Here is a 66,252-nt window from a genome sequence, read left to right on the forward strand (position 1 = left end):
GGGACCTGTAACAGTAAGCTGTGAATGGTCCCCACATTGTAGGTATCCGTGCAGCAGAAGCGCGATCCACCAGTTTATCCCTTTTTCTTCTATATCTGTCATAATGAGAAGTGTTATAATCGCTTGATATATATAAACAATCAACAAGTTACCAAAGAAGGAAAAACCATGAGAAAGAAAATAATGCACAGTATTTGAGAGAGTATCCTCAAAAGACAAGGAGTTCCACAGAATCAAAGCAGTTCAAATTGTATTCAGGATTCATACTTAGAAGTTATTACGTCAGACTCATTTGATTGATTAAAGACAACCTAACAGATATAAATGATAGTATCTGCTGCAGAAAGCAGGGTCTAAACAAAAAGATAACATAAATATGCTAACAATGAATTATATTACATAATCCACGAATTGTCACTAAATACCTTATTAAGTCAGCAATAGATACAACTTTCAAATTTTCACGCTCTGCGAACTGGCGAAGTTTTGGCAGTCTAGCCATGGACCCATCGTCATCTACAATCTCACACAGAACTGCCACTGGATCCATGCCAGCAAGTACAGTAAGATCAACTGAAGCTTCTGTATGTCCAGCTCTCTTCAAGACACCACCTTCCCTGTATTTTAGTGGGAAAATATGGCCTGGGCGGTTGAAATCACCTGGGGTAGAATCTCTGGATGCAAGGGCTAAGACTGTTGTTGCCCTATCTTGAGCAGACACACCGGTGGTGGTACCATGTTTAGCATCCTACACATGAACATTAAATTATTGAAATGTATCAAATGTTTGGGAAACACAGGTCTATCTGAGTATATCAGATGATTCAAGATGGAAAACAATAAATAGAAGACACAAAACAGTTGAATTTCAGGATGGAAAACCCTTAATGTGAGAAGGAAAAATCACAGCACTTGGTTCAAAAGAGAAATATCTCCACCATATATAGTTGGATAACAATACAAAGTTGTCATTCAAAGGTTTATCATTTGAGGTACTTCATTTTCTACTTTCCACCATATACATTTCCCCTTTTTTCTTTGAGACTTGTCTGGTACTCTCTCAAACTATCGATTCTTCTATATAGAAGGTAATGTGTGGTATGCAGATATCAAGACAAATGTTTGATTTGATCTATAAACTCTGGGTTTCACCTGTCAAGGGACTACAAGTCACCTTTGATTGTAGCAAAAGCTGGTCTAGACCTAGATAATCACAACTATATAACAATGAAGACTTTCAAACTCCACATGTAAGATGCATGGAAGAAAAGTACTACATACCACTGTCACAGTGAATGCCGTACGAAGCTTCTCATCGTTATCCTTACTGTTTACCATCAAAGGAAGTTCCAATCTATCCAAATCTTCCTCCTTCATGCTTACACAAACTATGCCAGTTCCATGCTTTACAATAAAGGCCATTGCCTCGGGTGTTGCCAACTGTGCTGCCATTATCAAGTCTCCTTCATTTTCTCGATCTTCGTCGTCCACGACCACTACCATCTGCATCATGAACAAATATATCTGTTAATAACAGTAATCTATCATGATACTGGAACAGAAGAACTCCATCACTGCACACCTCTTATAATGATAACTAAAAAACAGGGAAGCAAACAATTTTATCGAGAGAGAGGGGCAACCTTTCCCTGGCGAATGTCTTCAATGGCCTCAGGGATGGAAGCAAATCCTGCTGTTGGGCTGTCTAGATCGAATTCATCACCATCAACAGAGAAAACATTGCTTGTTATCCCCGTGTCTACAGCTGGTGTTCCATTATATTGTACACCAATTCGAACAGATTCATCTCCAACCAGATTTTTGCCTATCGCAATGTCATTGCTCTTTGGATAGGAAAGTAGGTCTCCTCCTCCAGAGATCAACGTAGCTTTAATTCTACTAACAGCATAATCGCTTGAGGGAAATTTAGAACTCATTCGGACAAAAGGCACATCATTGAGCAATTTGAAGTGTTTGCTTGCCCTGCATTGAATACAAAAACAGATCAAATTTAACTTAACCATGATGACATCCAAAGATAAAAACAAAAGAGGGCGAATACTGAATTCCAAAGTTTAACACCGGGACAGGATGAGCAGATTTATGATCTTTGCAGGTAAAATGCTTCAGCATAAAGCTTAGAATGACATGAAAGGCAAACACTTTCGATCCAATGAGGCAGGACAAATGCACAAACAAAGTGGTCATACATAATTTGACCGAGATTCAATTAGAACCAAAAAAACAGAGCTCAGAAGCGATCCATAGCGCATTTTAAACTCCAAATTCAAAACTGTCTCACACAAGAAGAAAGAAAATTCCATCAATTTTTCCACTTAGCATAATAGAACTATTCAGAGTCATCCCATGGTTTTATAAAGAGACAAACTCACGTGTCCCATAAAAAAATCGAAGCAAAAAGAGGGATCTTGAATCGAATTGTGGATCAAGAAACATCGTATATGCAAAAAGGTTTCTGGGGATGGATCAAGAAATGAAGAAGCAGCACGGTACCCCACAGACTAAAATAATAGACTTCAAAAGAAAAATCAAGATTGGGTTTAGAATATAGAATGCAAGAGTTCATCGAAAATAAATAGACACATAAAACATTAGGAATGCAGAAAGAATGAATGAGATACAGAGCATGAAGTATTTGAAGAAAGAAAACTCACCGGGGACATGAGAGAGCTGGTGAGGAAGAATAAGAGAGATTGAAAGAAGCCATTGTTTGTTTGAAGCGGAATGAAGGATTTTGAATTGAACTAATAATAAGACGGTGTCTGGAATTGAATTTATATATTGCGTATAAGAAAAGACGAGAAGAGAAAAAAATGCAGCGTGGACTTGGAGTTGGAACTGCACCAGCGAACCAACCTCGAAGCTCTCTCAGAAAAACCCCTTCACCACCTTTCTCCTATTTAATAATCACATACATCTATATATTTATTTGCCCATGCTCTCATCTTTCATAACACAACAGCAACAACAACCATAATAATATTAATAATTATTTGCAATTGTCCTTATTCCCTAATTAACATTAAATTTTAGTATTCATGTCTTTTCGTGCAAAAAAAAAAAAAAACATTGCTTCTGCATAGAAAAAAAAAAGTTAGTGTATTTAATGGTGCGTTGGAAGTAAGCGATTACGTTTGAAAATGAAATTGATTGGGTTGGTCTTTTATCCATTGAATGTAGAGAACATTTTAGGATTGTATTGTGTGGTATCAGTTTGACCCTTGACTATTCTTCTGTTCAACTACTTCAAATAGTTGAGCCACCATTGCACGTAAACCAACTTGTTCAAATCCAAATCAAAACAACAATTTATGTATTTTATACTTTATTGAATTGCCTTTTACTACAAAATATTGATTCCATTTAGTTTCAGGTTAGTTCAAAGCATTCCTTAACATTATATTTTTATTCAGAGAATAGTACTCTATTGGTCATATTTCTGCACTTATAAACATATTATAATTTGCATAAAAAGGATTCTAATATCCCAAATAGTACAATTACACAACAAAACAACAATTGACTCACAATTATCGAAAGCATCATAAACTCAAATTATATACAAAAAAAAAACAGATTATACTTTATTTTACAACATAATTCTTATAAACATAGTATATAACATTTGTCACGTCTCTTCTTATTTTAAAAATAATGTGTCATACTTCAAGTTCAATATGCAAAATTATTTATTCAATAATATTTTTTTTTTCAATTTTTTAACTGCTATCTCTCTTAAACATAAATATAATGAAAGTTAAATATATCTACAATTTTTAAACTATAACATGAACTTAGATTTTGTTTTTGTTTATACTTTGATAATGTTTGAAATACATTTTAAAAATAATATATATATGTTTTGTCATTAAACAATGTTAAGAATTTGTTAACATAGCTAACCATGTTGTCATGTATTTGTCTATATTATCACATTAACAAACATGTGACATCAGCGTTTGTTGTCATATTAACACATATTTATATAGTTTGGTAACCAGGAATACATTTATGGATAAAATTTGGGTTAAAAATATTCAAAATTTAATATAAGGATCACAATCTAATATAAAAGTTAATTGATTGAAAACAAATTTAAAATACCGAAATTTTATATTTTGTACGGTTGATAAATATTTTAAAATAAACAAAAAGTTAATTTAAGGAAAAACTAAAATAAAAAAAATTAAAGATATACATCAATTAAGACATAAATTAAAAGTGTATTTATTCTTCTTAACGTGTTTTGTATTAGTTATTTTTATACGAATATTTTTAATTGAAAAAAAAATATAATGGCTAATCATTATTGAAAGAGAACGAGTATCAGTGATAACACAGTTTTAAAGTGCGTCTTCCATTCCACTTTTTGAAGACTGTAAATGGATTGTGTTACTTTTCATTATTTTTTTCTCATATTGGGCTTAAATTAATTATTTTTAAAAAACAATAATATAAAAGGTACAATATAATATCTTATAAAAATGTTATTAAAATGAAGAAAATTTACATTTATTGATTTATGTAAAAAAAACGGCAAATGATACTTAAAAAAGGAATAAGTATCTTTTATCACACATTATTATTTTTTCTTCATTTATTTCTATCAAATAATATGAGTATGTTACATTTTCAGTCATCTTTATAAAAAGAGTTAAATAAAATAATATAATTAATGTTTTAAAAATATGAAATGTATTTCATATTTTTCTTTAGATATGTTAAAGTGGGCCAACCCGGCTCACACGGGTTGGCTCACCACGAGCCGGGTTGAAAATGAGTGAACCCAACCCGGCTCACTTTCTGGTGAGCCAGAAATTCTGTAACCCGGATCAACCCACCACGGGTTGGTGGGTTAAGTGGGTTGGCTCACCAACCCACCTAAAAAAATTATTTATTTATTTTTTTAGTATTCAAAAATTTTTAAGTAACCCATGAGATGACAATCATAGTAAAATCAAGAACCAATGTTTTGATCATGCTCACCACTAATATATGAAGAATTATTTCCAAGAAAGTATCAATTAGTCTAAGAAAGCATAGCTAATATTACAAATTTTCTGTCATGTTATTCAACAAAATATAAATAAAAAAACTATACATTTTCTTAATGCTAATTTAGAAAAAAATGTTTATAAGATGTTTACTTGAGTAATTTACTATAAAGATTATAGTTAAAAATTAAAGTATCAACATATATATAACTTACAATCAAATTAATTAAACATTCAAACTATTCAAATATAATTAAGTAACATTCTAGCATTTAAAAATACGAAATTGTGAACAAATATAATAGGAGTAGTAAATAATTATTAAAAAAAATAAAAAAAATTAAAAAAAAAAATTAAAAAAATTAAAAAAAAATTGTAAAAAAATGTTGGTGGGTTAAGTGGGCCAACCCACCTTCAACCCGGCTCAAACCCGTTTAACCCGTGGGTTAAGTGAGCCGGGTTGAATTCAACCCACTTTTAAAAAAGTTGAATTTTTCTCAACCCAACCCGGCTCGAACCCGTGGTGAGCCGGGTTGGCTCACGGGTTAAAACTCATTTTGACATCTCTAGAAATAATATGAGTATGTTACATTTTCAGTCATCTTTATAAAAAGAGTTAAATAAAATAATATAATTAATGTTTTAAAAATATGAAATGTATTTCATATTTTTCTTGTAAGAAGGTAAGAGAAATATAAAAAATGATTAGAGAATTCAGAATAGGATGTAAACGGATCTAGTTGGATACAAATAGTATATACTCGTAATTCGATCCACACAAAAAAATTATCTATTATTTGTCTATTTATTTATTAGATACTCATTTAAAAAATATTATTTTTAAAACCTGCAGGTACTCGTACATAACCGAATAACTATGAATATTAAAAAAATATATATTTTATAAACTTTCTAAATAAAATTATAAATAATAATAATACAAATTAAATTAAATATAAATAGAATTTTAATTTAATTAACTTAATTTAATAAAATATAAATATAATTTTAATTAAATTAAATTTAATAAAATATAAATTAAAGTTTAATTTTAATTTTTTGAAAGTAATAAATATACGTGGGTATGAATAGTATGATACCCGCACCCAACTTATTTATAAACAGATATTAAAATATTCGTTATCCGCAGATAATAAATATCTGTTAATACTAACTATCAGCCATAAATTTTATCTGCAAATACCCGGAAACACAAATATTTGTAAGATTCGTAATTCATAAGCAACACAACTCCACCTAAAGTGTATAATGATGTTAATCTTTATGAGCATTTATAATACCTTTTTTAAGTCCTTTACTAAAAATAATATATCATGGTTGTTGTGTGGAAATTAAAACAAAAATAAAATTACTTCATATACGTAAAACATTAAACTCATTTTTATTATATTAACAGTCACGTTTACTTAGTTAATTAATATAAAATTAATTAATATATTTTAGTGTGAGATTAAGTGTGCGTAAAAGTATATATTTTTCACAAGTTATGTTTTAATTAATTAGATTAAACATTTTTTAGTATTTAAGAGATTGTGCAAAATTGAATTTTGTCATTAAAAAGATTTTAAATTTTAAAAATGAATAATGTGAAATAAAAGTAAGAAATTACTTACATAAAAAATGATGTTGTTACTTTTGTCATGTATTTAGGTGAACACACATGTTAAAATGTAACAACTTTGTTAGTTAAGTAAACAAATATTTAATATTATTTAATGATAAATTATATAAAGTTTGTTTTTAAATTTAAAAATCAAATATTATTTAAAAGATCGAAATCTAAATTTACATTATAATTTTTGAATTAATATTATATATATTTTTTATGTATTCATATTTTTTAATTTTTAAGAAATTTAAGATCAATAATAAATATATATTTTTTAAAATAGTTGTTAAATATAAAATTAAAAAAAATAAGATATGTAAAAAGAAAATTTAAATAATAATTTAAGACAGAAATTTATAAAAAAATAATTAAAAATAAATTATTTATAAAATAATTAATATTTAAAATAATTAAGGGTAAAATGATATTACGAAATATGAAAAAAAAAGTTATATATATATATATATATATATATATATATATATATATATGCACTTAAATTAAGTGTTTTGGAGTTGCGAACTTATCTTTCGGAGTGGAGATAAAGTCATACTGATAGCCTTGACAAACAACAAAATGCTACGTGTCATGTTGTGATGATTTAAAACATTGATTCTATGATTTTTTACACCCACTTTACATTATTTATTCTATCCTTTATGTCTTTTTCCTTACTAATCATACTAAACTTTATTTTTCTAAATGGTTATATTATCTTTAAAAATTAGTATCAAGTGGTTGTAATGGCCGTTAAAAAAACATTTCTCTAAGCATTTTATAATTCTGAAGTTTTATTTTAATATATGATTGTATATATGATCAGAATCTGTGACTTTCACATGTATATAAGAATACATATATTTTTTGACTTTCTAATGGTTAAAAATGTATTCTTCTTTTTGTCGCTTTAATTCTATGAAGCACATAATTTGTCCAAAAGTGTTAGATCATTGGTACAGAGTGTTTTTAAAACATATAAAAACTAAATGTGATGTATTTCAATATTTAAATGATAAAATAAACCTCTTTTTAGAGAGATTAAAACTCAAGTTTGAAAATATTAGAGAAACAAAACCTTATACTATTCAAATGTTAGGGTTTTGTTTATAAACAGGCATTATTGAACAACAAGATATCAAAAAACAAGAAAAAAGTTCGGGCTTTTCATGTGGCTGTATTTGTTTTTTCATATGTAATTAAAAAAACGTCCCAAAGTTTTTCTTCTTCTCAATTTTAAAACTTTTATATGTTTTTAAAAAATAAAAAAGAAAATTACATACTTGTTTATAGTTTTAAAAATGTTTTTATTACATTTAGTACTATTGTTTTTAAGATTAAATATAATATATTATAGTCTTGTATATAATATTTTTAAGAGTTAAATATGCTTTTAGTTATTCAATTTTAGTGAAATTTGGAATTAATCCCTCTTAAAAATCTTGAACACATCTAGTCCTTTATTTTTAAAAATGCATGGATTAAGTCCTTTAAACAAAAACTTTTTAAATTTATTTGATGTTTCAAACGCGTTTCTCAGCTAACATTGAAGCGAACATGTGTCAAACAGATAAACAAATTAAAATACTATAATAAAATGTGTCTGAAACATTAAATAAACTTAAAAATTTATTGTTTAAAGAACTAAATTAACGCATTTACAAAGTTGAAAAACTAAATTAGTTCAAAGTTTTCAAGAGGGATTAATTCTAATTTTCACTACAAGTTGAACAACCAAAAACATATTTAATCATATTTTTAATCTAATACTAATTTTTGGGCTTGTTAATATATCAGTGTGAAACACACTTTAATAAAAATAATCGTGTGTCACAATTTAAAATAAATATGAATTTTAATTTCTCAGAACTAGGTGTTATTGTTCTCACCTAGGGATCTGATCCATTTTGGTCTGTCCCATTTTTGGTCCACCCAAAACAAGTTGGGTCGAATTGGCCCGCTACTAAAAAATGGGTTGGACAATTCAACCCGTCCCGCCTTAGGACAGGTAGGTCGATCACTTTTTTTTAATTTTTTCTTTTTACTTTTTAAAAATTTTTCCTTCTAAATATATATATAAATTTGTTTATATAATGTAAAAAAATTATTTATTTTTAATTATTTTAAATTTGTAAATATTAAATTTTTTTAAAAAGATGGGTTAACATATCAGAACGGACTGTCCCGCCTTTGATCCACCGATTAAACTAGTTAAGTGGGTTGAAAATTTCAATCTAACTGGTGGACTGAGGGATCAGACCTACGGCAAATCTGATACGCTATGATATCCCTATTCTCTTCTTTAACTACTATGATGAATAGTATTGTTGTCACAAACACCTTACAATCAATGTCTCGTAGTTTCAGTATCATATAACCATACATTTAAAATAGTTTAAGGACATTAGAACCTAATCTCGTAGAAACTTTAAACTGATTATAAATTTAAAATTCTTTTGAAGTTAATTTGAAGGATATAGGATTCCCAAATCTCATGAAATTGATAGTTTGCCATTTTTCAGGTTGATAAAATGAGAGGGGGAAAAGAATGAGAAAGTGATTCCAGTGGTTTGTCTGAAGTAAAATAGCAGAAAGCGATAGGCTAAGGAGAAGAGAAGAAAGTGGAGAAAATACAAGTGGGATAGAAAAAAGATAATAGAAAGTGAAGAGAAAACAGAGCATCTTGGGAAAAGAGGTTAGCAAGTGTCCTACGATTTCCCACCTCACATAGAACATTGGTTCCTCCCTCACACATCATTGTAAATACCGAACTAAATCTCTTTACGCCGAACCACAAACAAAAGTTCAGAACCAAACCAAGAATCAGCAGCATCACTCACTCGTCCATTCCAATGGAGAGCTTTGCACTCCATTCTCTCTCACCATCAACCTCAACCTCCTTCTCTCGCTTCTCCCAACTCCATCATCGTCCTCGCGCCGTCATCTCCAGATCCCAATTCTCTCGCGCCACCCCTTCAGCTCTCCGATCACCCATCGTCATTTCTCAACCCTTTTCCTTCCCTTCCAAACCCAAAACCTTTAAATTCAACCCCTTTTCGAAACCCCATTACCCAATTCAGGCTTCAAAGTCCTCACCACCAACACCAACACCTCTCCAGGGTGCAAAGCCCCTGCCTTTTGTGATCTCCATAGGCATAGGCCTCATTGTTCGCTTCTTCGTCCCCAAACCGGTGGAAGTCACCCCCGAGGCCTGGCAGCTCCTCTCCATTTTCCTCTCCACCATCGCGGGCCTCGTTCTCAGCCCGCTCCCCGTCGGTGCATGGGCCTTTCTGGGCCTCACCGCAACCGTCGTCACCAAGACTCTCACTTTCTCAGCAGCCTTCAGCGCCTTCACCAATGAGGTGATCTGGCTCATCGTCATTTCCTTCTTCTTTGCTCGTGGATTCGTGAAGACTGGACTCGGGGATAGGATTGCCACCTACTTCGTGAAGTGGATGGGAAAGAGCACTCTGGGCCTCTCTTATGGGCTCACTTTCAGTGAGGTTCTGATTGCTCCTGCAATGCCTAGCACCACCGCCAGGGCCGGTGGGGTTTTCTTGCCCATTATCAAGTCACTCTCACTCTCTGCTGGCAGTGAACCCGCCACTCCCTCGGCTAAGAAACTCGGGGCTTACCTCGTTCAGAACCAATTCCAGGTTTTCTTTTTCTCTTCTGCATGTTCGATCTTATAAATAATTTATTATTACGAGTTCAAATCTGAACTTCTGGGCTCAAATAAAAAAATGCATGGAAGAGTGTGAAATGTTTTTACACAGTCGTTCATTTAAAAAATATCGTGAATGATAAGTCAATTTACTTTGATAATGACTATTTCAAAAGTTACAGCAAACATGATTTCTAATTGATTGGTAGTGTTAATTTTTTACAAGAATAGTGTATACTTATTAAAATATTATAAAACATCGGAAGAAAAAGACATGCAAGGAGATGTAGGAGGATTTGTTTTCATCTAATGCCTGATTGATTTTGCTAGATTGGTATACTAGTGTGACAGAAAAATTTGGATATTTGATTGCTTTTGGTCTGCAGAATATCTGGAGATTTATGCGATAAAAATCATTAGACACAGGTTTTATAAGATTTACAGGGTGTTGTTTTCTAATTGTGAAGCAACTTGTGTGCGTTTATTCTGATGTTGCTGAATTTTCTTTATGTGTCCTGTCTCTTCTTACAAACTGTTATCATTTCATAATAAAGTGACTTGTGCATTACCTTTTTGATCTATGACAGTCTGCTGGTAACTCTAGTGCTCTTTTCCTAACTGCTGCAGCTCAAAATCTGCTGTGTATCAAATTAGCAGAGGAGCTTGGGGTGATAGTTTCAAACCCTTGGGTCACTTGGTTTAAGGCAGCTAGTTTACCCGCACTTGTTTGTCTTCTTCTCACACCATTGATTTTGTACAAGCTCTATCCCCCCGAAATCAAGGACACTCCAGAGGCTCCTGCCCTGGCTGCCAAGAAACTCGAAAGTATGGGTCCTGTCACAAGAAATGAATGGATTATGGTTTTCACAATGCTTCTTGCAGTGTCTTTGTGGATCTTTGGGTATGTCACCTGCCTACTATTATTTCTACACATCTATGTGTATGCATGCATCTTTTTTAACTGATTTCTAAGTTTGTTGACCTCTCGGGTGGAGAACCTGGTCCATGTTTTCTAATTAGTACTTTCTAATTTTCGTCATTGTTCTGGTCACCAAGTTTATACTCTCTGGCTTATTATGGAAGCACTCTTAGGAATTCTTTTGTATGCATAACAGAAGAACTTATGGTAATAATGTGAAGTCATTAGTAATTAGTAATAAGTAGTACATTTGGTGTCTTCTCAGAAACTCAACTATGCTTACGAGTATTACACCTTCTGTTGATGACTATCCAAGAGTCCACTAGTTATACCTGTCTGTGTAGCAATGCAAACTGTTGTTTTTCTTACAATTTCTCATCGTTGAATTGTGTACCAACAATGTTTTTATGTTCCTGCAGAGACACTATTGGCATAGCAAGTACTGTAGCTGCAATGATCGGTTTATCAATACTTCTCCTATCAGGAGTTCTTGACTGGAATGACTGCTTGGAGGAGAAATCGGCATGGGATACCTTAGCTTGGTTTGCCATTTTGGTAGGTATGGCAAGCCAGTTGACAAACCTTGGTATTGTGAACTGGATGTCTGACTGTGTGGCCAATAGCCTTCGGTCGTTCTCTTTGAGCTGGCCAGCCGCCTTAGCTGTTCTTCAGATAGCTTATTTCTTCATCCACTACCTTTTCGCTAGTCAGACTGGACATGTGGGGGCTTTATACTCTGCTTTTCTTGCCATGCATAGGGCAGCCGGTGTTCCTGGTGTTCTGGCAGCACTTGCTTTAGGTTACAATACAAATCTTTTTGGTGCAATAACACACTATAGTAGTGGCCAGGCTGCTGTATACTATGGAGGTTAGTCTCTCTCTGTAATGTCATCTAATATCATTATTTTGCATGTGTTTATTCAGTACCCTTCTCTCAGAATATGTACAAGTCAATTGAGTCTGGTTGTTCCAACACTTTTCTTTCTATGTTCTCAATCTTGAGACTGCTGTTTGTTCAATGGTGTATTGGTTGAAAAGAAAAATGACTGAAATTTTTGAAAACCTTCTAAAGGAAACATTATAGGTGAATGCTTTTATTCTTGTTCTGCTGATTCTAGTTGCAATTGGTGACCAAAAGGCTTATTTGTTAAGGAAAACCTTATCTTTATCCTTTCTCCCCTTTTTTTATGAACGTAAGTCATGTTGAAGCTTAGCATGGTGGCTGATATGACTGATTTGAATTGTTTTTGTTTCAACAGCTGGTTACGTAGACCTTCCAGATATCTTCAAAATGGGGTTCATCATGGCTGTAATTAATGGTATCATCTGGGGAGGTGTTGGCTCTTTGTGGTGGAAATTTTTGGGCTTGTACTGATTTTTCATTTCCATGTAAGTAAATAGCACATTTCCCGGTTTCAGTTGGCCTTTCTTTTTCCCGGCCGAAAGAAAAGGTCCTTCCATTGAGGACAGACGAGCTGAGTCATACATGAAAATTTTCTTTCTGCTTTTTGCGTTGTTAGTTTCAATATTATCGTTACCCTTTCTTTCTTTAGTTTATATACACTCATTAGTAACATAAATACTTATAAAGGTTTTTCAAGGAATCAAAAAGATTTGACATTGCATGATCTTCTTCTGTGGATTGATTTGAGTAGGAGTTGAAATAGACGCCTTCCACATGCCACAGCTGTGTGGTTTGTTTTTAGCAGCTACACCAACGAACATAGTTCGGTGCTTGTCCTTGCTCCGGATCAACTCACAAATCACTACTTTTGAAATAATTAGAGACAAGAAACAGCTCTAAATTTTTTTCTTTATTATAACAATAATCACAAAGGAATTCGGTTCTCTCTAGTATGTCCCACTTCAATTCGGTAGGATGAGATGGTAATTTTAGTAAGTTCCTTTTGTCTGGACAAGTTTGTTTTAAGACAATGATATATGAACTCATCCTTCTCGATCTATTTTTAATTTATCATTATAATCATTTTTAGATCATTACATCACATCACTACAAAAAATAAAAATAGATAATCATTACAAAAAATAAAAATAGATAATTGAAAAATGTTTGAAGTGGTGGATTAAAAATAAATAAAAAATGTGGATCAAAATATCATTATCATATACTGTATACTTTATACTAATAAATAAATGAAAGTAGATATATAATAATATTGTAATTTAAATAATTAAAATTTATATACCTAATTTCTAAATAATTGAATAATGTAATACGTGAAGGTAATATTATTTAGTCAAAAATATTAATTAATTAATTAGAGAAGGGCACAATATATAGAACATCGTGACCTGTTTTTTGTTCTCAAAATTGTTTATTCTGCAACAGTCTTCAATCACAGCACGTACCATAGCGTTGGCTCCTTGATTTTCAAGCCAATGGCATGTGAATAAAGCACGACGGATATAGGACTTGTTAAAATATGTAACAAGTTCCAAAGAAATCTGAACAGCAGAAACCATAATCTGAGTGTTACATATTTTACTGTTCTTATTCTTAAACTATTGTCTCTTATTCTATAATAGATTTAGAGAGTAAGCAATGTACATTATTACATGAGTAGGGGAAAGAGTAACACGAAGCTTTCTGCAACATGTATACATTTTACTTTATTTGAGCAAAAAACTATCAACATTTGTCTTTGTCCCACACCTTTAAGAGCTGGATTTGGCTCGCTTCACTGGAGCTTGAAGGGACTTCAGATAAAAATCATCCCTTTTCTCAATTCCATCAAACAGATAGCTAAAGGGTGACATTTTTATATATCTCCCAGTTCCAGGAGCAACCTTCAGTTCATTATTTTCCCAGACAACTCTTCCTCCTGCAATAGTCACTTCAATTTTCCCCTGAAAAAATAAAAAGGAACTTTTTAATATTGATATTACATAATCAGGCTTCAATCACTGCACTAAATACATGTTGAATGGAGCAGTATTAAACCAAAAGAAGGAGATTTAAGTAGTTAATATTAATAAATTTCAATCCTTTGATGGATGATAATATAGTTAAAGCAGTACCTTTCCTCTCCTTCCCTCATAGACATTTGTGTCCAATCTGGAATGGTGGGACTTGGCAGTTATCTCAAAGCTTGAATTTGGATTGAGGATGATAATATCTGCATCGGATCCTGGAATAATAGCTCCTTTCCTTGGATATATATTGAAGATTCTAGCACTAAAATGATTGTAGAAAAAAAAAAGGTAAGACTTTTGGCATCTTTATTGAATATCATATACCATTCATCAAAATAACTAAATACTCTGAATTCTCCTTGTTGTATAAGAACGGGAGCAAATTTTTACTTTGATTAACAGAAAATATACCATTCAGTGCTAGTCAACCGGACATAGTCCTTAACAGATATTTGGCCAGATTCCTGTGATATATTTAACAATACATTCTAGTTAGAATGTTAACCTCTCCTCCATTTCATCCTAATCTAAAAAGAAATGGAAGGCTACGCTGATCATTTATTATCTTACCACCATGGTATCCCATACCACATGCATCCTTTCTTCAATACCTACAAATATCAATTTGCAAAGCACACCAGTAAGGAAATATTTCAAAATCAACTAGGATGTTTTAGGCTAGAAAAAATCTAGGGTCATCCATCGTTTGATTACCATTAACACCATTAGGAATTTTCCTGAAGTCATCAATTCCAAGAGCTTTCTGGGTGGAATTAAAGGCACAATGATCAGTTCCTACCAGCTGCAAAGTTGTAAAAGGTACCCTTGGTTAAATAATCAGTCTAGGAAAAAGAGTTAACCGACCTCAAGGTATTAGATAATACATGGTTGACAATATCCTAATTACTTCCTCAAACTCAAACTTTTACTGATTATTGAACCTTAGGCTAAATCATAATGTGAAACCTGCAGAATTCCTGTTGAAAGGGCAGCTTGAAGGGCCTTATCATGTCCTCGCTTCCTAATAGGGGGACTCATCACATACCTGAACACACAAGAATGAGTACAGCTTATGTTCTTAAAACTGAAGACAACCAAAGAATGCAACAAAAAACGAATGAACAAGTACAGTTACTTACTTTGCAGCAGTCTCAAAGTCAGGATGCCAAAGCCAAGATTCATCAAGGACTAACCCAGAGGCAACAGGCTCTCCAATTACTCTTTGTCCTGCAGCATGAAAGCAGTTAGTGGAACAAAAATATCATGGTGGAAAAAAAGATAAATTACCAAACAAGTAAGGTAAATCACTGAAATCAGTCATCAATAAAATTGAAAAGTCACTGCTACGAATCCCACACTAAGAATAGAAAACTCTGTATGATAAAATTGGGCTTGCACTGAGAGTTGGTCGATGAGAAGGACTTCAATAGGCTGGAAGATAAGTAAACACTAAATAAATGTGAAGAAGTTCATATAAACTTGAAACTGAGGATAAAACATGATGTATGTATATATCTGATCAATCTTCATGGCCACAAAAAAATAGTTTTGGCCAAAAAAGATGCTTTAGTTCATCGTGAAGAGATGGAAAAAGAAAAACACAAGGGGGCATGAAAAGAGAACAAGTCCACATGATACAATTTTAAAAAGAACACGAAGAGTGATAGTGTGCCACTTATATTAGTCATCTGGTTGCTGGAGGCAACTTCTTTCTAGCATGGCCTAACAGTTTCAAGTTTTAAATCTCATCTCACATGACAATTGTGTCTGTATAATTTCCGGTTGTTCATCATTTATAAGTGTATACTTTTATTTGGTTATCACCTACCCACGTTAATTGAGGAGAACAAAAAATGTCAGTATTTTGCCTTAAATCTTATATCCTTTCAATCACATAACCAAGATTCTTATCATTTATCAGTAGGAGATTAGGCTTGGGAAACTCTTTTCCTCCTTTTTCAGTATAGAATGATATGAGGAAAAGGATAAGATAAACAACCCTTTCTTGGAAAGAGGATAAGTAATCCTCTAAATCAGAAAAATGAAAAACAAGGAAACAACAAAAGAAATAAAAAAATCAGCAAGCCAATCTTCCTACAAATCAGAAATGGACTCTTCCTTGGGAAGTTCATCTCTTGAATACAAAACACACAAAAGGAGTACATAAGCAATCCAAAGCCTAAACAGTATCCCTCTAAGAAGGTAATATCAGAGACAGATATCCGAATCAAGTTTCAAACTTCCAAACTCTCAATTAATTTTAAGCAATTTTAGTCCCCTTAGTTTCTACTTTCACAACAAAGCTAGTACAACATTACAGTGTAGGACGAAAGTGGAATTATAAACTGTCCTCAGGTAACCTATTTACGGCTGCCGTAAATCCAAGTACAATTCTGTTTTTTGAATTATTTTTAAATATAATAGAATATTGTTGCTCAAAAAGTCATGGTTTTTCCGCAAAAGGATTTTTTTGTTTGTGTGTTGTTAATTGTCCACTTTCTCTTGGATGAACCATGCACTGTGACAGGAACAGATTAATGGAAATTATGCATAACTTTACTCGGATTAAAATTAAGAACCTGATTTACGGGCCCGTGCAATTTCTTCCATTGCATCGATGCTCATTACATGAACCACATATAAAGGAGTGTTCACAAAATCAGCTAAGCGAATAGCTCGAGCAGTTGCCTCTGCTTCCAACTACATAGGTACATCAAAGTCAAATAGGAAAGGATATCGGAGACATATATTTAGACATTACCAGAATCACACTATACATGGAAACATATCAGTATTCAATCTGATAACTTATCTACTGGGTATGGTTAACAAAAATAGATGAAACTGAATAAAATAAATGCCGAACTAGAATGTTAAGCAAGCAAACTTTTGATAACCGAAGCTAAAAACAGTCAATATTGCCCATGTACATGTGCTACGCAGGAAGCATACTAAGATGAAAAAGGAAATTTTAGATACGAAGAGTGAAAATCATGTTAACATAGGCAATAGGTTGGTAAAATGACCAGGAAGATGAAAAAAAACCAGAGCTGGCCAATATTTTCATTCCACTATGCTGTTATAAAAGAACAAATATGAGGATTTACCACTGCAGGCCTTGAAAGAGCATGCCCCTCAGGACCATTTATTCCAAGTTCTATCATTTTTTTCTGCCCTTCGTCCACAGCATCTCCATTTTCTGCATGGACCATAGCTAAGGCTCCAAGAGACTTGCACTTTTTAAATCCCTCCAGAAGAAGCTCATCATTGATCATAAGAGCTCCTTTATACGCCATGAAAAACTTAAAAGAGTTGATACCTACAATTACAAACCATAGATGCACTACTTGATATAAATTCTTCAACACTTAACCAAAGGGTTTTTGCCACCACATAATCAGTCAAATTATCAAAATGCAACGAGGAAATGAACTGTGACCTTTCTCCTTGACCAGGATTTCCATTTCCCTTGACACAGTTTCATCCCATTTGGTAACAGCCATATGGAAACCATAATCCATGCAAGATTTCTTCGCCTTCTTCTCATAGGCTTCAAAACCAGCTGTTAAACTTCCTTTATGTGGTATAACAAAGTCAATGTGCATTGTTGTTCCACCAGCTAATGCTGCAGCCTGACCACTGAAGAAGTCATCAACAGTTACCGTATCCATAAACTCAAACTCTAGGTGGGTGTGAGGGTCAATTCCCCCTGCCAGTTAACAAAAAGATACATACCTGGAATCTCAGGTAAGATAACAACAACAACAATAATAGTAATAATAGTAACAGTGAAGAAGGGCATGAGTAGGAATTCCACCAATTGGAAAGAGGGGAGGGAGTTTCTAATTTAATAGAGCTAACTACCATCAATTGAATTCCAACTTCCTAGGGTATCAGCACCATCCAATACTGCATACTCAAGACCAAAATATTGTTTTATACAACACTTTGAAGTAGATGCAAGAAGACTAGCTAGACATATTGTACCATCCCCAGATCTTATGTCTACAGACCATATCTATCATATTCATTCTAGCAGGACCTGAGTTCTTTACCTAAGTGTAGACACTAACTAGGGGATAATTATAATGTACGTTTTAGATCGAAAATTTAAGGACTAACCGGGCATGACAAACTTGCCAGTGGCATCTATCACAGTCACCTCATCTCCAACCTGCCAGTGGAATCAATCACACATTGGAAAACAGAAAATAACATAAACACAAGGTGCTAGTAGAGGCTTAAACACATGACAAAAAAAGCAGAAACGTTTAGTAGACTGAGAAAATATACCGCAATAGTGGGTTTGATGGCAACGATGATGCCATCTTCGATGTAAACATCGGCAACCTGCTGGTGGTGAGCATTGACAACGGTACCTCCCTTGATCAAGAGCTTCGATGACGGAGCTCCAGCTCCAGCTTCAGCATCACAAAACTGAATCAACGAATCATTAGAAAACGAAAACGAAAATCTCGATCCGTTCAGTGCTATAGTAATAATGACACCCGAGTAGTGATCACGCAAATAATTGAGTTTGTAAACGTTGAAAAATGTAGAACGAAAAGAGTGAATGAGTAGAGTGAAAGTCAACAGAGAAGAGAGACCTGGTTAGATTGTGAAATCGAAGAAGAAAGGGCGATGAAGAAAGTCAGAGTAAGAGAGAGGAGACGAAGGAGTTGAGACGTGAATCCCATGGCTACGCTATGCTATGGTGATTACTCTGTTGGGTGTTTCATTCAGCACTCAAATCAAATTCTTCTTCGTTCATTCCTTCGACCTCATCTTCATTTGTATTTCAGAAGACGGTTGCGTCGCTGTCTCGGCCAACACCAAGTGGGGCACTCCTTAGTTGCCACGTCGACAAAAATCTTACTTTGTACTTAAGAGCCACTTTGTGAGGATTTTTTTTGAGAGATGATAAAAATGAGTTGCAATCCGTGAGTCAATCTGATTCATTATGGGTTTGGATTGCGTTGGGTTAAAATGTTTTTATAAATTTTAATACGGTTTGATTTTAAGTTGTACTTTACATTTGGGTCATGGTAGGTTGTTTTTTATCTTATACAAATAGATTATATTTTTTTTATTTTGGTTTGTATTTGGATTGTATTAAAATTTATTTAGATTTTAATTAGAATTACAATTTAGTTTTGACTGAAAAAAAAATAAAAAATTGTATTTTTTTTTAATTGAGTGAACCCGTGAGCCAACCCGTGGTGAGCCAGATGGGGTTCGAATTTTTTTTATTCGCTAAAAAGTAAGTCGGGTTGAGTTGGTTCACTAAATCATTGACCTGTGGTGGGTCGAGTCAGATCGGGTCGGGTTATCCGTTTTGAAAACTCTAGAATTTTCACATAGGTTCTATTAAAAAAAAAAAACTTTTTACACCGTTTTATTATTATTTTACAATTTTTACAAGAGTAAAATGATATTAGCAGCATTTTAAAAAGACTAAAAGTAACGAGAAATAATGTCAAATGTAAAAAGGGTAAAGCAAATAACAATGTTGTAAATAGTGGATGGAGAAGCATATTTATTTGTCCTACTTTTACTCCAATCACAAATTTTTTGAAGGTTGATAATTTTAGCATAAGAAAATGTGTACTTTTACCCTAGTTTGTGATACATGAGTAGAACATCTCCAAACCCTGTTCTTCTATTCTGAAAAGGCGTTTAGAAGTCTTAGCTCACTTTTCCAGGTCCCTCCCTCGCTCGCCATGGAACATAAGGTAGAGAGCTTTTTCTTCGAAACATTTGTTTTGTTTCTGCATTTTGCATGCAAAAGAAATTAAAGAATAAGAAAGAGATTGTTATGTTATGCAGAATTCACCTCCGATGTCCGTGCCTCAATTTGGAGGGTGGGACCAAAATGAAGCAGGAGCTTATGACTATTCAGTGGTGTTCACCCAAGCTCGAGCAACCAAAAAACATCAAAAGACCAATATAACTGAGATTAAATCTATAAATCTTGGGAGTGAGGGAGGCTTTTCCAATTCCAATGATGCTAGACATCATCATCACCATCATCATTTTCATCATTTTCGCAGCCATTTTCAGAGTCATGGTCATGGGCATGAGGATTCTTCAGTCATGGTGAAACTATTTTGTTTCTTAAATTTGAATTTTGAAATGCCACACTCATTTTGGTGTTTATGTAATAACAGAAGAACATTGACATGAGATTGTTGATTTTTGTGATGCAGGGGAAGAGGAATATGCTATCCTGCATAAATCGTTGCATTAAGCCATGATGTGCGCTAAGAAGCATAACGGGCTCTTAAAGCAGATGAAGTTTATGAGTAGTAAAGTATGTATGTAGATGGGATGAGTTCATATATAGTAACACATGGTCAACGATCTAAGTGTACTATATATTGTACAGTATCTTATTAAAGCAAAAGATAATATAATGTTTTGCTATATGTACCTGTTTTACCATATAAACCTTAAAGTAATAATTTATGGTCTGTTTTATTTTGTATACATAAAAGAAGAGAAAAATTAAAAATTCAAGACAAATAATTATTAAAAAAAAATACAAGTGTTGAGAATTTGGATTTTGTTTACATAAGAGTACAAATTTACAAAAGAAATAAGATATGATCGATTATGAAAATATATAATCTATTATTTTATGATATAATCAATTATATCATGATATCATTCTAAACTCTAGATAAAAAAAAAAACAAGACATTACATGCTTTTTATTATTTTTTTATTACAATAAAATAAATAATTAATATAATATTACTAAAAATAAGTTATAATAAAAATAAAAGAAATATATTTTTATCAATCTTTTTATATATATTCTTGGTTAATGATTAAATAGTTAAGTAATAATATGATAAATATGGTAAAAGATTAATAACAAATTTATATCAATCTTTTTATCAATCCCTAATTAACTCTGAATTTCACTGTAAAGGATCAACTCAACATTAAAATACTTCAAATTTTGGTCTAAAGTGTACTTCATTTTGTGTGTATCATGCAAATTGCTACTTAACCTTGAATTAAGCTGTGTAAAAGAACTCATCACTTCCAAAAAATAAAGATGCGTAGATAAGATTTGTGTAAAGGAAAATGGGAATGGAGTTTAAGATGATAGTTTGTTGTTGCTTGAGAGTTCAGGGTTTCTTGAATCTGTTTTGTTAGAACATACTTATTCATTAGCTGGTGCATATTTCTTAATCATTAATTAAGAAAGAAGTATGTGTAGGAAATATGAGAATCATTGTGAGTGAATCAACAATGTCTAAAACATATAGGAAATATGAGAATGATTTGTGATACCTTGCAATAACTTGAGAAAGTTGAAGCATGGTAGAGAAAAGTTCAGCAGGGGCGACCTGAGAACACATGAAGTGAAACCAGAACATGGTTATATTTCGAATCTGGTTCATGTGGTCTCAGGAGGATCCTGAAGAGCCACTCTACCCCACATGTTTTGGAAATGGAAGATAGATGTTTGAATTATGTTTTTATGTATTGAATGGGATATACATATATAGAGATTTAGAAGACGTACTACACTGCAGTTGCAGTACTGGTCTGAAGAATGAAAGGTACAACTTTGTACTACTCATTGCAACACAAATCAACAAGCCCAGATATATACTACTACTACAAAAACTCTTTGCCAACACCTCAATGCAATGCAAAATACAAATATCTTTGGACTTCGTCAAATTAAAAGAGGAAAGTGTTTCTTGCCACTCATCAGAGAAACAAATGTTTCTTACCGAGGTTGGTTTGTAACAAAAATATATTAAACAAAAAAACATGCCTCAAATATTATCAACTAAGTGATTTTTTTTTTTTTACCAAATAGTATCATGTAACTTTTATTTACACAAATAATACATGTTTTTCTTAAAAAAAAAAACATGTTAAGGCAAAATTATGTTTAAAATTTCGGTTTTTAAAAAACCGGAACCAGCGTGATTGTATTAAAGATAACTTTTGTAAAGAATCAAATTATTGAAATAGTTTTGTAAATATATTGAAAAAAAAAATTAAGTATAAATGATATATAAAAATAACTCAGATAGAATTTAAGCCATATATATAAAAAGAAAAATGTTAAACTTACAAACATACATAATTAATTTGCGAGAATAGATTAGTGTTTAAGTAAAAAATCCAGTTACTCATCATTGATATTTAATATAAAAAAAACATGAAGTACTCCGTTAATCGTTAATTAACGTTTGTGCTGTAGTGATGTGTTTTCATGAAGGAAATGAAAACAAAAAAGATTGAATGCAAAAGGACCTACACATTCATTATGGATCATAAAAGAAGACATCACTGATATAAGTATCTATGATAAGAAACAGCAAAATGAAAGATGAACACACTAGTGTTAATGCTGAAGAAGATTTGGAACTGGAACAAGACTCTGGGAATAGGTGAAGGGAACATAAAAAAACTCATCTCTATGAGCTGGCAGATTCTTGAGTTCTTTAGTGAGAGGATTGAAGAGAGCCAGAAGAGTTTCCACTCCTCTGAAATCATTCTCCTGTCCAGACAACTCTTCCCGGCACACAATCTCATCACCCCAAAGGCTTAAAGGATAAACAATCCTCGAAAATGGCCCCACACTGTACATCTTCACCCAACTCCCACCAACGCCATCGCATGTATTATTATTATAATCACCATGTAAATCTTCTAACACCCACAAATCAAACCAACAAGACTCAAAGGCCCCAACAATGTAGTGTCGAAACATCGCAAGTTTATCGTTGTGAACCGCAAGAACGTTGTTGCTGTAGGGATGAGAGGATGAATGTTGAAACGGAGGGCCGTTCACCAAAGTAAACAAATCCCTTCCAATGTCGAATGAAACCACAAATTCAGAATCAGTGTCAGAATCAGAAGTCTTGGTGGCAAGCCAAAATATACTACCAGTGATGGCCACGGAACTAGAGACAATACACAGGGGTTGCAACTTGGCGGCGTCGATTTCCTTCCAGAAGCCTGAAGCTAAAGAATAGACCTCCACCCGTTCAACCCTAACGTTGTCGAGAACGACAACCTGGTTATCCGGGGCAAAGATGCACATGGAGATTCGGACGATTTTGTAATCGTCGGCGAGGGGGCTGAACCCAAATCCGACGTAGTTGAAGGCTGAAAGGTTTTCGATGGGAACCTGTCTGATTTGACGGGTGGCCGGATTGAGGATGGAGAGGGCGGTGGTGTGGCGGAGGCATAGGAGGCCGTTGCAGGAGGCGAGGATCTTAGCGGCAGGGGAAACAATGTCGGAGAGATGGGATTCATCGATGAGGTGGTGGTGGTGGGGTCCGATGAGACAGGTGGAGAAGGGGTCGGGTTGCGGTTGTCGGTGGACGCGTTGGAGGAGGAGAAGGGCGTTGTTGCCGGTGGAGTACTCCAGCTGCTGTTTGGTGAAGAAAGGGCTTCTTTCTAAGAGCTTTAACCACTCTTTTGAGACGCATTTGAAGCGCATTAGGGATTTCACCGGAACCCTCTTCAGAATGTTTATTACAACATCCAATGGCAGAACCTCCTTCTCTCTCTTTCCCTCAACCATTTCCGATCTCTGCATTCTTCTCCTTCTCCAATTCAAAACAATTCTCTGAATTCTCTCGCCATTTCCATGCTTTCGATTCTCTCTCGTTTCCTGCACTTTCTGCACCCTCTAACTTCACACCCCATTATATATACACCTAAACCTAATAGAAAAATTTATCCATTCCCTTCTACCAAATAAAAAGCACACCCACATATTACGTATTTAATTATGAATTCATATTTAAGATATGTTTATTATTTTTTATAATAATTATTCTTTAGTTTGTGTTTGTTTGTTTTTTTATTTTGAAGAATGGATTTGAATGAGTTTGATGAAAAAAAAAATAGTGAAAATGAAAATGTTTGGATTATGGTGAGAAGGGATATAAGATGAAACCTAAAAATTAATGAATAATGTGATAGATTAAAAAAAATTAAGTGATAAAATGAAAGATTATTTTTATATCATAAGATAATTTAAAATAAAATGTAATTAATTGTAAATTATAGGCATGCATTTAATATAGTTTACAACATTCAAAATTTAGACTATTATCTATCACCTTTGATCCATTCATGAAACAAAATATCTCCGGTGTACAGTATGTCTTCAACAATCTGGTCAGGCATATCTGCATGGTGCATGGATCAATGCATGGAAGAAGGAATCTCCAGTGTACAATGTGTTTTCAGGAATCTGGTCAGCCATATCTTCATGGTGCATCTGCATGTCATGCCAAGTAGAAAAGCAATAAAACCACATGTTATGCATAGTAAACAAGTGAAAAATCATTGAGGTTAAAAAAGTAATTTCATAATGAGTGAGCTGTCTTCCCTTACTAAGCTCCTCATTTTCACTTTCTCACAAATTCATCTTCTCATCTCGCAAATCATTTGAGTGCATGCTTGCTTTTATACCGGAGACATCTAAAATTAATTCAAGATGGTAAATTCACAACCAAGCAAAAATAACTCTTTCTAGCATCTACATATCCAAACACACCCTGATGTTAAGGAAGGACTCACCTAAGACTTAACCCAACACCTTACCACATGAGCTGACGACAGTCATGTACCACGTGTATTCATGTTTTCGAAAATATCTCTTTTTTTCAAGAGGATTTGCAGCATATCAAACCTAAGTAAGATTCTTTACTTTGCATCAAATTAAACCTCATGTTCTACCGCCCCCCTTCATATCTTATGAGTTTCATTCTTGAGAACATACTCCCCAAACAGATACTTAACATGGTACTTAACGCAGTACTTACAACATTACGTTTTTCAATCTCTCACTATTAGTGCTAATTCAGCAAAGTACTTTCACCGTTGGTGTTCTTTTCGATCTCTACGCATTTCATCACTCCACATTAAATTCCTTATGTCCCTCTTTTCCAATAAACAAAGAAAAACAAATATAAGCTAAAAGTAATATTAGAAAATGTACTTCCAGTTAATTAAGTAAAAAAAAAAGTTAAAAGTTGTGAAATTTGTTTATTTGTTTACTACTTTTATTTGTAATGATTATTACATTCTTTCTATTGAATATCAAAATAAGATAATGTTTTTCTATAAAACTATTGAATATTGAAGATTTTGAAAAAATTAAATTAAAATGACATCGAGTATGGGATCTTGAAGAATTAGGATTAGGGTGACAGAAATATATTGGTTAAAACTATCGTCAATATAAATTTATAATCATTCACTTAAACTTACACTCTACACATACTACGTTTCCTATCAATGAGTTGAAATTTATAATCATTCACTTAAAACATATTTAATAAAATTTGTTCATGAATAAAAATATTATATTAATGGGTACGCTTAAGTTATTTGAAATTGAAGAAAAATTACTTCTAAGTTTCCTTTTAATGATATTCTTTTTTTCCCTAAAACTCTCCACTCTTCTTTTATTTGTATTTTATACTAAATTGTTCAATTATCCTCCTTTGTCTTTCAGAGTCGATATATAGATCCATCTTGAATTTCAGTTATCCCCAATATCTCCATGCGAAGCAATCTTGCAGGTCTTACAATGGCTCTGAAATTGAATACTGAATGCATGAAAGAACAAAGGTGAGTGGGATCGAAGGAAGATTGATACTGTCATTCATGAATGGGATTTTTTTCTAAAATCAATCCAAACCCTTGTTTTTCTAAACAAAAAGGGTTCAAAATTATAGCCTTTAATCTTCTTACACCAAGATGTAACTTTCTAAAATGTTATTTTACAACGAGGTGAATATACATGAACCCCCTTTAATTTATTTTTTATTTAATGTATCTATAAATTCTGTAAATGCAGTTGAGCAGCGCTTTGATATATGATACTGTACGGGCTATATTTGCTAAATTATAAAAAAACAAATTTTGAATAACCAATTGCATAACAATTGTTATCTTGATAGTGTTTGTGGGTGGTAGACAATGGTTTGCCCATTTGGTACAAAAGTGAAATAATTCAGAACACACCGGGATATGAGCATACATCAATGTTATTCATAGGCAATACACAAAATCACAGCATTGGAATCATTCATACAGTTTGTACAATACATAACTTCGTCATTCTAATTTTAATTTTCCCATACAAGTGCATCCAAACAAAGATAACAACTAACCCCACATAGATATCACTAGTGATGGAAGCGAGTTCTGTTCATCATCGTGATGAATTCCTCTGGACTAACCTCTCGATCCTCTGCACATTTTGAGGGGAAAAAAATACATCTCAAAATCATGAGAAGCAGTTACAGAGACAAATGGTAAAGCAAGAGAAAATTATGTCAAGTGACAAATTACGAGTAATTTTTCTCAGTAAATCTTGCATACAAGTTAAAGACCTCTCATCATAATTAATTCCATTATAATCTTTTTTGCAACAGTATTTTCTGTTTAATGTCTTGAGCGCAGACAGTGTCAATTAGAAAATCAAAGTAATGATAATAATATTCCATATGCACAGCATTATGTTAGCATAATCTAAAGCTCATGAATCCACACCCAATTAACCACGGAATACAAATCCACAATGTGACAAGTTTTCTTGTAAAGTTAGAAAGTTGACCATGATATGATGGTATAACTTACTATCTTGGTCTGCTTCATCAACCATCTCCTGAATCTCTCTGTCAGTGAAATTTTGACCCAGCTCTTTTGCAATGCGCTTGATGTCTGATGCAGATATCTTTCCCTGAATAGACCACGATTAATTATAATCAAGATGTAAAAATTATGTATAATACAGCAGTGCAGAAATTTACATTTTGATCATGATCAATAATATGGAAAGCTTTCATGAGCTCCTCCTTAGTGTCCCTTTCTCCTATTTTGGCAGTCATCATGTACTCAAATTCATCATAATCAATCGCTCCACTTCCATCCTTATCTACATCTGCTATCATTTGATTAATTTGCTGAAATGACACGGCAGGTTATCTATCAGAAATGCAAACAGAACTCTAACAAACAGCATATCATCTGGAAATACCACTGCAACGCTAACTTCTGGATTTCATTACAACAGATTGATTCCCTAATACTGAACAAGAGGAAAACAGATGGTTCCCTTCCTCATGACAATGGGGTATTCTCAAAGGAAATAAAGCAAAACATGCAAAATTCAATTCAATCAGAAGAAAATCAAATGGTTACTGTATAATACCTCCTCGGTCATCTCAAATCCAAGAGCCCTGCCAAGATAATATGTCATTCGCAACAACGCAGCCAAATAATAGGACAATAATTTTAAGACTATGAACAACAACAGTACCTCATGGCAACATTCAGCTCCTTGGCATCAATAGTACCTAAAAATCATCAAAGTAATAGCCTTAATAAAGAAAGAAAGAAAAATTACTGAGCCATAGTGTTATTTTGATGCCAAGCTAAAGCGTAGATACAAAACCTGAGCCATCAGTATCAAATAACTCAAAGGCTTCCCTAATTTCTTGCTTCTTCTGCGTTGTCAAATTATGACGTCCTCTTTGTTTAGTGTTGTACCTCCTAGATTCCCCTCTGTATAAAGAAGACTGATACGGGAATTGCACAGGTTAATGGTTCATTCATCATAATTTTTTTTTAAATTATTTTTTGCTCTGAACCCTAGATTTGATACAAGAAACAAAAAAAGAAGCTACAGACTTATGCGTATTATATATCTGAAAAGAAGAGAAAGAAATTGTAAAAGAATAGTAGGAGAACTGATGATGAATGATCTACTGTATCGGTTTCAGTGAGTAAAGATGAGAGATCGTACCATGGTTGTCTGAGACAGGGCACCGAAACGACCAAAATTGAAACACCGTCGTAGAATCTCCCTTCCCCGCTTTTTGATAATTCAACAACGTTTCCTCTGAAATTTAATAAGCACACGGTTAGAAACACTGCACCCTGAAATTTCTTTTGGATCTTCCTTCTTTTTTGTTTTTTTCCTCGATAAAATTAAATTAGATTGGGTTTTTGGTGTTCCTTACTTATTTTTAGAAATTACTTTATGCACTCCTATATTTTGTCCATACACCACTCTATTACAATATAACAATAGAAATAATTTTTTTAAATCTTTACATTTTTAAGAATATAATAAAATATATATTAAAAAATTGATCACACATTTTAGAAGTATTTTAAAAAAAATATTTCAAATTTTTTAACTATTCTACATTTATAATTTACTACATGTGTTTATTTAATTAATAAACAGTGTTGTGTCTGCTTAAAAGATTTGTTCATAGCCGAAGCAATTTATTCTGAAAGTTAATGACCCACACATTATGTAATTTGTATCTAGATGTATTTATTATTAAAAAAAGTTAATAATACAATTTAGTATAACTTTTAATCTAACACAGAAATGTTCTTATGGTGTTTCAACTTAATCAGTTATGAAATTATAAATATTATCTCAATTTAGAATCAAACATGTTATACATTTTTACTTCAGACAGTGTTAAATAATTAATATTTCGACGTGATCTTGTATTCCAGCATGAATTCAACCACATGCAATTGCATTATTAATTTTTAAGGGCGATAAAAATTATATGATTGAAAGGAAAAACAATTTACTTTGTCACAAGTTGATACTTGATAGTCTTATTAAATTCCAAGTGAAACTTCTGGAATCTTTCCTTAGATTAAGTTGTGATTCGTATAGCTTGTAACACTGTTAACATATTCATAATGATATACATCAGGAAGGAAAGAAGATAATTCTATAGCTTGTGTAAACCTAGACTTTGTCGTTAAAATCCAGTGTCAAGTATACATCTCAGAAGAGTTCAACCAAAGGCTAAAGTAAACAATTCCACTGTAACAAAAATAGCAGAGCCCACCATAAGGAACCACTTATACTACACGACGCTTCCATTTCTTTTTCCTTTCTTAGTCTTCACTCTCCACACTATTCAATTTTTGTCGGATCAATATTTCTTGCTTCGCATCTGTTTTACCGGTAGTAAGGATCTCGTTGAAACAATATTATCATGTAAAAAGTTCCAAGAAAATTTCAGTGTAAACTAAAGAACATTACTTATCACATGTGGCTTTAATGTAATTTTGGTTTTTTTGCAGCTGAACCCACTCACCCAATGACATCAATTGATCCACGTACTAACCCCATTTTGTAGGAGCAGGTTTGGTTGTCATAGTGACATTAAATGCATGTAAGGCTAATTTATGCAAAGAATGACGGCAAGGATACATTCCTGATCAGGGTTGTCAGCAAAATTGGAATGCAGAGCATTCCCAATGCAATCTACGATAGCTGAGGTAGTCATGGATGATTCTATGCATAAAATAGCTGTTATGGCATCTAGTCTTGTCACCTCATTTCTGAACATCAATCTTGCATGGGCTGTGACATTTAAAGAGTCAAAGCACATAATAAGAGGAATACGTTCAATTGACAAGGTTCATCCAGAACTACTTATACATACCTTGTGCTAGGCGTATCAAACTTTCCAACATGCGGACAGTTGTTCTAGCTACATTGCAAATTTGTAATCAAGGATGACATAAATCTTTCAATTATTATACTCACTTTATGTAACAATCGGTTTCTAGGTCAAACCTGCATTATCAGTTGCAGATTTCCTTTGAAGTTGATAATAGCTGGATATAATTATTTCAGCCTCTCTTGTTAGGACTGGTCTGAAATGTTCTTTCACATAGTGTATGTACCTGCAATGTTCTTTTCACTATTGTAAGTAACTAAGAGTTCCTTACAAAGGCATCAATATTAAATTTTACGAAATTTGCAAATAAACAAGATCTATCCCATTTTAAAGCATATTCCGACAGGACAAAAGGAACCTGAATGTAGATTAAATTTTACACAGAACTAGTATCACTGCATTCCATTATAGACCAAGGCCACTCCAATACTCTATTACAGCGTGCAATTGGCTAATATGCCTAACACAATGAGCAATTTCAAAATGACAACATAATTAAATCATGGGCAATGGGTCCCAATATCAAGTTACAAGCAGATAAATTAAACTTAAATTCCAGATTCCTAATTTGCTGACAGCTTAAATGTAATCAAGAGATGAGAGTATAACACTGAAACAAGACAATGTTATTCGTGGCCATTAGCCTCATACCTTACCTCTTGAGTGTAGCAAGTGGCCAGCTATTTACCAGATCTTCGTCATTAGTGGTGCTACCCGATTCTGCCTGGATATAGTTTTCATACAAGTATTATACTCTTACACATGGTGACCTCTATGCATTGTACAGGGACAGATATTACCTCAGAAAGAATATGAGATGAAACCACTGCATCCCAATCAGGATTTTTTGTATCCAATAGAACAAGGACAATATCGAACCTGCTTAATAAAGGACCAGAGAGTGTTGTATTGACAGACAGAGCTACCTTGTGTTAAGTCAGACAAATATTGAAACTGAAGCAATAGCAAACATCTCTAGACATAAGCTAGAAGCAAGAGGAAAGAAAACAATGCCCTTGATTGCACATCAAGAGTAATAAGGACTGTAGTTTAACATCAATCTCAAATAGTATTAAACCAATATATGTTGACTTAAGTGATACGTTGATCAGGATCATACTGTCCCTTGGGATTTGTAGCACCAAATACAGTTGTTCTAGTGCTGAGTGTTGTTACAAGACCAGCCTGAATAAAGCAAGACAGAAAATCAGTAGCCACATTTTTTTACCATAGATCTGCTAGTAGCCAGTTTACTTGTGTTGTAGAGAAAGCTGAATTTCATTCAAATTTTGCATAATGTACTCAAACATTCTACCTTGGCAACACTTATTGTCTGCTGCTCCATGGCTTCATGTATTGTTGCTCTATCATGCTCCCTCATACTGCCAAAATATTATTTAGTTACATATCCAATGCAAGGGTGCAAAATGAAAATACACACTCTGCCAGAATTCCCATTAAATTAGAACTTTAAGATTTCATGAAAGCATCTAGTGAACCTTCCCCACCCAGCTTAAGGGTCTCAAAGCTTTCAGGTATTGGAAAAATATAATCAATTAAACGTAGATCTAGTCCAGATCTTCCAAGTTTCAAATAGAAGAAATTTAGTACCTTAGTGCAGTTAAAAGTCAAAGTTAGTCCCCATCAAAACAAGGTATGATATCTTATTAGAGACTACAAGTTGTGTTGCGTCAATGAAAAAATGAGAAAGAAAACTTCGTTAAGCAAAGGAATTTCAGAAATGAAGGCATGTAGCAATAGACACAAACATCAAATTTTAAATATAGCATTGAAAAACCAAAGAAAATGTTTTATAATTCTTACCAACACAAGTTGCCTGATTAAATATCCGATTTAAACCTCCAAATATGAATATCCAGCTCTTTACTTCAGTTTTCGGCTCCAAAATTGAGATAATAATACCATATACAACATTTGGTAAAGGACTAAATCTCCAGAAGAAATTTCAAAACCAAAGCAATTACACAAGAGCTTACCTATCAAATTCATCTATGCAACACAATCCTCCATCTGCCAAAACAAGAGCTCCAGCTTCCAACATCCATTCCCCTAAGGATTCCACAATGCAGCCTTGCTATTAGTATAACCATCTACAAGTTGTGCAGATCCATCCATGCCCGTTGTTTATTCAATTAAACGATTGTGTATAATTGAATTAAAGTACCCTTGAAATGCTAGATTGAGACTATAACAATCATCACCATTATTGTTGAATACAATACACAATGAGAAGAAAGTTATAAAATTGAATAAAAAGACATTTGCATAAACAAAAAGTCCTTTATTGACATGTATCAACGCCAAAAATAAATTATTAGAAAACCAAGACAACCTAACAATTCTTTCATGTTAAAGTTCAACAACAATGATCAACAGAATCTAGGACTTCAAGGGTAACTGGAACATAGTTTTAAAATAGTTTTAACAAATTCAAAAGTAGAAACAAATAGGTACAACGAAGTATGAACAAGACTAAAAGAATTTGTTGCTGTTAAAATTTCAGCTTGAAAAACATACCTCCATCCTTCACTGCAGTAACAGTCAATCCAGCACTTGTGCTTCCCAATCCAGTGGTAATAACAGAGCGGTTGCTCAATTTTGCAGCAAATTTCAGAAACTGAGATTTTCCAGTGCCTGTAACCAAGACAGTGTGTCCGTATGTGAGGGAAAGTTAAGAGTAAAACATTTTTTTTCTTTACCTACATTTGATGATAAGAACTGACAGATAAGTCCACAGTTCCAGAAATAGTAATAGCAATGAAATGCTTACCAGGATCACCAACCAAGAGTAAGTGGGACTCCCCTCTTATCCTGGTTCCAGAAGCATCGACATGTTGCACGCCTCCAATAAGAGTTAATGCAACTGATTTCAAAAGCAAAAGATATGAGAAGTTTGCAAAGAGATATGACAGTGATTCATAAAAAAAAAAGGAATTTCAGTTAAAAGACACAGATAATTTATCAAAGAAAACTAATTCTCTGTTTGAGAACAACAAATCCTCTCGTTCTTATTCATATTAACAAAGCTAAGAGCCATAAATTTTTATCTTAGTCATTGCATGTCAGGATGTGAATTTCTATTCAATATAATATTGAATGCCTCCACCACAATGCAATTCTGTTGCCCTCTAAAGTCATGTCATGGACTAAGTTCCTCAAAACTCTTTTTAAAGCAATGTACCTCCTTATACAACTCATATAAGGTTCCTCTTTTGAATGGAATTCAAAGAGACCACTACTTTATCTTTAGGATTTCCATTTCCAAGATCAATTGAAAGTTTGATTCTATTTGAACTATTCATTTTAGGGTTAAATTTAGTTTTAATTTAAAATTTACATAAACTTACAAAGGTTCCAATGTGAACCAAGATATTCATTTGAAGTTGTTAGATATTGTTTAGATATTGTTTGATATTATTAAGATATTGTTAGATATTGTTAACAATATCAAACAATATCTAATTAATATCAAACAATATCTAATTAACAGTGTCAAGGAATCTCATCATATATAGAATCCTATATTCTTTAATACAAGAAGAAAACATTCCAAACAAAATCCTCAAAAGAAAAGGCAATCAATTTCAAGATGAATGTTTAAATAGTCATAAGACTCAACTTAGGGTGAATGTGTTTACCAGCCAACTTAACAGTGAAAAGGCCAAATACTTGCGGGCAAATTCCTCGCAGAATAGCATTCCTCCCTGGATCGGTTTGAAAAGGCTTTAGAGTTTTCATCACACACAATATGCATATATTATAGCATCCCAGAAAACATGTACAGGCATTAACCAAATTTGTATGTCCAGTCTGGGCATAGTTGGATTAAAAAATAAAATGTTGTGATAAATAATGTGTAGTCCAATTTCTTATAGACAATAAATAACAAATATTGGTAGAGAACAAAGGGTTCAAAAAATAGGAATTTAACTGATTCAGGCAATACTAGAGGTGTGTATCAAAATACCACCTTTTAGAGGTGAACCTTTGAAGTGAGCCCAAAACTGCTTGAATTTCATAACAATATCATCAAAAACTTCAATTTCTGATTTCAGTTCATTGACTCTCCTGACAACAATGAGAAAATAAAAATTTAAAATAAACTTGATCAGATTCTTTCTTTCCTTCCATTGGATCATAGTAGATGACTACAATTTAAAGCATAAGTTCAATTCCTGAAAGCACTTAATCTGTGCTTTGTTTAAGCATATTAAAACATATATCGTGTGACCGACAGAAGAATTATAATGTTTTCCTTAATGCAAAATCCTAAAACTATAAGAGAATCGTAAAAATGATATCAATGGTGAGAACTTCTTTTGCACCTTACATTGTTGGCAATTAATACAGGATCAAGGTCACAACGCACATCCTTCAACTCTGGAGCCCATTTTGATGTTAAGACACCAGAGACAATCACATCATCTGCAAGTGAATAAGAATCAAATCCACCATAATCAAACATCAAATATTGCATTTATGAATTCATCATATGCCCCCTCATTCGCTTGGCAATATACATGCTATAATGGTCAGAATTAGAGGTTGAAATGAACCAAACTATTTGTTATTCGGACCAGACCTGTTAATTTCTCGTTCCAGCTTATTTGCCATATTAAATAAACAAACCCAAATTTTCAATTACACTTCATTATATGAACTGAGTCCAAGCTTTAAAAGCTTAACATCAATTGTAGTTTTCGTTTTATTGAGATGTTAGTACACTAGTTTCAAAGTTCAGGTTCTACTACCTAATATTGAATTACATTTGTGAAAAAAGTAGCTTCTTTTTTAACGAGTCAGTTTTCCGAGAAAAAAGTTTATGTACATTTTTTATTAGTAGATTAGTAATAAGACGAATTAGATGCTATATTGATAAAGTTGACAGATAATTTAAGAAAATTTTCAGAAAAACAAAATTTAATATTAGAGCTACCACACATTATACTGAAACCTGCTCATAATTTTCACTGGTAATAACCCCTAGATCAAGTCATGTTACAAATCAATATGTATAGGATACAACAGTTATCAAAATTTGAAGTGAATACCTCCAGCTTTAACAACATCAACGAGGTCATCCTCTAGGATGACAAGAATTGAACGAGGAATTGCCCCAACACCTAGCACCTGTGTACTTTCTTGAATTTTTATCTCCTGATAATCATGGCATACTATAGTATTCTCTACATACTGGAATTTCGTGCCTGCACAGGGCTTGGAGTTCTGCTGTTATAAACACCAAATAACAAACATAAACAAAGGGAAAAGGATAGTCTGCCAATTTAAAAGTATACTAATACCAGATTTACATAAAAACAAACACATAAATTGAAAGGATACAAGTTCAAAAATCAAATTTAAGCTTTCAGGAAGCTTCGTGAATTGAGAAAGTTGACATATGATTCCTCAACTTTTTGCAAGACAATTCACATGACACAAGCAAATTGTAATCTGCACTTTGATTATCTTATATTTCAATATATGATTGCATACCATGTTATGTATTAATTTTTGGGTTATGAAAGGGGAACAAATATCCAAGTATTGTAAGGAAAATGTAGAACTCAGATGCAAAACATACCCGAATTGGGCAAATTGAAGGTAATGATATGGAGTTTCGAGCTTCCACCAAAGGATGTACTGGGAAGCTGCACACATACTTAGTTAACTGATGTGGGAAAGAAATTTAGACGTACATGGGCATAAAACATATATATTTACCAAATCCTCCCCCACTAGGTCAAACCTATTGAATTCGTGAATGTACACAGGTGAATTCATGCACATGTGCACACACATAGCATGAGAAATTAATTACAGCCTGTAGTGCAACAATTAAAAGTGTGCAGCTAATTCAGTTACTGGTATTAGAGCTAATGTTTAGTTGTTCATAACATCCAGCTTTTTCCTCATTCTAGGGTAAACACCATATACTCATTAAGCTAGCTATATATGACATAGTTGAATGACTGATTCAATGATTTTTAAGAGATCGTTTGACTTCTTGACAAGTTTAACACTTACCTAGGAAAAAATAAAGGCTTCTCCTGTCCTGGTAGGAGTTTAACAATCCATTCATTAAGGGTTTTGAAAAATAAAAAGTAAACTTATGGGAATTTGTGACACAGAAGAAAAACAGGAAACCACCTGTTCCTATACATACTGATAATACCCTTGGAAAACTCGAAAAGCTCCCCATCAACAAGAGAAAGGCCTGGAGTGATGCACAGCCAAAGGGTTCCCACCCAAACACTAATAACGTACAATGACATACAGAGAGCTAAGGTTGTGAAACAGGGTGAGTGAGTGCATTGGAATTGAGTATGTAGCATAAATTGTTAAGAAAAAATAGTGCAGTAAAGCCTTTATTAGAACATCGCAATAGTTAATATTACTAGTACAGATGATATTTCAAACATTCTGACAAAGAGGAATTATCCATGATATCCTAGCCAGACAAATTATGAAGTAGGAGACACCTGTTTTTGCATTTGTGACACATGTACGTCCTCTCCCCTTCATGCATCTTGATTGCTCCAGACCTAATCACTATCCCTTTGAGAGTGAGAAGAATTCCATGGTGCTCCACGCGAACACGTCCAATGCTTGGAAAAGTTTCTGATTCCGTCAAAATAAAACTCACACGAATCAATCAAGATTTGAGCTCAGGATTCATAAGGGGATTGAGACAAACAACTAGAGAGCAAAAGCAGACCAGGGAATTCAAGGAATGAGCCACAGGTATTAATACGAACATGAATGGACTTTTTCTCCACCCCTTTCTTACCATCCGCCAATACGGCTTGCTAACACGACCCACAACACAAAAAAGAAGTCAAGATTCCACCTTTACTCTTCCAAATCAAAATAAACAAACAAAAGAGAGAAGTGCGGACCTGGGCCGAAATGGCAGCCGCGTCGAATACTCGCAAATAGGTATTGGGTTGAACAAAGAGGAGACAAGCAACGTGAGTTTCCTCATCAAACAGTTCTGCAAAACTGAATAAGGAAAAGAAGGCTGGTTAATCTTGCAGTAAGAAAACAAATGAAAAAGGTATAAATTGCATAACGATATCGTAGTAGTACTCGACGAAAAGAGGGAAGTGAAGGTCGGAATCGGGAGAAGAAACAATGGAGTGGATCTGGTCGGAATGGTGGCGTTCGAGAAAGGAGACCAGTGGCTTCCGGAAGTAATCTGGATCAGCGATGTTGTTCTCCATGAACCATGCTTCTCTGCTCTGCACACTCCCACTCCTTTGGGAGGGAAAACATCGGGCGCGCCACATTTCAATGTTTGACATTTTTTCTTTTGTGACATGTCAAACTCTTTCTTCATGCTATTTAAACTATCAATGTCTAAAATTTATCCGAGTATTTTCCATATATCATTAATCCCTTTAAATATTTAAAAAATAATAATAAAAAGCGATTACACTTTAATTCTTATATTTTTATTTTTTTCACTTCAGTGTTCTATTATTTTTATTCATCAAAGACATCTTTTGCTTTTAATTTAATCTCTAACCATTGCCGTTTCGCTTCATAAAGTAAAAATGATAGAACAATTTAGTGAATAAGAAGTCACTGAAACTAACGTTAATTGGTAAAGGAAAATGATAAGAACAATTTAGTGGGCGATTGGTTATGCATCAACTTGACGTCAAATTAATTATAATTAATTTTTTAATGTGAAACTAGTATGTGTTTTGTTTTTAAAATCAATTAAAGAATAAAAGATTTACGTTGATTTAGAAACGATTAATTTTTACTTTTGAAAAGTTGATTCTTCTGAAATTAATTCTTTAACGTTGAATAAACACACCCTTCATTTTAATGGTTCCATATAAAAACTCAATACTCGAAAGGAAAAAATAGAACTGAAATTGAGAGATATGAAAAGAGAAAATATATTTAGTGTGACATTTTTAAGGGTTAATTAAATATTCCACACACAATTCATCACTAATCATCTTTATGGTTTTCTTTTCATTGTCCATTAGTATTTTTTTTTTCACTTTCTCTATGTGATAATTTATTTATTTTACTTGTAATTTTTTATTTTGTGTATAATGATAGATGTGATTGACTTAATTTTAGGAAAAGTCTTATTGTTTAAGGCTTGAAGTTCTGTCTAGTAATAAGTATCATTTGATCTTCTTTAATAAAGTTTTATTGATTATAAACATTGGGATTGTATGGCAATAAGTAGGATTTTAAGTTAAAATAAGTTTTATTGCTTAAAGACTTTAGAGTTATGTACTAAGAGGTCAGATTTTAATTTATTTTAAAATAAATCCTCAGACTTCCGTTGTAGTGATGGATTTTGACCTACCTTAAAATAAGTACTGTGGATCAAATTTTGAGTTGTATACTAATAGAGGAGATGTTGACCTACCCTAAAATAAGTCATAATTTTCGACTTAGAAAAACATGTAGTGATAGGTAGAACTCCAACTTATTTAAAATAGATTTTATTGCATAAGATTAATTAATAATATAAAGATAATAATGATAACACAAAATGGGAGTATATATATATATATATATATATATATATATATATATATATGTTTATTTACTATAAATATAAAGATTGATTTCTTTACTGACTTGATATGACTATTATATTGTTTATTTCTTGTCCATATGTTAGGAGATGTGAATTTTTGTGATTAATATAAAGATGATACAAAGATTAATGTAAAATTTTATCATTTCTGTTGAAAATGTGGTAAATGATAAGGGCACAATGTTCCTTAATCATCATTTACGGTGACCTAAAGTTGGAAAAGAAAGTGGAAGAAGTTGTGAATTCAACTTCCATCACTAACAATTGAGAAGTAAAAGATCAGAAATGTTATAAGTTCAACTATCACGTTAACAAAACTAAACATTTTTTGATATAAAAGAAGAGTGACCAAATAACTGTATCTATCATCATCACATGAGACTCTCCTTATTATTCAATACATTTTCAATAAAACAATAAAAGGTATTTATCTTTTACATTACCAATTTATATTAATAAAATGATCACATTTCTAAGTAAAATATGAGACAACAAAAAAATATGAAAATTTCCGGTACACCAACAAAATTTAATAAATATTAAAATTTGTAAAGACGTGTCTTGTTATTATAATTTGCCTCAAACTAAACAACCTAAATATATATTTTCATATTTTCGAGACATTTGCTCACTAACAGTGAAGATTATGTGGGATAAAATTACAAAAGACCATTTCCTTTGTTAAATTATAACCTTAACCATTAAAGATTATAATATTTAGAGACACTAAAATTATATTTAAATATATTTTAAAATACTCTGTACCCTAGCTAGCGAAGTAAAAGCTGTTAACTATCGATTCCTACGAAGGAACTTTCAACTTAACATCGCACATTTATGATATTAAAGAGACATTATCAGTATGCAATTTTTTTATACGGAACCAGCAACAATATCAATATGTGTTTCGCAGAATCACTTGTTATACGATTCTGAAACATTATGTATAACAACGTAGCAAAATCAAGTGTACAGCAAGAAACCATTCATTGTAAACCATCAGCAAATCAGCTTTAAAAAACACTTAAATTTAACAGCATACTTTCTCAAATTTGATACAAGATGCTATCATTTCTACAAGATGCCGGATAAGTACATTTTGAATCTCTCCCAAATTTCATTTACATCTTGTGTCCCTCATTAGTAAACTACATTTGAATTCTGAAGTGGCCAAACTCGTGTGAGTGTTGGATCGCTATGATCGACACACGAACTCACAGCATTATAATACATGATCTCATTATCATAGCAAAATTATAGGACACGGGCCTATGAAATATCTATATGCTTCTGTTGAATGGATGTCGCGATTGTAAATGATTAAGGTTCGGTGAAAAGATACTTAAGTAAGGGAGCAACAACTGCTATGCTTAAACTGTTCCCTAACAAGGCATACCTATAAAAGAAAAACTATCAGTAGTATAATCAAAAACACAAGCAATAAATACACGAAAGCATGTAACTCAGCAATCTGACCAATTAATAGTGTAAAACAGAGTATTAGGAATTAATAAATCAAACAACTAAACACCACTAAAAGTTAAAATAAGGGATTCTTCTGTAGGAATGCAAAAATATTATTCAATACAATAAATGTGATACCTTTGCTTGAGACTAACGTGCTCCGGAAACTCAAATTCTTCAGGAAAAGAGTGTAGGTTGGCAACCTATGTATATGATGACAAATACAATATAGATTAGTAAGATGCACGGAAGTCAAGACGAAAACTTCAGACACTGAAACACATACATTCACATGCAAGTATTCTTGCAAGTGTATAAAATATTGACTCAAAATAATATAAATATTTGAAAATAAAGAAAATCCACCAACCTCTCTCGGGGTAAAATATCTCAGACATTGATCCTTCAGTGAATTTTTGTCCCTCTTCATCGGCTGCACATTTAAATGCTGATTTGGTGAGGAAAACAAAGAGTGAAACCAGTCTCAAGATCAATGGAATTGCTATCAAATAGTTACCCAACGATCCCTCCCCAAACAAAAATAAAACGTTGGGTTTGTTAAGTTTATTTACTCAATTGCCCCAAGATCAATTATAAGAAAATAGTTTTATAGTCCTTATCAGGATAGTTTTCTCGAAAAGAAAAAATATGGAAATTAAATGGTGATTTGAAAAGGTGAATGTCAAGTCAAGAAACATATTCTTTAGTATCATAGAAATGTTATATTGTATTATATATTATATCTCAATTATGATAAAAAAGAACCACCGGGATTTTATGTTAATGAGCAAGAAACTTTCATCAACCACAGGTAGTCATTCCAAGTTTTGTCATCAATTTAGCAACAGAGAGCAGATACCAAACATAAGATGAAACGATGACTATAGAGCATAGAGAGTAAAGCATCTCAGTGACTCAATAACAAATAAATTGTAGTGTTACGTAAATATATTAAGCAATATGACGAAGAAAGACTTGCACAAAATAGAATCCCTACCTGGACAGTTGCCAAAAGGGATCCAGTTCCCTTCACGTATCTGTAATAACTTTTTGTGAAACAGCAGCAGCGCTTTGAATCAGGATAGACAACATCTAAGCTCTTTTAAGGAATGGGATGGGAAATACAGTGGTCATATTATAGCATGGTTCAAATATGATGTAACCAAATTACTGAGGCAAGGATACCCATAGCACTTCCCCACCGTTCTATCAAGCTTGGCTGAACATAATATTGATCCAAAGATCCATATTCATGACCATTAGTTTTTCCCGAAGTCCTAGGAACATCATTAGACAAACCATTCATTAAAGCAGCAGCTTCAACAGCTATATCATTTTCAGGTTTCTTCAATTCAAGAAATTTCTCAATAGGTTGACACGACTGCAACAACTTATGTCTGTCCTCTTTTGACGAATCATCATCATCAATCACTGTATCAAAGTACTCAAATAATGGCCCCGGATACTGAATCAGCTGGCGGTTTAAATATTCATTTACAAAAGATGAAGTTTTCCTCTTAGCCTGAAAAAATTATACACGTAAAGTCAACAGTTACAAACATATTTACATTACAGGTTTACAAATCAACTAGCAATAATCCTAATTGATGATATTAGTATGACTACATCTGTTTTTGTACCACCATCTGTATGTAATTTGCAAATCGAGTCGAGTGATTAACAAGAATTGTAGAGATTAAAGTGCAATGGAAACACCAACAACATCACCAGACCAGCACTATAACTCAATACAGTTACCTCTACAGAAATCTTACTCCAACCACCTCTTGAAGTTATTCAATCCAATTGAAAGACTTTGCAAAAGCTTTTTAACCAATGTTTATCTTTATTTTATATTTGCACTCAGCTATAAATTAATATAATCTGAATAAACACCCAATATATATATGGCTATTCAGGAAAACCTATCAGACAACTTTATAATTAAGTATCTTCTTTTTCTCTGTTTTCCAAATTGTAGCTCTAAATCAACATACCAAAACAGAAAGCATCTTCTCTGAGGTAGAAGGAATAATTTGAAAGCATAGTATTGTTTAAACATGCCAGAATAGTAGATCCGGTATTAGAATTAATTAATCCCAGCTGAGGACCCACTGTTTGTTATTTCATTTGTAAAAACAAAAGTTATTGTAATTTGATGTTGATGACACATACGCCACTAGGTCATGAGGTCCATACTCCAAGTAAGTCGAACAACTGTATTAGATATTTGGATGACAAACTTAAATATAAAAGGTGAACACAGCTTAAGTCAACAAGAAGGCTTCCATAAGAAACGCTCTGAATACCTCTGTTAGAGGCCCCAACAAATTTTCATTTCATTCCAGATAAAGCAGAGAACATAAACACTAGAATATAAATTTTAAAACAATTAAGAAAAGTAAGCACGTTCGCATAAAATCACAGTTTTATGATCATATTCCAAAATATATTGCCTATTTCCAGACGATTCCTCGATAATAAAAAATAAATCCCAACAGAAAAGACTATGCCAAGGATCAAGAACACTACCAGACAAAAATAACGAGGCCTGGAATATGGGATTCCAAACTGTAAAGGGGTCAGAATGAACTCCTGTGTGATAAAATCTGTCTTTTCCAATATGTCGACCAGTTTTGCATGTGTATCAGATGTCTGTAGCCAAGGAAGAAAACAGGAAAAAAAATTAATAGAAGAAATAATAAATGAAAATAATTTGGAGTCTTGGCTAATAACTGAGTTCAAACAAGACAAACCTCAAATCCAACAACATTTTCAACAAATAACATACTTGGAGGCTTCGATAGAAATGGCAAGAGCTCAAGAATCTGAAGAAAAGAAAATGCTCGGGCATCTCCAGTGTCCTTCTGAAGGCCTAGCACAGGATTATTGAGTAACTTTTTTCCAAACAAAGAAAGAAAAAGATAACCCATAATATGGGAAGAAGAAAAACTCACCTTGTCGTGTATAAGGTTGGCAAGGAGGAGAAAGAAGCCATGCATCGGCACCATACTTGTCCAGATCAGCAGCAGTCAGGCATTGAATATTTCCCTAAATCAACAAGCACAAGTTAATCCAGATAAGCCTGATCATTTCATGTTTTATCTTTGTCTGGGACATCATGTAAAGTGCAAATTCATCTAGTTTGACGATTATGACAAAGCCAAACTCCAAAAAGAACCTAGATTTTTTGGGCGTACACTGGCGGCAACAAGTTTTCAACCTAGGATCTCGTACAAACTATTCAAACTTTTCACCAGTATACAGACCCTAGAGGGTTAAAAAGGACCCCTGACTGACAAGATGAAATGAAAACAAGGGTTTGTTTTAGCTTATCTTATCAACTTAGAGTTGGAGTAAAGCCAATTTATTCTGGACGAATTTAAACTTTCACAGAATGCATACAAAATTGAGGAACTACTGCTAGTATAAGTAAATAAGCAAAAAACCAACAGCATTCAGCTAATGGAATAAGCAAGAAACTAATAGGTGAACAGAACTTCAAATCAACAATTTAAATTCAAAAAAACAACAAAGGAAACCTGAAAAGGACGATGACCAAAATTATGTTGGTAAACGTCATTTGCTGTGTCGTTAATCTCAAATGCTTCCACCACTTCGGCATTCACCTGGGCCTTCATCAGAGAGTACCTCTAAACAAACACTGACAACATTAGCATATGAAATTTAAGCAAAAAGACTTGCTTCCGTAGATGAAGTGAATACCATGCCGCCGATTCCACTGTAAAACTCCAACACTCTCCGGCAACCGTGTGCCTCGGACAACGCCTTCGCCATTCCGATTAATGCCTCTAATCTATCAATTGCTTTTTACCAATCAAAAATACGAATGATATAACAAAAAATCCCTGTTTGCCTCCTGCCAATAAATGATAACCTAGGGTTATTGCAAGTTCTTGAAATCAATAAACCGTTAATTAAAAAATATATATATATACATTTCTTCTCTGTTACTCTCGTTTTTGTGTTCAATTAAATTTTTTTTTTCTATCATATCTTTGTCAATCTTATCCTTTTTTCAGCGTGTTTAAATATTAAAAGTTTTTGAATAATACATGTCTGCCACTTAGTACAAATGGTTGAATTTTATAACTTATAATCAAATTCAGGGTACATAAAAGATATTAATAGAAAGAAATTAATTAATAAATTTTAAAAAATTATATGAAAAGTAATATGCAATCCTCTGTTTATTATGTCTCATTGTCTCACTGATTTGTCTTTTTAGGCCAGTTGGCTAGTGCAAATAATAAGGGTTGATTTTTGTAACTTAAAATTAAATTCGGGATACATAAGGGATACATTTATGAGATGATAAAGAAAAAAATTGATTAGTAAATTTTAAAAATTGTTAGTAAAGTAATATATAGTTTCTCACTTATTTGTTCTTTGTACCCCACTTATTTAGAAATGTAGTTCAGCTTTTTATTTTCTCAAGTTAGCCGCCACCTAGTTCAAGCCATAAAGGTTGATTTTTGTAACTTATAATAATATTTAGGGTACATAAGGCGGTACATCCCTTCGAATGATAAAAAAAATATTAATTAGTAAATTTCAAAAAAGTGTACGAAAAGTGACACGTTACTTCCCACCTATTTGTATATTATGTCCCACTTATTTTACCTGATGCAAGTAATAAGGCATGATTTTTGTAACTTATAATCAAATTTTGTTGTAACATAAGAAATGCATCTTTTTGGACGATAAAAAAATTGATCAATAAATTTTAATCGTACGAAAAGTAATAAGCTGCTCCCCATTTTTTTTTCTGCCCCAAATATTTTTCTATCTGGTTTTGCCTTCTTTTTTTTCAAGTCGGCCACCTAGTACAAGCAATAAGGGTTGATTTTTGTAACTTTTAATCAAATTCGGAATACATAAAAAGTACATTCCATTAGATGATAAAAAATGACTGATTAATACATTTTAAAAAATTATACGAAAAGTAATATGCACCTCTCCACTTAATTGTTTATTAATCCCTTATTTGCCTATCTGGTTTTGCCTTTTTTGTAAGTCATATACCTAGTGCAAATAAGGGTTAATTTTTGTAACATATGATCAAATTCGAGGTACATGAGAGATACATCCCATTGGATGATTACTAAATACTAAAACATTGTACGAAAAGTAATATGGAGTTTTTCACTTATTTGTTTCTTAAGTCCACTTATTTCCCTATCTAGTTTGGCTTTTTTTTTTTTTCAAGCTAACCAACCACCTTGTTCAAGTAATAAATGATGATTTTTGTAACTTACAACCAAATTTGAGATACATAAGAAGTGCATCGCTTTGGATGATAAGAAAAAAATATTGATCAATCATTTTTTTTTTAAATTGTACGAAAAGTAATAAACAATGCCCATTTTTTTTTTCTTTGAGCCCACTTATTTGTATCTCTGGTTTGACCTATCTTTTTCTTCAAGTTGGCCTAGTGCAAGGAATAAGAGTTAATTTTTGTAACTTATAATCCAATTCGGGATACATAACAGGTACATCCATGGGATGATTAATAAATTTTAAAACATTGTACGAAAAATAATATGCAGTTTCTCACATATTTGTTTATTACGCCCCACTTATTTTCCTATCTAGTTTGCCCTATTTTTTGTCAGCCACCTAGTTGAAGTAATAGGGGATGATTTTTGTAACATATAATCAAATTTGTTGTACATAAGAAGTGCATATCTTTGGACGATAACAAAAAAAAATCATCAATAAATTTTAAACAATTGTACGAGAAGTAATAAGCAACTCCCACTTTTTTTTTTCTTTGTGCCCCACTTTAAACACTGTTACTAAAAATGACCAAATTGACAAAAATTTGACAAAAATAAAGACTAAATTGAATAAAAACAATGAAAATAAAAATCAAATATATATATTTAAGCCATTAAAAAAATAGTTTTTTTCAGTTTTCTCACTCTCTTGTGCCCATTTTAATCTTTCTAATATAAAATATTTAATAAAATTTAAATATAGAGATACATGCATGAGTTAATTATTAAGTAATTCTTTACAATTTATAAATAATTATCTAATTTCCTAATTTACTGAATTTTCAAGTATTTTTTTCGCAACATTTGTATGCCAAATTAATTCAAAATTAGCTTTCACTTTTCATTATATGTGAAAAAGTTAGAACGAAGATAAAGATAATTTGATTAAAGAGGAATTATAACGTGGTTTAATGATAAAATTAGGAAAAAGAAGGTACCAAAGGTTGTAAGTTCAACTTTTAACCAATACTAACAAAGTTTGAGAGAAGAATTTTAAAATGCAAAACATTTTCTGTCAGTATATAATATATTATTTTTCAGTCAAGAAAATGCACTGAACAAAGAAATATAATACGGATCTTATAAATCGGTAATAATTAAAGATTTAATAACGGTTAATGAATATTGAAATATGATGTTACGATTTTAAAAATTTGTTTATTATTGTAAATTTAGAAATTTATTGTATATCAAGTATATATAATTTTTTTTTAAACTGTCTTGTATTTATCTTTTTTAAATATGTTTATGTTTATTCTTATTCTTATAAAATAAAAATGTTGTCTTGTCTTAGGCCCAAGTACTCTCTCACACTGACACTCTCACAGGTTGAAGGGAGAGGGGGGAAGCAAAGCAAAGGGTGGGGTGCAGGTTTTCCTCTTTCGCGGAGCCATGGAAAACGATGACGACGTTGACATGCACGCAGCTGACGCCAACGAAGTACTCATGCTTTCCCTTCTTGCTCTTTTTTCTTAATTTCCATTTCAATTTTTCTGCATTCGCCTAATTTCGTTGAATCAAACCTGTCTGGTGCTGCCACCGTTCAATCTTGAACCCTAATTTGTTCGTTCCTTGATGCCAAATCATTTCGGCTTAGGAATTGGATGACATGAAGAAGCGCTTGAAAGAGATGGAGGATGAAGCTGCTGCGTTGCGAGAGATGCAGGCCAAGGTCGAGAAGGAAATGGGATCTGTTCAAGGTGCCTCCTTTTTCTGTTTTGTTATTTTCTCTCTCCAAAAAAATGTATATTTGAAACCACTTTTTTCTTCTTTTTTTAATTTGGAAAATTACCTTCTGGGAAGAAAATGCTGTAGTGTGCAGTGAGTTGGATGGATATATTCAAAATTGAAATTAGTTTATTTTTTCTTTTTTGTCTGTGTAGGATTCTACAACGGGTCTTGACTTTATACTTTGGTTATATATGTTTTGATCAGTAGACTAGTTTTAGGTTCTTGGTGGTAATGGGGAATTCAATCTAACTAGTTTGGTCATAAATCATAAGATATACATACATATCCTTCTACCCATTCGAGATCAGTATTTGAAATCTTGGATAGTGGTATGTAGTGGCCTGCCCCAGAAACGTTACAGTGGGATAGCAGATATGGTATAACCGCAATTTCGAATCTTTTTTTTGTGAAGTCTATAGTCTATATAATATATATTACGGACACATATAAATTCTAAAAAACGATGAAAGTTTCTAAAGGTTAATGACCGTTCCTAATTAAAAATAAAAGGTTAATGCCGCTATTGCTGTGCCAGAGCGCTAGTAATTTTGTTAACTTCTATTTGAAAATTCGGAAGAACCTTTCTTTGATTCTTGAATTACAAATATCAGTTATGTTATTTTTCCCCCTCACCTTTTTCTCGAAATTGTTTTCTTTCTTTGATATTGTGCATACAACTGTTTTTTAATGCATAACATATATTGTTACAATGTATTTTGTTGGACTCCAATCTCCGTTGTTAATTATTTTTTGCCAAATTAGATCCTGCAACTGCTTCCGTAAGTCAGGCCGACAGAGAGGAAATAGATGCTCGATCAGTCTTTGTAGGCAATGTGAGCTCTCTCTTACCCTGTATATGTTATTGTGCTTGATTGCTTTCACCATCTGTCATCGTTCATGATATGGGTTAAGGGAATGTAGTGTCTGGTTCATTTTTATGAGCCAAAGTGTTTTGGTCAATAAATATGTCGGGCTTCATCATATTCTAGCCTCTAAAGTTCTTTGATGATGAATGTGCTTTCTGCTGTTTTGAACTTTTAGTATTTTTCCAAGCAGTGACATCCTGCTTTGACATAATGTTTTGACTACAATCGCAGGTCACGCTTCCAACTACAAGTTTTCTGGTTTTGTATTGCAGCAGTTGAAAGTATATGTTATAATATATTTGGAGGGTAAAAATGTTAGCAATGTATGTTATTGAAAAAAAAAAATGGAGTTGAAAAAACAAAATATACAACACAAAAGAAACATTGAGTGATAAAGGAGATGACGAGCTTTAAAGAAGTATTTGTTGAGGAAAGTAGTTTTGTGAGTTTCCATATTTTTCTTTTGGAACGAAGAAAGGCAACAAAAAAAGAATAAAAAGAATAGAATATGAAGTCATCAAAGGTGAAAAGGAAAAATCTTTAACTAGGATTTTTTGTATCAGTATACGTTCCAAGTGTTTGCAATGGGATATTGACAGGAAACCAATTAAGTGTGGATTGGAGATAAAGAATCTGGACTCCTATTGGTGAGAAGAGGACATATTTTATGGGTACAATGCTTGCTATGCATGCAAATCTGTCACTTGGTCAAACTTTCTGTGGTGCTAGTTCATGTAATACTTATTCTCTCTCATGGTGAGGGGACTGTTGTCATTCCCTTTTTCTACTTTGGGATTAGACTATTGGCTTTTTTGTTATCTGATATACTTCACACCAGAAAAAAAAAACTAAAGAAAGAAAATTGGATAAATAAACAGTGATCAAGAAGGAAGGTGGTGCACTTCAGTCAGTGGGGTTCTCAAAATCCTAGGTCCTCTCATTGGAAGGTAGAAATGCACAATTATATTGTTTTAATATATGTAAAATATATGTAAGCAAATAATGAATAATAGCAATAATAATAAAATTTCGCTCACAATAGCATATAAGTATTTTGTAATTCAAAATGCATAAAAGATTATAGTTATTTCAAGATTTTTCAAAAAACAGATACTTCTTGATGACATTTTAATGAGATAAATCTGACATTAACTGGAAGAAGCAGGTAATGCAAAGGCATTACCTGCAGACCAGCAAAGCATGAAACTTTGCATATGACTAACAAATTACCCACAAATCAGCTAATAATGGGAACCAAGGATAGTTGCAGGTACAGAAGCCAGCCCAGATATAATTCACTCAGAAACAGAGACTTCCAAATCACACAAGGCAGCACATCCCCAGCAGCCATCTAGTTGCTCAAGATTGCAGGCAGAGCTTCAATTTACACTGCAGCAGCAGCAATGGTTTGAAGAACCCACTGAATAATATTTTCTGGATTTACAAAATTCCACTTCCTAGTTTTTTTCCCCATTTCTCTGCTGGCACTTTATTCTGTGACCTACCTTGCATTTTAGAGGATAAATCTTGCTACCACATGGACCAGGCAAAATATTTCTGCATCCCTGAAACTTTCCAGCTTGCTAAAACAGCCATGTTTCAGATATAACACATGGCGGCTAAGAGATGATTTGGGTTTTGTTTCTTCCTCAATCTTAAATGGGCTAGGTAAAACAATAAATTTATTAGGGGAAGGCTTTAAATCTACTGTATGTTGTGAACCTTTTATTCTTTTACTGGTTGAAATTAACTGACTTGCTCAAAGCCCAAAATTTATTCCATTAGCATTGGTAATGACAATGATGGCAAAACCTATATTGGTATAGTTGTTTGCATTTTGCCTACTTGTTGTGCCTTTTTTACTTCATGAGATCAAGTTTTGGAGGTTATATTACAATATCTGAGGTCTGTAACAGTTTTGTTAAAGCAAAAATAATTTGCTTTCAGCCTATGGAGATTCCAAATATGGAAATAAACAGAGCTTAGTTGTTCTGCCAAAGAAGGTTGATCTTCATCATTTTTGGTCCTGAGCCAGTGATTTGATAGCTGTCACAGAACAGTTCTATATTGAATGTATATATTATTATATCTATTTCAGATGGTTTTGTTGACGAGGCTGGTTGAATTTTTAAAAATGTGTTTCTTTCATTAAATGTTGTAGTGATATTTAGTGACGCTAATTATGTCTGGTTGTACTAGTAGACTAGAAACTGGTAAGTATCATCTTTTAACCTCTATTTGGTGTTAACAAGTACTTGAAAACATGACATGTGGTGAATGTTTTGGCTTTACTTGTTTGTTTATTCTTATAATGTCTCATGGGTTTGATATTCTCCACAGGTGGACTATTCATGCACTCCTGAAGAAGTGCAACAGCATTTTCAGTCTTGTGGAACAGTAAACAGAGTCACCGTTCGAACTGATAAGTTTGGCCAACCCAAGGGTTATGCTTATGTTGAGTTCCTTGAGGTGGAGGCTGTTCAGGAGGCCCTTTCCTTGAATGAATCTGAACTTCATGGACGCCAATTAAAGGTTAGAGAGCTAGAAGGTATTGCTGTTGAAAAGACTGCTTCCCCTTTCTAATCATTTCTTCTTATTTGAGCATTTGTCAGGTGACAGCTAAAAGGACCAATATACCAGGGATGAAACAGTATCGTTCTCGCCAGTCGAATCCTTACGCGGGAGGCTTTCGAGGCAGAACCCCATATGCACCTCCCTTTATCTATTCTCCATATGGATATGGGTACACAACAATCTATCATCCCTTTCAAATCTTTTTATCTTGCAACAGGAAAATTAACAGCACCTGTCTGTGAATTGCAGAAAGGTCCCAAGGTTCAGAATGGCAATGCGCTACAGCCCCTACTATTAACTGTCCAATTCGGGTAGGATGAACTAAACTAAATGACACCCTTCTACTCCTTTGTAGTTTCATGGTCAGAGTTTTTGCCATTGAACATGGGGGAGGGAACATCCAACCAGTTCTGTGTGAGGATTAAGCGTTTACTTATCAGCCAACCTTGTAAAATTGTGGTGTTTGCACTTGCTTTGCTTTGGTATTGTTATATTATATTGGATTACGTTGGTGTAAAAGTTTCCTTCGCAAGTGTGATTAATACCTGGGTTTTGGGTTTTATCCAATTTTCTCATTCGTGCTCTTTGTAATATCTTGCTCACTTCTTCATGATCATCTTAACTGTTAGTACCATTCCTGTTAAGGTAACAAAGATAAAATAATTAGATGTAGATCTCCTGTTCAATCTACTTTAGTATAACCTTCAATATCCGAATGATTATTGTTAGAATCAAATTGCTGCGTCCATGTGATCTTCACTTTGGCACTGCATAATTTGACATCTCACACTTACTCTCCAGGCGATATCTGATGGTGTGTGATAAATAAAACAATTTACCTGTTAACCTTTGATTACTCTTCTCATCAGTGGGTTTTGATCTGGGTATTCACCCAAATGATGGTTTCAACAACAGAAGTGTTAGTTGGCTTACTATCAAGCATTGCTAATTTCTAAAAATAAGTCTAGAACGTGTTCCTCTATGATAGAAACATGCCTTTCTTTGATGTAACCACCTCAGTGTACATACTTTATCCCTTTCAAACTTTATTTCTCAAATTCATCTGCAAATGCTTTTGAAGTCTGGAACCTTTTTCGTCATTCATGTAATTATCATATCATCAACGTAAATTATCAATGATCTTACAGTTTGAATGTTTCATCAAAATTAAAGCATGATCAGAAGAATGACTTGGTTTGATTTTAAATCACTATACTGAACCACCCAGATTATGCACGATGACTTCAAGTCAAACGGTGTACAACAACAAAAAATATGACCGTTAAAATGGAGTAGAGAAAATAACTCTTTTATTCTTAATTAATATGTAAAGGAAATTTTTATTTATAAATAGTATTAGTAGAATTAGTATTAATTCTTTTCTTAGTGAAAAAGTTTTAAATACAGAGAAAATAAGTTAAAAAAGCAACAATAGTAAAGTTAAATTAATTAAAAGGTGCTACAAAGTATTTATACATTTAGTAGGCTTTTGGTAAGATTTTATTATATTTATCATTTAAATTTATTTATTTTAATTCTTAATTTATATCATTAAAGGAATATATAATTTTTAAATTTTGTTATTAAACTGAAAAAATTACTTTTGGTCATTTTCTTTATTGTTATTATTTATATAGACAACTACACGTTACACTATATATAAAAAAAAAAAAAAAGCCTTTTTGTTAATCCGTCCTCACTATTATTTCCATGAAATTTTGCATACGTTAATTGATTGTTGTTTCAAAACATAAAACCTTTTTTTGTATTTTTCAAACCTATTTTTTCTCTGTTTTTAATTTATACTATGCTTTCATTGTGCCATAGAAAAACTCATATACTGACTTAAACTTGTAAAGTTTTCTTGCATATTTTTGGAGAATATTTTCTATCAAATTTGTGAATTTTTTTTTTTTCTATAATTTTCGAAATCGATTACTTCCTTACATTTAAAGAAAATTCATAGTTTTGTTTTTTTCACACTGTTGTACGAATTTTGTTCTTTATAAATTGTTTTCTATGTTTCCTGCAAAAATATTCACAGATAATTTTTTTAAAATTTTTATTCCACCACAAACGAGAGTATAAAATTCATGCGAAAAAATAAAAGAAAAATAGTACTAACAAAGTAGAAAATATTTGAATATCACAAAACACAATTAACTCATCCATAAAACGATAGTTATTATGAAAGACTAATTTATTTAATTTGTATAACGACACTTTGGTTACAATCTTAAAAGAAAAAAAAAAAAAAACAGATGCAATTATTCTATTTTTATAACGACTAAATAAATATACGAATTTAATTTTAGTACGATGTGCATCAATTATATCTTAGATTAAATTATGAAAATGGTTATTAAAAAATTAATAACAGTATGGTAGTGTGAGGTTATTGTTCTAATAGTTTTTTAATCTGAAGTAATATTCTTCATTTAGTGTTATTTAAAACGAGAGTGGAACGTTAAAAGGGTCAAACCTCTTTTCTGTTATTTCATGACAGACTCTTTCTATGATAGTGATAATTTGTTTTTAAAACATCAAAGATGAATTGTTTTTCCTTATTAAGATTAAAACGGACAATTATATATATGCATGCTACATGGTTTGAGTAGAATCATCTGATACCAATCAAAGTGTCACCTTTTGCTGAACAGAAGAAAACAGAGAATGGCTCTGGCCTCATCTTCAGCATCCCTTATCACAATCAAGGTCAAGGTCAAACCTTGCATTTTCGGGCCTCCGAGGAGATCCGTCGTTGTTCGGAATTGTGCCAAGCCAACGGCGTCGCCGATAGCGACCAGTTGGAAAATCGATAGTTGGAGGACGAAGAAGGCGCTTCAGCTTCCGGAGTACCCTGATGCGAATGAATTGGATCAAGTTCTCCAAACCCTTTCTTCTTTTCCCCCTATTGTGTTCGCCGGCGAGGCCAGGAATCTGGAGGAGAAACTGGGTCAGGCTGCGATGGGAAACGCTTTTCTCCTTCAGGGCGGGGATTGCGCTGAGAGCTTCAAGGAATTCAATGCCAACAACATCCGTGACACCTTCCGTGTCCTCCTTCAAATGGGTGTCGTCCTCATGTTCGGTGGCCAAATGCCTGTTATCAAGGTCAATCTTTTCACCGTTCTTTCATTTCATCTTCTGATTTGATTCTTTTTTATTGGGGAAGGATTCCTTTTTCTTTTATTGTGAATTGTTAATTTCTCTCTGGGATAGATTTTGGTGTTTGAGTTAGTGAAGGAATGAGCCCTGGTTTAGAAAAAAAAAAGTAGTGTAAGTGGGAGCGATATTGGTTACACGAGCATATACCTTTTGGATTGAGAAAGATAAAAACTTGAATTGTAAAATGGTTGATAGAGTCCTCAGATTACCTGTCTAGTCATCTCACAATCATGTCTAGTCTTGTCTTGTAAATTTTAAATTCAAGAGTTTTAGTCATTGGTCCAAGAAATGAGTTAGAAATCACGATATGTTCACAATAGATAGTGTATAATGTTGGGGGTAACAAGTAACCCTCACTTAGGTTCAAACTGAGACTGAGTTAGGTCCAAACCCAAATTCTAAAAGAGAATGATGTGTTATGCTGGGGTTAAGAAAAATATTAATTTAAAGCTTTAGCTTTTGCTTTTTGAGTAACCAACTTGGAGGAAGAGGATTGTGTCTTTTATTTATTGTGGTTGGAACCTTTTTAGATACAAAGCTAGAAAAGGTTCTCCGCTGGAAAAGAAAAACTCTATTTCTAATAGATGTTCTGTCTTGTCTCCAAACTTACCTCATGATCAAATTCTTCCAATGAGCAATGATTAGATAGTCTTACATCGTGTTGGTTCAAAATTTTATGATGAATGAGGATGACAAGCTTCAGTTATTGGATGTGGTGCTTCAGGTGGGGAGAATGGCCGGTCAATTTGCAAAGCCAAGATCAGATCCATTTGAGGAGAAGAATGGAGTGAAGCTTCCTAGTTACAGAGGTGACAATGTGAATGGCGATGCATTCGATGTGGCATCCAGAATCCCTGATCCCCAGAGGATGGTTAGAGCTTACACCCAATCTGTGGCTACTCTGAACCTCTTGAGGGCGTTTGCCACAGGAGGTTATGCTGCCATGCAAAGGGTTAACCAATGGAATCTTGATTTCATGGAGCACAGTGAACAGGGAGACAGGTATCATCTCTAACTTTCTCTAAATTTATTTATGGATTTTGAATCGTTGGTGTTTATTAGTTCTTATTCTTCTTTATCCAAAATGGTTTGGTTTGAAAACGGACCCTTTCCATATTACTCAAAAGATAGTACAAGGCTAAGGACTCTCTCAACTTTTATGATGTTTCATTTTTTTGTGTGGGCAAACAGGTACCGTGAATTGGCTCGTAGGGTAGATGAGGCCCTTGGGTTCATGAATGTTGCTGGGCTCACATCCGAGCACCCAATCATAAGTACAACAGACTTTTGGACCTCACATGAGTGTTTGCTTCTCCCTTATGAACAATCACTTACTAGGGAAGACTCCACTACGGGGCTTCATTATGATTGTTCAGCTCACATGCTGTGGGTTGGGGAGCGTACCCGCCAACTTGATGGTGCTCATGTTGAGTTCTTGAGAGGAGTTGCTAATCCACTTGGCATAAAGGTGATGCTTACATAAAGCTATTTGTCTGTGGTCTTTAATTTGGTTTATCTTATTTGTTATTCTGTTTGCATTTGATAGTCAAAATGATGCCCTGCATAAGCTTGTCTCAATTAACTTGTTATAATCATATTTTGATATGCCCCATCAACACTTGAACTACAATCATGTCTGAATGGCCTAGCTCCTGTTGGAAATAATTAGTAGTTTTTGTGCTTGCTTATGACAAAAAATTGCAGTTGCTGAAAAGGGCTGCTACATGGTTTTCAGGTGAGTGATAAGATGGTGCCAGACGAACTTGTGAAGCTGATAGACATTCTCAACCCTAAAAACAAGCCTGGCAGAGTTACAGTAATTGTTAGAATGGGAGCTGAGAATATGCGAGTGAAGCTTCCTCATCTCATCAGGGCAGTTCGCAGAGCAGGACAAATTGTCACTTGGGTTAGCGACCCCATGCATGGGAACACCATTAAAGCTCCATCTGGTTTAAAAACCCGCTCTTTTGATGCAATAAGAGTAATTTCACTCATACTTTATTCCTTTTTCCAAGATATATATTTCTGTTTTATACCCAATTTTCGGTCAATACAGAAGTGGCAAAAAGTATGGTCTTTACTAGGTCATTGTTTTTTAATCCTAGACCATGCATGCAATTTAACTCATAAATGTTTTCTGTGGATAGGTAATTTTCTGATCTTTGTATTTTCCATCCCTGAAATTCAATCAAGTTGATGGATAAAGTTAATGATAAAAATTGTTCATCACCTCTACCTATTCTTCTAAAGTAGTTTTGCCCTGGAACATATGGATCTGGCAGATAATACTCAGATAAATAGTTTGGCAAGTAATTTACTTAATGTAAGAAAATAGTGCTATATCCAAATTTACAGCAGCTTTTTAGTAGAAGGTATATAACTTTGGATGTGGTTTATCTGTTTTTATGACAATTGTGCTTTCTGATTGTCCTTCAATATTTGAGTTTCAGTTTTCTATTTTTGGTGTATAATTGAAAGTGTAATGGTACTTGATGATAGGCTGAGTTGAGGGCATTCTTTGATGTGCATGACCAAGAAGGAAGCTACCCAGGAGGAGTTCATTTAGAGATGACAGGACAGAACGTGACAGAATGCGTTGGAGGCTCAAGGACTATTACTTATGATGATTTGAGCTCTCGCTACCACACTCACTGTGATCCAAGGCTTAATGCTTCTCAGTCTCTCGAGCTTGCATTCAATATTGCAGAAAGGTTGCGTAAAAGAAGGCTCAATTCAGCTCAATCTCTTGGACTTTAGACACAAACAGCTTAAATAGCATAAACATAATTAATAGTTGTGCTGTGAGAGTGTTACAAGACAGATAAAACATCTTGTTGTACTTGCAGACTTGGACTTTTAACGTTTGGAGAAAGTGTGTGTGTGTGTGTATTTATGCCTGGGTATTGAGTAATAAGTAAAATTTCAAGCTATAACTTACGTAATAAAGCATCCTGGTGAAATTTGTTAAATATTATATATTTTTTCTTAGTTTGTATTTCTATGATATGACAAAGTAATATACAGGTCTTTTCATCAATTTTTCAGAATTCCCTTTTCTTAGTGCCAATGAGTAATTAAATCATAATGTGAAAAAAACAAGATTGGCAGAAAAAAAAATGGTCTTTTTTTCCCATATTTCTCTAGAAAAATATTTATTCCAAATTTTCTTTCCTTTATAATATAAGATTTTTATCACTATTATAGAATATTATTATTTTTTAAATGTTTATGTTAATTAATTAATTCATTCATGTAAATTTTATTGTTAAAAATAATTTTAAATATAAAAAATTTTATTCCAAATTTTCTTTTAAGATTTTTTGGATCATTAATTATTGAAATTTTATTATTTTAATTTTTTTTTTGTTAATTAATTAGTTGATTAATTTAAATTTTATTGTCAAACATGATTTTAATTATAGGAAAAATATATTTTAAATTAATATAATATTTTTATTACTATTAATTATTTTATTATTCTTTTTATTTTTGTGTTATTTAATTAAAATCCATCATTTGTAATTGATCCAACTAACTAAAAGATAAATAATAAAGAAAGAGATCTTCAAAAAGAAGATGGCATTTATAGAAATGCTAAATCAAAGGAAAAAATTTATTTCTAAAATTTTGTATGAGAAAACATTTATTTGGAAAGAATGTAACATTTAATTATAGAAAAACATTTATTTCAATTTTTTTTCTTTAATAATATTAGTTTTTGTTTACACTCAATTTAAGTATAAGATTAAATTCGAGATTATTTATACTAAACTTATCACTGTTGATTAACTTAGGTTACACTGGATTGGAATCAATAATTAATAAAATTCAACGTAACTAATCGGATTGAGTACATTAATACTATATTTTTTTGATATCTTAAATAAGTACATTAATACAATTACTTTAGTTTATTCATTAAAATAAATAGAAACTGATTTTTTGTTTCCATAGATATTTATCATTTATACATAAGTTTAATTAAGTTTCAAATTCATGATAATTTAGATATTTTTAGTTGACTTTAATTTTTTTTATTTACTGAGTAGTTAAAGTTTAAATATTTTTCAATTAAATTTTTATTATTTATTGGATGACGTGGATGTGATTTTATCATCTTGTTTAGTTGTATTTATTTATTTACGTGTTATTTTTTTGTTATATTGTTTGAGATAATTTTTGTAATTAATATAAAATGTCACTTTTATTGTTGGAGGAGGATAAACGAAAACCAAAATTTAAAAAGAAAGTAAATACAGTCTTAACAAACTGTGAAAACATGTGAGGTTCATCCGTACAACAATTGTGAGATAACATTGAAAAATAAATAAAACGTTTTTGTTTTTACTTTCTTTTCAACCTTATCACATGCTTGTTTTACTGTTTGACCACTTCTTTTAACTTTCTTTTCGGCCTTATCTCATTCACATGCTTCTTTTACTGTTTCACCACCCCTTCTTCCATATTTTAGTTTTTATTTTTCTATTGTCTTTAATTTCGTTTATCATCATCCAATAAAAAAGTCACTATGTTATGTTAATCACAAAAATTACCATATTTGATATCGAGACAAAATAACATGCAGAAATAACCAAGGTAGACAAGATAAAATCCATTTATTTCTTTGTAAATTTCATTTAATATTCTTTGGAAATCATAAAATAAACTTTATTGACTTTAATAAAAAAAAATTAATAAGAATTTTGCTCTATTTTATTTTATATTTTATATCATACTAAATAAATATAAGTAAACTAATTAAAAATTAGACGAAAGGTGACTTTATAATTAAAAATTATAAGAGATTAAAAGTATATCCACTGAAAAACAAATAGATTTTGAAAATGTGAAACTTAAAAGATTAAACTATAGAAAAAATATTTGAAATAATGATCAATTTTAATGACAAAAAATAATTAGTTACTATAATGACTATTTTAAATTATAATTTATAAATTAAAAATTATTAATAATTAAAATATTTTTTATAATAAATTAGTCTTTAAATTAATCATTAATATTATTTACCAAAATTTTAATTATTAAAAGAATCACTTCAAGAAAATGTTTCATTAGTAACCCATTTTAGTGACCAGAAGTTGTTAGTTACTATAATGACTAATTTAAATACAAGTTTACAAGGTAAAAAAAATTATTAGTTACTAAAATAGTTACTATTATGAATAAAAAATTGTAATTGATCACTAAATTAGTTTTTAAAATTAGCAACCATAGTTTTGGCTGCCAAAGAAAACTCGTCACTAAATATTAGCTATCTAAGTTTTGGCTACAAAAATAACTTAGTTACTAGATTGGTCTCTAACTAATTAGTGACAAATTTAGTGACCAATTATAATTTTTTATTTATATTAGTGACTATTTTAGTAACCAATAAATTTTAATTTTGTAAATTGGTATCTAAATTGGTCACTATAATGACTAACAACTTTTAGTCACTAAAATTAGTTACTAATAATTTTTTTTTTGTAGTGAATTAATCTTTAATTTAATTTTTAATTCGAAAATCAATCTTTAAATATATTTTTGTCACTGAACTTAATTTTTATCTAAGATTTTTTTTTTTATAGTTATAGTCTGTTCTCTTTGATTTCACTTCATTTATCATTTTTATTTATCCATAAATGCATATATAAACTATTTATCCGATTTAATCAAGCTTAAATGTATTTTGAAAATTTTAATAAATATTATATATATATATATATATATAAAGGTCTCTTTAATTACATTTTTTACTTTAATTTATTCAAAATATATTTCATTTTTTAATATTAACTGATTTATATTATATTTTGAAAAATATTAAACATGCAATGCATGACAGACTCTTTAATTATACAGTTTTTATTGTTTAAATTATTTATATAAGCTAACTATTATTTTATTTTAGAACTTAGCCGAGTAGAGTAAGTATACTATGTTTATTTTGAAAATGAAAATATTAAAAATTGTATAAAAATATACATTAATTACTGCGCTATTGTTGTGTTTTAAACTAAAATTTTAATGCAACCATGAGAACGTGACTCTTTAAATTACGATTTTTTTCGTCTTAAGAGATTCCTTAATGTACAGTGCATATTATGAATTTATGACATTAAATAGTTTAAAATTTAATGCTGTCATTGTTGGATTATGATATAAAAGAAGTTTAGATGGAATTCGAAATTACAAGATAGATATGATTGATTCATATAAATAAAAATGTTTTTCCTTCATCTTATTGTTCCATGTATTTCAATGATTTGACCTTGCAGAAAGGAATTTACACGCAACACTTAACACCAAAACAAAACACCAGCTTGAGCTTCGTTGACTTAAGTCTTCCTTCAGACCAACGTCTTGCATTGGAAGGTCTGTGGGTCCCACATCGCCGGCAAGAAGAACTTCCTCCCGTGACTGCCCTGCGCATTATAGCTCGCTCCCGTCGCCCGGTCCACCAGAGTCTTCCCCGGGTAACCCGGATACGCCCCGCTCCCGAAAATCCCCGTGCAAGCCGAAACGGCCTCCAACGGCGCCGTCGACGGACCCTGATAATACCCACCGTTGAAGGGGTTAGTCACGGTTCCGGCCAACAGAGTTGCAATGTTTATGATCATGCCGTCCACGCCCACGTCACCGTTAGGTGCAACTAACGGCGGCGTCTGTGGGCCGGAAATGGGCTTGTGGAAGGGCCAGGCGCATTGGCCCGGACACTGGGTCTCGGAGTTGCCGACCCACACGTAGGGGGTCATCCCGCTGATGGATTTGTGGGTTCCACAGCGGCCACTGCAGAAGCCGTCCACCGCCACGTCTTTTGCGGTGAGAACAAGGCTTATTGCAGAGAGGTCCTTGAAGCGTGATGCCAGGTCGTATAGTTGTTTCTCGCTGAGGTGCTTCCCGAGAGAGTATGGTTCCATTATTTGCTTTCCCACGGCCAGCGTCGTGGTGCCGCCGCCCTTGTACTTCTCCGTCGTCTGCCACCACGAGGCCACGGTGGGTGATTGGGCCCCGGAGGGGAAGCTCAGGGAGTTGATGAAGTCGACAATTATGGAGCGTTGGATCGGGGTGAAGCTCCCGTACCATAATATATCAACGGTGTAACGTCCCTTGAGGAGAACGCCGTTGTGGTATTTGAGCTCGAGCTTCTGCTGCGCCCCCACGCTGGGCTTTAGCTGTAGCAGAACACAACACAACAACATGGCTAACAAATATTTGGAATCCATTTTTATCTATGGCAGTGAGAGAATAGAGATTTCGTTTGTGTTGTGGGCGAGGAAGATGAGTGATTAGGGACCCCTATTTATACTATTCTGCATCTCTTTCTCTCTAATGGTTTAACTATTGCATTCCAGGTTTTTTAATAAAATATTAATCACATTTTTCAAAGTATTATTTATCAAATAACTTCAATCCATAATGCATGTATTCTTCTTATATCTCCGGATCCTAATTCACACTATTTTTATATCTTTTTTCAAATTTACGAATCAATTTTATATGTTTTTAAATATTACTGAAAAGGTAGAATCCGAAACCTAATTTTAAAATGAGTTTAATATAACAAATACCGTTAGAATTTAAGATTTTTAGAAGTTAACATAATTTCAACATGAGTTTCCTATAACAAATACTCTTCGAATTTATGATTAATAGCACAAGTTAAAAAAGTAATGAATACATCTTTCTGTACAATTTGATCAAGTCAACTTCAATAATATATTTTCTGATTCATTCATAGTCAGCAATTAAGATTTAAAAATTAACGGCTTTGATTAATTATTTAATAAGATTAATTAGTTAGTAGCATTAATTTGTACGATGATTAAACTTTTTGAGTTTTTTTTTTCTTTTTTTTTCCTCCCTTCCCATTTCAAATTCAATGCCTAAAATTTGATTTGTGTTTTTCTACCTAAATTTGTAATAGATTATCTATATACTTTAATAAATTATTTATAATATTTTCTATTTTAATTTTAAATTTTAGATTACAATAAAAATCTATGTACGTAATTAAAAAATAGGTTAAAAAATGAAAAAGATAAATAATTAAAATTATCTTAAAATTAAAAAGTAGCAAATAAATAAAACTAAAGAAATTTGAAAATTGCAATACATAATTTTAAAGTGCAAGTCAGCTTTGGTATGTTCCGCATAACTAGAGATGGCAACGGGTCAGGTCGGGCAAGGATAGTGCCTACCCATAACCCGATCCGTAAAAAGAAAATTTGCCTGCTACCCGCCTGTTTATCCGCCGGGTACGCGCTTAAAAAATACCTGCAAATATTTTTAAAACCCGCAGGTACCCGTGGATACCCGATACCCGCAAATATTTAGAAAATTATATATTTTATAAAATTTTTTATTTTTTTTAATTTTAATTATAATTATAATTAAATTTGATATAATAAAATATACTGTTAATTTAAATTTAGTTAAATTTAACTTAATAAAATATAAATTAAATTTTAATTTTTTACGGATAACGGGTACCCGCGGATACGGATAGTATAATACCCGTACTTGACCCATTTATAAGCGGGTGTTAAAATACCCGCTACCCACGGGTAATAAATACCCGCGGGTAGTAACTATCCGCCGCAGATTTTATCCGTGGATATCCACGAACGCGAGTATTTTTGCCATCCCTACACATAACCTATGATTCGATCATTGACAACGAACAAAACAAGCTCCCACATATAACTTACAACAAAAGGTTTATTAATCCTAAAATTTGTCAAAATTCTTTTATTTTTATTTTATTTTTTGTTATTCATTCCCTTCATGCTTAAACTTGTATTTAATTCAACTCTATTATCTACATCTAACATTGGTTAATTACTACAAGTTTTTAGTAGTTTATACAATAATTTATTTTTATTTTTTTGTGAAAAATTTAACTTTGACACATTTATTTAACATAGGTGTTAATTTTATATTTACTTAGCTTATTCCAATTTTATTATCAATTATAAACTTATGAGTACAACAAAGTAAAATATTAATTTAATATAGATGATAATGTTATGTTTACATAGTTTATTCCAGTTTTATTATCAATTATAGAATTATGAGTGCAACAAATATGTAAAACATTGAAATAAAATTATTATTATAACATTTGTATGTAAATTTTTTAAAGATTGCTTTTACATCTTTTTAAACTTATGTAGTGTAAAAGCTGTATGTAACTTTTTGAAAAGGTAATTAACATTTGGCTTTTGAAAAATGTAACTTAATATAATTAAATTAATTATAAAAGAATTAATCAAGAATTAGTTACCTTTTTAACATATAACATGTTAGTTGATAAAATTTAATTAACCATTTAATATTAATTGTTGAATTATAATTATTATTTAATATATCAATTTTAAATTATTAATATCACACATATATGTAGTTATACAAATTAAGTTTCGTGGTTAATTTTTCCTTTAATTAATTAAGTTTAATTACATTTTTTAAAAGAAAAAATATCAATTACCATTTTAATATATCATATATTAATTGATAAAATTTGATACATTATTTAATTAAAAAAATAATCATACAATTTATATCCATATAACATTTAAATAAAAAATAAATATGATCTAAAATTTAAGACAGAAACGATATTATTTTATTTTAAAAAAAAATTTGAAACTAAATATATATATATATATATATATATGAATATATATATATATATATATATATATATATATATATATATATATATATATATATATATATGAAGATTAAACTAAATCAAAAAGATATATTTGAAAATTAAATTGAAATCAAGATTATAAATTTTATAAATAACATTGACACATGACAATATTTTGTCACGTGTCACACCAAAAAAACTGATACGTGACAAAAAAAAATCTAAAAATTAGAAGAAATAAAATAAATTAAAAAAAATTACATATTAACATGTGATATGTCGTAGTGTTAAGATTTTTTGTTTAAAATAACCTAATTGACACACTTTTAAAAAGTCGAAACGCAATTAAAATGTTTTTCAAAAATAGGACCAAATAATACATCTTCACCAAAGAGAGTAACATCCTACTAACAAAACCTTCTATGTAATGAAAAATAAAGAATAATGTTAAATAAGTGTATATACGAGTTAAAGATTTTTTTTTCAAAATGAAATTAATCGTTCCAAGGAATTAAACTGTGTAACTATTGAGATGTTATTCAAATGGCTTAAATACTTTTTTGGTCCTCATTTTCGTAGTGTTTGTTGCGGATGATCCTCATTTTGACAAAATGTTTAAAATGATCCTCATTTTTATCGAATGTTTAAAATGGTCCTCATTTTTGCAATTCGTGTTTTATTTGGTCCTTTTCTGTAAGGCCGTTTAAATCATTAACAGAGCATTGTACAGGTGGCACAGTTTGTATTAGGGTGTGTTACGTGTACTGTACAGCTGTGGTAATTGGATATTTGGGGATAAATAAGTGAGCTAGGGTTTTGGTAAGGAATGTTTGGGCAGTTGGTGAGTTTTGGCAATCTTGTTCCTCCATTCCCAATTGGTGTTGTTGCAATCTTCTTCTTCTTGTAATCCCATTATATAGGTATGTTACAGTCCCAATCTTCTTCCTTTACCTTTGGTTGTAATCGTTGGAGGCAACCGTGTTGTATCACTTCGTGCACTGTTGGTGGTTCAATGATAAATGGATTAACCCCGATTTGTAGCTGCAGAGAGATGGCAGCTTTGAGGATAACAAGAACTCCAAAGAATATTGGTAGAAAATTTTGGGTACAATCTGTTTTTATTTTTGTGTTAATAATAAATTGGTTTTAATTTTTGGTTTATTGATTTACAGAGTGGTGGTTCCAATAATGTGGGCTGCAACTTTTTCAAATGATGGTGTTGATGAAAAGGATGTCATCATCATGACACAAATGAGGCAGATTAATGATTTGGAGAAGTCATAGAAGGTTGCTGAGAAGAGGCTGCAATTAGTAATAGGGTTCACTTGTGTTGTTATTGTATTATTCGTACTGTTATTGTGTGTAATCTTTTAAAGTCCAATCTGTTTTGTACTATTGTTAAATGAAGAAATGAATTAGTTTGATTATGTTGATATTAGTCCCAACATGTTCAAAATGACATCTTAATCTGAGCATTGAAGTAAGTGATATTGATCTAAGCTTGAGAAAAATTAAAATTTTTCGAAGTCTGGAAGAAGTTAAATTCGTAACGTTAATTCATCCTCATCAAAATGCACTACATCAATGTTTGGCAAAAGTGAAATTGACGAAGTTTAAGAAAAGTCAAAATGCAGTACATCAATAATGAATTCTACATCAGAAATTCCAAAAAATAACTAAGACGTTTGTAGTTGCTATCATGGCCTCCTCCTAATTTGTAATTTCATCCTTAACTGTTGAGATGGTTCTTCTGGTGTGGTAGTGGTGCTGCTTAACTCTCCACTTCATTCCTTGGTGGTTGAGTTGTTTGAGTTTCAGCAGTTGGTGCATTCTCAGTAGTTTCAGTAGTTGGTGTATTCTCAACAGTTTGGGCATCTAGTGCACTCTCAGCAGATGTTACAGTCTGCTCATCCACATGCTTATCTGGGCAATTGTTCATGTTATGTTCAATTTGACGGCATATGCTACATTTTTTTTTCTATGACCTCCTTTGCTGATTTGTGTGTTATCCTTTCTCAACTCCCACTCTTCCAACCTTCTTTTTTTCTTGGGTCTTCCTGGTAAGATCCTCTTATAATGGGATTGCAGGAAGAAGAATATTGCAACAACACCAATTGGAAATGGAGGAACAAGATTGCCAAAACTCACCAATTGTCCCAACATTCCTTACCAAAACCCTAGCTCACTTATTTATCCCAAAATATCTAATTACCACACCTGTATATATATTACAAGTAACACACTCTAATACAGACCGTGCCACCTGTACAATGCTCCGTTAATGATTTAAACGGCGTTACAGAAAAGGACCAAATAAATCATGAATTGCGAAAATGATGACCATTTTAAACATTCGGCAAAAATGATAACCATTTTAAACATTCTGTCAAAATGAGTATCATCCACAACAAACTACGAAAATAAGGACTAAAAAGGTATTTAAGCCTATTCAAATATATCATAAGTTTATATTAAATTATTTTTAAATATCACATTAGTATATATAGTTATTTTATGTTAAACTATATTTTTAAATTTCATGATGTATAAATCAATTAATTTTGTTTAGAAGTTAATCAATTTAAAAAATAAAGTAAAATAATGATACAATATAACTGCTTTTGCATTAATTCAGTTTAGCCAAAATATTTGTAACAGGTATGCAAATTGTAATGTCAATGCTGGGATGACCTATATGGACAGTTATTTGTCCAAGTTAATGTGATCCGTTTTTTCTTACTTTTTTAATATATAAAAAGTAAACAAATAAGGTAGTGAAGGCTGTCCTCTGTAGGTGGTCCGTTTCTGTTTAAGATTTCTGAGTTAATAAATTTGAAATATTTTACATATTAAGAATTCAAGATCGACTACAAATTTCAAATCGAATAAAAGAGAAATTTGCATTATATAAAAGAAAAGCTAAATATACCTTTTCTCTTTAAGCTATTTTGAAATTTTTTATTTCGTTTTATATTTTACGACACCTATGTAAAATATATTTTTTCAATAAATATATTATTTGTTTTTTTAATATAAACAATATTATGTTAATTGTGTTTTTATTAAAAAATAAACAGTATTTTATTTTCTATAAATTTAAATTTCTTTATGTTTAATTATATTTTAATTTTTAATAATATTAAAATATAGTTAATTTTCTTTTAGCAATTAAATTATCGATTATAAATGTATATTATTTATAGATAATAATGATTAAATTCATAATTCATTTAATA

The 66,252-nt window shown here is 32.2% G+C and overlaps 10 protein-coding genes and 1 pseudogene across 20 annotated transcripts in view; 4 read left to right on the forward strand and 7 right to left on the reverse strand.

Annotated features, from left to right (window-relative positions):
* GCH (GTP cyclohydrolase II) overlaps positions 1-2,902 on the reverse strand; it is a 3,998-nt gene extending 1,096 nt beyond the window's left edge. Inside the window, exons 1-5 of the mRNA XM_028076687.2 lie at positions 2,676-2,902; positions 1,644-1,983; positions 1,282-1,503; positions 426-748; positions 1-95 (exon numbers count right to left, since the gene is read on the reverse strand). The exon at positions 1-95 is cut by the window's left edge and continues 35 nt beyond it. Of these exons, the coding sequence (XP_027932488.2) occupies positions 1-95; positions 426-748; positions 1,282-1,503; positions 1,644-1,983; positions 2,676-2,728 (1,033 nt within the window). The 5' untranslated portion in view covers positions 2,729-2,902. The remainder of the gene's footprint in view (positions 96-425; positions 749-1,281; positions 1,504-1,643; positions 1,984-2,675) is intronic.
* Positions 2,903-9,242: 6,340 nt separating this feature from the next.
* Positions 9,243-12,744, forward strand: DIT2.1 (dicarboxylate transport 2.1). Its single transcript, XM_028077733.2, has 4 exons — positions 9,243-10,298; positions 10,894-11,207; positions 11,645-12,093; positions 12,485-12,744. The coding sequence occupies exons 1-4, from the start codon at positions 9,495-9,497 to the stop codon at positions 12,598-12,600; spliced, it is 1,683 nt and encodes a 560-aa protein (XP_027933534.2). The 5' UTR covers positions 9,243-9,494; the 3' UTR covers positions 12,601-12,744.
* Positions 12,745-13,713: 969 nt separating this feature from the next.
* Positions 13,714-21,623, reverse strand: LOC114188070 (dihydropyrimidinase-like). Of its 3 annotated transcripts, none has more exons than XM_028076575.2 (13): positions 21,462-21,623; positions 18,453-18,596; positions 18,282-18,333; positions 17,599-17,868; positions 17,267-17,478; positions 16,739-16,859; positions 15,299-15,386; positions 15,126-15,204; positions 14,874-14,961; positions 14,730-14,770; positions 14,571-14,623; positions 14,265-14,421; positions 13,714-14,093 (listed from the first exon to the last, which is right to left on the reverse strand). In XM_028076575.2, exons 3-13 carry the CDS (start codon positions 18,286-18,288, stop codon positions 13,902-13,904), a joined length of 1,308 nt encoding a protein of 435 aa, XP_027932376.2. In that variant the 5' UTR covers positions 18,289-18,333; positions 18,453-18,596; positions 21,462-21,623; the 3' UTR covers positions 13,714-13,901. The 3 variants fall into 3 exon arrangements, with proteins under 3 accessions (XP_027932376.2, XP_085530948.1, XP_027932375.2); XM_085674822.1 differs by lacking the exon at positions 21,462-21,623 and adding an exon at positions 19,774-19,912; XM_028076574.2 differs by lacking the exon at positions 21,462-21,623 and adding an exon at positions 18,767-19,035.
* Positions 19,752-20,620, forward strand: LOC114188073 (uncharacterized). The gene is made up of 3 exons (XM_028076579.2): positions 19,752-19,891; positions 19,986-20,255; positions 20,366-20,620. The coding sequence occupies exons 1-3, from the start codon at positions 19,880-19,882 to the stop codon at positions 20,411-20,413; spliced, it is 330 nt and encodes a 109-aa protein (XP_027932380.2). The 5' UTR covers positions 19,752-19,879; the 3' UTR covers positions 20,414-20,620.
* Positions 21,624-22,426: 803 nt separating the features above from the next.
* LOC114188071 (putative F-box protein At1g32420) lies at positions 22,427-23,863 on the reverse strand. Its single transcript, XM_028076576.2, has one exon. The coding sequence runs from the start codon at positions 23,734-23,736 to the stop codon at positions 22,534-22,536; it is 1,203 nt and encodes a 400-aa protein (XP_027932377.2). The 5' UTR covers positions 23,737-23,863; the 3' UTR covers positions 22,427-22,533.
* A 2,324-nt stretch (positions 23,864-26,187) lies between these two features.
* LOC114188072 (putative calcium-binding protein CML13) lies at positions 26,188-28,158 on the reverse strand. The gene is made up of 7 exons (XM_028076578.2): positions 27,967-28,158; positions 27,616-27,739; positions 27,481-27,517; positions 27,373-27,400; positions 26,972-27,124; positions 26,799-26,901; positions 26,188-26,409 (listed from the first exon to the last, which is right to left on the reverse strand). The coding sequence occupies exons 1-7, from the start codon at positions 27,967-27,969 to the stop codon at positions 26,345-26,347; spliced, it is 513 nt and encodes a 170-aa protein (XP_027932379.1). The 5' UTR covers positions 27,970-28,158; the 3' UTR covers positions 26,188-26,344.
* Positions 28,159-28,973: 815 nt separating this feature from the next.
* MCM9 (minichromosome maintenance 9) lies at positions 28,974-36,997 on the reverse strand. Of its 8 annotated transcripts, none has more exons than XM_028076572.2 (20): positions 36,776-36,997; positions 36,586-36,688; positions 36,405-36,495; positions 36,169-36,307; positions 35,271-35,337; positions 34,738-34,912; positions 34,012-34,111; positions 33,657-33,754; positions 33,325-33,390; positions 32,457-32,549; positions 32,204-32,320; positions 31,663-31,735; positions 30,981-31,047; positions 30,769-30,850; positions 30,466-30,587; positions 30,322-30,389; positions 29,782-29,891; positions 29,648-29,695; positions 29,413-29,565; positions 28,974-29,152 (listed from the first exon to the last, which is right to left on the reverse strand). In XM_028076572.2, exons 1-20 carry the CDS (start codon positions 36,988-36,990, stop codon positions 29,094-29,096), a joined length of 2,046 nt encoding a protein of 681 aa, XP_027932373.2. In that variant the 5' UTR covers positions 36,991-36,997; the 3' UTR covers positions 28,974-29,093. The 8 variants fall into 8 exon arrangements, 5 of the variants coding, with proteins under 5 accessions (XP_027932373.2, XP_027932372.2, XP_085531299.1 ...); XM_028076571.2 differs by having other exon boundaries at positions 34,738-34,915; XM_085675173.1 differs by lacking the exon at positions 36,405-36,495 and having other exon boundaries at positions 34,738-34,915; positions 36,776-36,790.
* Positions 36,998-39,270: 2,273 nt separating this feature from the next.
* DNMT2 (DNA methyltransferase-2) lies at positions 39,271-43,631 on the reverse strand. Its single transcript, XM_028075207.2, has 10 exons — positions 43,449-43,631; positions 43,265-43,375; positions 42,680-42,773; positions 42,479-42,597; positions 42,255-42,377; positions 40,908-41,244; positions 40,720-40,814; positions 40,093-40,155; positions 39,861-39,925; positions 39,271-39,654 (listed from the first exon to the last, which is right to left on the reverse strand). The coding sequence occupies exons 1-10, from the start codon at positions 43,518-43,520 to the stop codon at positions 39,579-39,581; spliced, it is 1,155 nt and encodes a 384-aa protein (XP_027931008.2). The 5' UTR covers positions 43,521-43,631; the 3' UTR covers positions 39,271-39,578.
* Positions 43,632-46,303: 2,672 nt separating this feature from the next.
* Positions 46,304-50,768, forward strand: LOC114188700 (polyadenylate-binding protein 2-like). Of its 2 annotated transcripts, XM_085675226.1 has the most exons (7): positions 46,304-46,462; positions 46,620-46,722; positions 47,516-47,586; positions 47,851-47,877; positions 49,960-50,151; positions 50,232-50,362; positions 50,443-50,768. In XM_085675226.1, the coding sequence occupies exons 1-7, from the start codon at positions 46,415-46,417 to the stop codon at positions 50,489-50,491; spliced, it is 621 nt and encodes a 206-aa protein (XP_085531352.1). In that variant the 5' UTR covers positions 46,304-46,414; the 3' UTR covers positions 50,492-50,768. The 2 variants fall into 2 exon arrangements, with proteins under 2 accessions (XP_085531352.1, XP_027933101.2); XM_028077300.2 differs by lacking the exon at positions 47,851-47,877 and having other exon boundaries at positions 46,305-46,462.
* A 2,005-nt stretch (positions 50,769-52,773) lies between these two features.
* Positions 52,774-56,327, forward strand: LOC114188232 (phospho-2-dehydro-3-deoxyheptonate aldolase 2, chloroplastic-like). Its single transcript, XM_028076799.2, has 5 exons — positions 52,774-53,304; positions 54,083-54,360; positions 54,550-54,826; positions 55,094-55,339; positions 55,858-56,327. Exons 1-5 carry the CDS (start codon positions 52,867-52,869, stop codon positions 56,113-56,115), a joined length of 1,497 nt encoding a protein of 498 aa, XP_027932600.1. The 5' UTR covers positions 52,774-52,866; the 3' UTR covers positions 56,116-56,327.
* A 3,241-nt stretch (positions 56,328-59,568) lies between these two features.
* On the reverse strand, positions 59,569-60,649 carry LOC114187612 (protein EXORDIUM-like 2 pseudogene; annotated as a pseudogene).
* Between the last annotated feature and the right edge of the window lie 5,603 nt (positions 60,650-66,252).

The sequence above is a fragment of the Vigna unguiculata genome, chromosome 6 (assembly GCF_037176805.1).
Source record: "Vigna unguiculata cultivar grain cowpea cultivar isolate G323 ecotype 2 chromosome 6, ASM3717680v1, whole genome shotgun sequence".
NCBI classification, from domain to species: domain Eukaryota; kingdom Viridiplantae; phylum Streptophyta; class Magnoliopsida; order Fabales; family Fabaceae; genus Vigna; species Vigna unguiculata.

Coding starts and splice junctions, on each gene's coding strand:
- LOC114188700 (XM_085675226.1), top strand. CDS start 46,415: ATGGAAAACGATGACGACGTTGACATGCACGCAGCTGACGCCAACGAA. Junction 46,723..47,515: donor GGAAATGGGATCTGTTCAAG/GTGCCTCCTTTT, acceptor TTGCCAAATTAG/ATCCTGCAACTGCTTCCGTA. Junction 50,363..50,442: donor TATTCTCCATATGGATATGG/GTACACAACAAT, acceptor TGTGAATTGCAG/AAAGGTCCCAAGGTTCAGAA.
- LOC114188232 (XM_028076799.2), top strand. CDS start 52,867: ATGGCTCTGGCCTCATCTTCAGCATCCCTTATCACAATCAAGGTCAAG. Junction 54,361..54,549: donor CACAGTGAACAGGGAGACAG/GTATCATCTCTA, acceptor GTGGGCAAACAG/GTACCGTGAATTGGCTCGTA. Junction 55,340..55,857: donor GCTCTTTTGATGCAATAAGA/GTAATTTCACTC, acceptor ACTTGATGATAG/GCTGAGTTGAGGGCATTCTT.
- LOC114188073 (XM_028076579.2), top strand. Junction 20,256..20,365: donor ATGAGGATTCTTCAGTCATG/GTGAAACTATTT, acceptor TTTGTGATGCAG/GGGAAGAGGAATATGCTATC.
- LOC114188070 (XM_028076574.2), bottom strand. CDS start 18,856: ATGGGATTCACGTCTCAACTCCTTCGTCTCCTCTCTCTTACTCTGACT. Junction 18,334..18,452: donor CCATCAAACCCACTATTGCG/GTATATTTTCTC, acceptor TTCCACTGGCAG/GTTGGAGATGAGGTGACTGT. Junction 15,205..15,298: donor GACTTTGAGACTGCTGCAAA/GTAAGTAACTGT, acceptor TTGTGTGTTCAG/GTATGTGATGAGTCCCCCTA.
- DIT2.1 (XM_028077733.2), top strand. CDS start 9,495: ATGGAGAGCTTTGCACTCCATTCTCTCTCACCATCAACCTCAACCTCC. Junction 10,299..10,893: donor TCGTTCAGAACCAATTCCAG/GTTTTCTTTTTC, acceptor GATCTATGACAG/TCTGCTGGTAACTCTAGTGC. Junction 11,208..11,644: donor GTGTCTTTGTGGATCTTTGG/GTATGTCACCTG, acceptor ATGTTCCTGCAG/AGACACTATTGGCATAGCAA.
- MCM9 (XM_028076571.2), bottom strand. CDS start 36,990: ATGTCAAACATTGAAATGTGGCGCGCCCGATGTTTTCCCTCCCAAAGG. Junction 34,916..35,270: donor CTTCAATTTGCCCAATTCGG/GTATGTTTTGCA, acceptor TGTTTATAACAG/CAGAACTCCAAGCCCTGTGC. Junction 33,391..33,656: donor CAAAGGTTCACCTCTAAAAG/GTGGTATTTTGA, acceptor AAACCGATCCAG/GGAGGAATGCTATTCTGCGA.
- LOC114188072 (XM_028076578.2), bottom strand. Junction 27,401..27,480: donor GAGCTGAATGTTGCCATGAG/GTACTGTTGTTG, acceptor TTATCTTGGCAG/GGCTCTTGGATTTGAGATGA. Junction 26,902..26,971: donor TTATTGATCATGATCAAAAT/GTAAATTTCTGC, acceptor TGGTCTATTCAG/GGAAAGATATCTGCATCAGA.
- DNMT2 (XM_028075207.2), bottom strand. CDS start 43,520: ATGGCGAAGGCGTTGTCCGAGGCACACGGTTGCCGGAGAGTGTTGGAG. Junction 42,378..42,478: donor AAAATGTTGTTGGATTTGAG/GTTTGTCTTGTT, acceptor CCTTGGCTACAG/ACATCTGATACACATGCAAA. Junction 39,655..39,860: donor CACGTTAGTCTCAAGCAAAG/GTATCACATTTA, acceptor TTTCTTTTATAG/GTATGCCTTGTTAGGGAACA.
- LOC114188071 (XM_028076576.2), bottom strand. CDS start 23,736: ATGCAGAGATCGGAAATGGTTGAGGGAAAGAGAGAGAAGGAGGTTCTG.